Raw genomic sequence first — 60,948 nt, forward strand, 5'->3', positions numbered from 1 at the left:
GAGTCGCCCGGTGGATACCAGTGAACCCCAAGAGCAGCCCTGAAGATGGTCCTTTACTTATTACTGTAAGTTAGATAATTCGTAATGTGTTTTTTTATATATAAACTATGAATAAAATTGTATTTATTCTGTACTGGTGTTTATCTGAGCTACTCCCCAACCCCCAATAAGTCACGGGTGTGACAATACTTACCAAAAAAATAAGTATAATATATAATATTAACAATAATTCAACCACAAAGAATAATTCAAATATTTTCACCGTTGCAAAGCGACAACACCGCACTGCAAATTGTTCAAGAAGCACGAAATCAGCGCCTCACAATGCATGCGCTAGATAATGTTCGTTAGAGTAGCGGATTCTGTAACTTTACCATGATATGTATGTGTCACGAAATTCCAACTTCATTTTGAATAAATTAATGACTTTGTTGTATCCCCATCTATTGGGACTGAACAGTACTAAAATAACCCGCCATGTATTACGGGAATTCCATAGGTCTAGGTTATATTCATTTTTTAATTTTAATTATTAAAATAATATTTTTAATAAAAAACTCAATCTACTAGTATACATTTTTGATCTTTTCATTTTTAAAAATTTAAAATATATTTAAAAAACATTAAAAATTAACTCTAATACTAAAAATTACCTGGTAAATGATGGTAAGGCACACAACCACAAATAAGGTAATTTCCTGTCTGTTTATTTGCAAAAGTTTCTCATTATTAATTCTTTGAAGCCAAATAGGGCGCATAATAATACTGAATCTATAATTTAAATTACATGGTTTAGTAGTTACGGAATATAATATTTAATGTTGATTAATGTTCATTATTACCTTTTTGTCTTTGTATCGTTACATCCAGATACATGGTTTTACTCTTCCCGTAGTTATAAAATTAAAATAAACCAGTAAAGAAAACAACGCTAACACAAACAACATAAATAACACAATAGAGAGGGGAAAATCCTTAAAAAACGAACTTCTGATGGAAGTAAGCAACGCTAAACAAAGATTGTCAAAACCCAAGCTAACGATCGAAAGAAGGGAGAGTGAAAATTTAAATGATTGTAATGGACAGTCCTGATAGATGGCAGTAAAAATTCACGAACCATTTTATCCATTAGAGTTTCCTAACCCTGATTCCTATCTTACAGCAAGCTCTGATTGTGTATCGTAATTTTTTTTATCCTTCATTCGTTTTTTGCCGTTGCCATGATTTTAAAATAATCTGTTTCAAATTGATCACAATGTGCATATTATTATTAAGATCGGTCTCAGTTATCTAAATTTGTATTTGTAGTTCTTCAAAATATAAGCGCGCGTGTTTTAGTTATGTGAACAAACATCTGCCATGGTGTAGCTTTGAGAGACGTCAAAATTATATTGGTGAGTAATTCTTATTGAATATTTTAAATACGGGTAGTGATTTCGGCCAACTTTTTATTTCCTGATATGAATTAGACTGTATATGGCACTTTTTATTACATTTTGTTACTGAATAGTTTATTATTTTCACAGATAAAAAAAGGCAAGTATCCTTATTCCCACATTTACTTGTGCGGATAGTCGCAGAAGTGGCAACTACAATTTCTTAAATGCGCAAAGCCAGATTTTTTCTTTTGGTTTCTTTTCCAACTTACTATAACTTGTTTTATTTAAAATAAATAATTATTTATTATAATTCACTGGTTCATGCGTTCATTTTAGGTGATCAAAATGCCTCGTAAATACAGGCGGAAATCTGATGAGATTTCACGGCAGATAACATGGACAAAAGAAAGTTTGGAGAGGGCATTCCAAAAAATTGATAAAAAGGAAAAACGCATAAAAACGAAATGATCAAAAAATATGTCAATATTACCAGCAGTGAAACTGAATCTGATAACGAAAGAAAAATGCAGTGACAGCAGTGAAAATGAAGAAAATGTTATAGGTTTAAAAGCAATGAGACGGAAGAGAGACGAAAATTCGGTAAAAGACTGAAAAGATATTAAAAGTGAAAAACGCTAATTCTGAAATGGAAAATACGAATAAACAAGCATCAATTTATGATTACTGTGTAGAATGTTTTGAAAATTACAATTTTACCAAATCAAAATCGAACTAGATACAATGTGTGATGTATCAAATGAGGTTGCATGAAACTTGTACAACATTCAAAAAACAATGCCCAAGATGTGGAAAATTAAGTACCCTGGCTTCTGGTGATAACTAATGCTAATACCAAAATTCATTACTATAACGAGAATTACTATGCTGTTCTATTTTTAAAATAAATAATATTTTAATTAATAATTAATTAACTCAAGCTTGGAAACTATTTTTTTTTGTTATAATTTTATAGTATGTTATATCTGAATTTTATTTTATGTTATTTAATTATTATTAATTATTTTATTTTAATTAATATTTTGGTTTATATTTTAAATATAAAGAGGGTTTGCTTAAGTGATATACATAAATCATAATGGGGCATCTATCCCCGCACTAGGCAAGTATCCTTCGCAGTATTTTTAACTTCGGGCTACTATCCGCTACAATGGGCAACTATCCCGTTTTTAAGAAGACAAATAAAACGGAATTTATTTAAAATCAAAATTAAAAAGTTTACAAAAATTGGCTAATATTAAATACTTAACTTTATACTTAGATGTTTCACTAATCTAAGAAAATACATATTCTTTTATAATAGACCTTTTTTAAAAAGTGGGGCAACTATCCAGCTTTTACCCTATAACTAATATAACTACTGTAAAAGTAACTTTCTGAATTTTGACAATAGCAATAACTAAGCAGGAAGCATGGAATGAATTAATACAGATGAATCTTTACTTTAAATTCAATGAATGAAAAACGAATATATTAATGTTAATATATTCGTTTTTCATTCATGCTGTGGTTTATAAAATAATATAAAATAACAAATACAAACAATTAAATTACGTAAGTTGGTTATATAAAAAGTCTCTTACCAGAAATACATTTTCTTAAAGCAAAAACATCATCTGACCGTCTTCTATAAACTAAAATCTACCAAGTTATAGCGTCCATGACTCACTATTCTGAAATCTAGTAAATTAATATCTCTAACTATAGATGCTACATATTCCCTGCTCATCTCAACAATTTTGGAGAGTTTCTATTATCAATTTATAAAATTAAATATTAAAATCCCCAACTCCCAATTTCTCACTAATTTGCATCCCAAGACAAAAATGTCGTTCCTTTTCGACGATTCCGAACGTCAATGATCGGCTATTGTCCTTCCGTCCCAATATACAGTGCAGAAAATGCTCTCCGTGTCTGTATGCCGCCTATTCGACTTTGGGCAAAGACATTGCTGAACTCTTGGTGCATACCAGAATAAAGAGTACATTCATTTTTGAACAAATTTTATTTGTTAATGCTTTCCTTAAGAAAACATTATTTTTTGCGCATATTAAAAGGCAAAGATTGGTTAATTCCATAACATTATTATGGTTATATATACAGTTTCAAAAATGATGAACGTGTCTACTCGCGTATTGAGACAGAACATCAATACCCCTTTGTAAACAAAAAAGAAAGATATACATGCAATTATGTGGGCGGGCCGGACTGACTGGAGGGGATCATTTGGTTTTGCTGCGTTTAGCATGCGGTTCGCCTCCGCAGAGGAGTTAATGTATTGAGGTCTTTGAACAGCTTATTTAATTGTTTTTAGTTTTTTTTATTTATGCATTTATTTATTTAATTTAATTTTTGGGATACATTTTTATTTTGAAAAAAAAAAATTTATATTAGGAATACTTATTTTTGTTTTTGATATACCTAACCTACGCATATGGAGAGTTATTAAATGCATTCGTAAAGATTAATTTTTATTGTGCGCTAACGCGCATTAGCATTGCACATTTTCTCTGAGAATGGGGATTCCTACTACCGGGCAAAATTTTACTCTCTTTGTCGTGCATCCATCTCCTACAACAGACACGGAGAGCATTTTTCGCACTGTAAACGATATTATTTGAAAATACTGAAGTATTATAAATTTCACTTCATTCAATTTCAACATATTATTTCCCATTTTAAAACCTGACATCTATCATTTAAAATTTGTAACATTTCAAAGCATTCAAACATTCGTCTTTTTATTGAATATTAAATTAACTGTTCTCTCAATATTAAAAAAAATTCTACTGACTGATGATGTTCGAAATCTGGTTGTCAATTATATATCAAAGAAACATAAACCACATCAGACCTCTGAAGGTGTAAAATTTGAAATAAAATTCATTCCATGGTATTTTTTTAATATTAATAAAATAACAAGTTAGTAGGGAACATTATAAAAAAAAGATAAGACCGAAACCAGAAAAAAAAAATCAGTTAAATGAAATCCTCTGATTTACAAGAAATTTCATTTACCTTATATAATTCGCAACAGCAACACCGCAATTCTTCACAATTTGGTTTGAAACAATGAAAAGTATAGTTATAACACATTGATGTATCCTGAAATTACAGTTTTGTTATTTCATATTTGATTTAGCAAATTCTTACATAAACACTTTGATGGTGGCAGCAACAAATAACATTTGAGACGAATTGCAGGATATCACGGTGTGAGCAATAATATGGGCAGAAAGGCAAAATATCACAATGAAACATTGAAGTATAATTGCGACAAAGCAATTTATTCACAATGCAAAACCTAATCAAAACAACTGCAGAAATAAAAATCGTTAAATATTGTTAGTGAAGTTGACGGTAATTGAGGTCGTACCTAATAAAACTGCTGCAACATAACATAAAATCAGCCATAACAGCACGTGCGACAACTCTTGACCAAATATTATTGTCATTTTTGATATATTTATTTATTAAATTTGATAGACAGTTAAATTTAATTGTACTAAAAGTTGGACAGATATTTAACTATTTATTTGTAATATTGAAATAACCGTTTTTCACTACATGCATATGAATATACGGTACATACACCAAAATAACATTTTTTACAATTTTTGTCTCTGTCTGTCTGTCTGTTTTCTAATCTCTGAAATGGCTGGACCGATTTTGACGGGACTTTTATTGGCAGGTATTTGATGTAATAAAGAATAATTCTAATTAGTTTAGAAAAATTCTTTTATTTTAGAAAAATAAAGTAATATTGCAATGTCCATGTACTATCCAGTACTACGCGCAGCTCACGCGCATGTCACCAGTGGGCCGTCACATCGGGCGCCTCCCACCAGTTCTCCCACCAATGTTTGATTGATAGGTTGATTTGATTGATATCTTTATCGTTTATAATTCCAACGATCCGTTCTTCCTATCTTATCTTATCTTAATTCAAAATATTTTGTTACATTTTTACCGCTTTCCTTTTTTACCTTTAAGTAATAGTTATAAATAATTATAAATTAAGTACATTTGTGTTCAATATTCAGATTTACATCGAAATTGATAAATTATTTATAAGTTATTTTATTTAGTTAGTAACGTAGATAGTTGTTTTTTTCTAATATTTAGTTATGCCTAAAAGAAAGTCACATCTCTCTAAAAACATGAGAAAGGCCTAAAGCCAAAGATTGCGTCGTGAAAATGAATCTGAACAAATAGGGAAAGTTGTCTTACAAAGTGTAGATTACGGATGTCCATGCCAAGGTCGAATGAGAATAGTTTTGAGAGGAATGAACGATTAGATAGAACGCGTCATTCATTGTTAAGGGCTCAAGAATCTTTGAAATCTCGAGATCACCGGCTAGAAAACGATTCAACATGCAATCGGAAGAAGTCGCGAGTATAGCCACTACAAAATGTGTCGGTTCGATATGAGATCCCATTGGACATTTCTACCATCCTGTACTTCAGACGGAATTTTTTAAGATTGATTATTAAATTGCATTTAAAACAGAGGCTGAAATGTCAATATGCCGTGTGTGAAACTGAGAGGAGTCTTCATTTTGAATTATTTTCACGCCATTTTAATTCTAATGTCCTTGCAAGTCTGGTCCTAAATAAATCTAAAATATTTTAGTGTGCGGGTTAAATTTACTTGTTTTATATTATCAAATTTTCTTTCATTATCATATCATAAAGTATTTTTCAATTGATAACTGCATATTCTGAAAATGTTTAATTTCTACGCAAATTACGAAGAATAGTGATTATATATCTTGAATCTTGCTGTAGCATTAGTTGATGTCTACCATCTTTTAAGTTTATCATTTTACTTCCTCAATCATCCAGTCAGATGATTTCATTTTCTTTTTTAAATGAAATAGTATTATTTTATATTTTTATGCTATCGGAGATATCTACAGTGTAATTCATAACAGACTCATAAAATTTATATTTTTGATTTTTTTTATTTATATTTTATTAAACATGAAATTATGTACTTATGGTGAAAATACTACAAAACCAAAACCTACACAGTAATTTTTAGAAACTTGAAGAAATCATGGTAGCAAATTTTATATAGATTATTTAACTGCACCCATAGATTATGTACTCCTGAAATGGGTGTAGAGCAAATTTCATATATTTACATGTTCATAATTCTGTGAAAATTAAAAATCATATTCTCAAGAATTTAAATTTCAATCAAGCAATCTGTCAAAAAAAAATAGTTTCAATTTACACTTAGAAATGTAATTAGGATTTTATTTATAACATGTTTGCTTATTAGGTGTACTGAGGTTCCCATATCAATCAGAAACTGGTGTTAGGAGTTATTAAACTCCCTTTATGTTTTTATTTTGTTCAGTTCTCTTGCGTTTTTAATATTTCTAGAATCCTTTCCTTATTTTTTTTTTGTTACCTCCCTGTTTCGATTTTTTTCACTTTTTAATATCTTGTACATTGTTTGTTGTTTAGTTAATGCAAATTGTGGCAGTCTCGTGTTGTTTATATTTAATATTATTTATGTAAAGAGAAAAACAATCTTTTTTATCTTGAATTGAAAATTTTGCATTTTTTTTTTGAAGGTTCGAAATGTATTTTAGGAAATAGTAATGAGTTAAATATCAAATAGGATTTAAAAATATATGTAGAAGCATATTTTTTATATCCATCGATATTAAAATTTTCTTGTCTAAAAATGTACTTCTTAAGATAACTTTTGCCACATTTAAAGAATGTTTATTCACATTCCTTATACGTTACTGTCTCCGAAATTTATGTGACATTTTTATACGTCAAAGTAATAATGACGTAAAAAAATATAATTACGAAATATTTACTACTCAATTTTTACTATTTACTACATATTTATAGAAAAATAAATGCAAATCCAAAAATGCGACATTTATTCGCACTTTTCGGTATGGATAAAGAAGTTGAAGTTCTGGTGATAATTATTTTAGGTACAATATCTTGTGGATGCGATCAAGGGCTCTTCCATATTAAAACAGACCTCAACAAAATTTGGGATGCTACCTTAGATATTAGATATTACCCTATTATGATGCAATTTTATTTAAAATATTTGATGGTTGGAATTTTAGCAATACGAGCGTTCACTAATCACGTCTTTATTGCTTTATATATTCCCATGTTGTGGCCGGCGTTAATGGTAAAAGGATTCAGATATTAAATGAAAAAATTTTAAAATTTTTTGTGTCTTATAGTTGGACAGACCAAATGTAATGTTGCCATGGTTGTTTTTGGGCATTTTTAGAATATTCGTGGCAAATATTGCATCACTTACTATGGGTACATTTATATGTTTTACTCATGAAGGTTTAAATTGGATTTGCTTAGAGTATGTACTCTCTCAATTCATTCAATATGGCCCTTCTGTTTACGCTTGGTTTGTTGTCTTAAGGTTTGTTTTGATCTATTAATTAATTAAAATAGGTAATGATATATTTTTCATAGTTTTTATAAAGAACTCAAAGAAGATTTGGTAGCGTGTGAATTATATGAAAAAGAAAAAAAAGAACGAAAAATTGAGAAAAGGAAATGGGCAAAATCAATTCGTTTGAATGTGAGGCAAGAATTGGAAGATGAAATTGATAATGGTAGAAATTTGATAAGCGAATCAACAATTGATGCCATTATGCAACATTTGAAAACGACTTTATCCGAGTCAAGATCGTTGGATGCACTACTTGCCAATTTGGCTGCAGCTGATGTAGAGGAAGAAATTTTGAATTGTTTAGAGGAGGAGGAAGAAGAAGAGGAAGATGATACAAGCATTGTAGAAAGGGCAAAAAAGTTCCTAAATATCATCCCTGAGGAAATCGAGAAGATACGAAGTCAACCTAGTCGCAGAACTTTAAGAATTCTTTCCGAAATTACTTTGGACGCGTTGTCCTTGGTCGACAGTGGAAAATATTTAGCTAAGATTTCTCACACAAGTTTTTTTCTCAAAAATGGAGTAATTTGTAGAGGTCCTAATCAATTTCTTGAGGATGATCACCAAATACAAAAAAAATATTTGAAAAAGAGTGAAATAGAATTCAGTGTTTTAGAATTGGATGATATTATTAATAAAAGGAAAAGTAAAATAGACTTAATTAGTCTTGAAGGGTTATTAAAAAAAAATAAAGTGGGATTGACCCAATCGAGATATATAGATGGAGAAAAAAAATGTATTAATATGACAAAGATGGATTTAGAAGAGGAAAAGGGCTTGAAAGAACAATTAAATGAACAAACTGAAAACAATATATGTGTGTAAATTATAAGAACAAGAAATGTAAAATAAAAGATATTTAAAATTAGGAGTAACTGAGATAGATCACAATGTAAATTGTAAAATTAAATGTTTTTTCAAATTAATTTTTTTTTTAATATTCAATTTAAATATCACTAAAAGTAGTATTTCTCCAATCTTCAATGTTTTATACTTTGCTTTAAGTCAACAAAATATTCAATTTTAATCTTCGTGGTGACATTGAGTAAAATTAAACTTTCTCATTTACTTCCCAGACATAGGGAAAACCGCAAGGCTGATCTTAGTCCGTAAATCAAAACAGGAACCAACATCACCATAACCTACAGGCCAATACGTCTACCAGTCATTGCTAGGTAAATTACTGGAAATACTGATGAAACAAAACTCAAAGATGAAATTGAAGAAGCGGGACTCCTACATAACACCCAGTATGGAATCAGACGGGGAAGTTCCAGGAAGTGCTAAAGCACAAAGATAACAAAAAAACAAGAAAAGGCCATAATAAATCACGAATTTTGCGTCATGATTACAATTGATATCGTAACTGCTTTTAATTCGGCTCCGTGGAAAGAAATAATAAATGCCTTAAATATGAAATCAGTAACTCCATATTTGGTTGAAACAGTCCATTCTTACGAACAGGTTAGGTTAGGTTAGGCTAGGTTAGGTTAGGTTAGCTTAAAATTTGAAATTTGAAATTTGAAATTTGAAATTTGAAATTTGAAATTTGAAATTTGAAATTTGAAATTTGAAAATTTTTAAATTTGAAAATTTGAAAATTTTTAAATTTGAAAATTTTTAAATATTTTTAAATTTTTAAATTTTTAAATTTTTAAATTTTTAAATTTTTAATTTTTAAATTTTTAAATTTTTAAATTTTTAAATTTTTAAATTTTTAAATTTTTAAATTTTTAAATTTTTAAATTTTTAAATTTTTAAATTTTTAAATTTTTAAATTTTTAAATTTTTAAATTTTTAAATTTTTAAATTTTTAAATTTTTAAATTTTTAAATTTTTAAATTTTTAAATTTTTAAATTTTTAAATTTTTAAATTTTTAAATTTTTAAATTTTTAAATTTTTAAATTTTTAAATTTTTAAATTTTTAAATTTTTAAATTTTTAAATTTTTAAATTTTTAAATTTTTAAATTTTTAAATTTTTAAATTTTTAAATTTTTAAATTTTTAAATTTTTAAATTTTTAAATTTTTAAATTTTTAAATTTTTAAATTTTTAAATTTTTAAATTTTTAAATTTTTAAATTTTTAAATTTTTAAATTTTTAAATTTTTAAATTTTTAAATTTTTAAATTTTTAAATTTTTAAATTTTTAAATTTTTAAATTTTTAAATTTTTAAATTTTTAAATTTTTAAATTTTTAAATTTTTAAATTTTTAAATTTTTAAATTTTTAAATTTTTAAATTTTTAAATTTTTAAATTTTTAAATTTTTAAATTTTTAAATTTTTAAATTTTTAAATTTTTAAATTTTTAAATTTTTAAATTTTTAAATTTTTAAATTTTTAAATTTTTAAATTTTTAAATTTTTAAATTTTTAAATTTTTAAATTTTTAAATTTTTAAATTTTTAAATTTTTAAATTTTTAAATTTTTAAATTTTTAAATTTTTAAATTTTTAAATTTTTAAATTTTTAAATTTTTAAATTTTTAAATTTTTAAATTTTTAAATTTTTAAATTTTTAAATTTTTAAATTTTTAAATTTTTAAATTTTTAAATTTTTAAATTTTTAAATTTTTAAATTTTTAAATTTTTAAATTTTTAAATTTTTAAATTTTTAAATTTTTAAATTTTTAAATTTTTAAATTTTTAAATTTTTAAATTTTTAAATTTTTAAATTTTTAAATTTTTAAATTTTTAAATTTTTAAATTTTTAAATTTTTAAATTTTTAAATTTTTAAATTTTTAAATTTTTAAATTTTTAAATTTTTAAATTTTTAAATTTTTAAATTTTTAAATTTTTAAATTTTTAAATTTTTAAAATTTTAAATTTTTAAATTTTTAAATTTTTAAATTTTTAAATTTTTAAATTTTTAAATTTTTAAATTTTTAAATTTTTAAATTTTTAAATTTTTAAATTTTTAAATTTTTAAATTTTTAAATTTTTAAATTTTTAAATTTTTAAATTTTTAAATTTTTAAATTTTTAAATTTTTAAATTTTTAAATTTTTAAATTTTTAAATTTTTAAATTTTTAAATTTTTAAATTTTTAAATTTTTAAATTTTTAAATTTTTAAATTTTTAAATTTTTAAATTTTTAAATTTTTAAATTTTTAAATTTTTAAATTTTTAAATTTTTAAATTTTTAAATTTTTAAATTTTTAAATTTTTAAATTTTTAAATTTTTAAATTTTTAAATTTTTAAATTTTTAAATTTTTAAATTTTTAAATTTTTAAATTTTTAAATTTTTAAATTTTTAAATTTTTAAATTTTTAAATTTTTAAATTTTTAAATTTTTAAATTTTTAAATTTTTAAATTTTTAAATTTTTAAATTTTTAAATTTTTAAATTTTTAAATTTTTAAATTTTTAAATTTTTAAATTTTTAAATTTTTAAATTTTTAAATTTTTAAATTTTTAAATTTTTAAATTTTTAAATTTTTAAATTTTTAAATTTTTAAATTTTTAAATTTTTAAATTTTTAAATTTTTAAATTTTTAAATTTTTAAATTTTTAAATTTTTAAATTTTTAAATTTTTAAATTTTTAAATTTTTAAATTTTTAAATTTTTAAATTTTTAAATTTTTAAATTTTTAAATTTTTAAATTTTTAAATTTTTAAATTTTTAAATTTTTAAATTTTTAAATTTTTAATTTATAATTTATAATTTATAATTTATAATTTATAATTTATAATTTATAATTTATAATTTTATAATTTTATAATTTTATAATTTTATAATTTATAATTTATAATTTATAATTTATAATTTATAATTTATAATTTATAATTTATAATTATTTATAATTTATAATTTATAATTTATAATTTATAATTTATAATTTATAATTTATAATTTATAATTTATAATTTATAATTTATAATTTATAATTTATAATTTATAATTTATAATTTATAATTTATAATTTATAATTTATAATTTATAATTTATAATTTATAATTTATAATTTATAATTTATAATTTATAATTTATAATTTATAATTTATAATTTATAATTTATAATTTATAATTTATAATTTATAATTTATAATTTATAATTTATAATTTATAATTTATAATTTATAATTTATAATTTATAATTTATAATTTATAATTTATAATTTATAATTTATAATTTATAATTTATAATTTATAATTTATAATTTATAATTTATAATTTATAATTTATAATTTATAATTTATAATTTATAATTTATAATTTATAATTTATAATTTATAATTTATAATTTATAATTTATAATTTATAATTTATAATTTATAATTTATAATTTATAATTTATAATTTATAATTTATAATTTATAACTTATAATTTATAATTTATAATTTATAATTTATAATTTATAATTTAAAATTTAAAATTTAAAATTTAAAATTTAAAATTTAAAATTTAAAATTTAAAATTTAAAATAATTTAAAATTTAAAATTTTATTTTCAGTTATTTTTTAAAAAATAGAAGTGAAGTACTGTGAGGTATGAAGTCTAATACCACTAAGTTTTTCATATAAAGTCTCCACATTTTTGTGAGGTATCACTATAGACGTGTCATCCGCAAAAAGAACAGTCTCGGACCCCGCATGCCCATGAATACCATTTATATAGAGTAAATATAGGATAGGGCCCAGGACTGATTCTTGAGGGATGCCCGAGTACACCTCTGCAAGTCTGGACACCTTGTTTTCAAACATAACATATTGTTTCCTATTTAAAAGATACGAATTTAAAAATTAACACTCGAGTTTATAAGAATTCTGCACAATCAAATGCCTTGTTTAGATAGTGTCGGGTTTAATAAGTTCCCTTGGAGTAGTCAGAGTAACTCTGTTATCAGTTACGACCATTTACAACGGACGGAGTTTCATCTTGAGCTTATAGATCTTTTCGACCTTCCTCGTGTTCCTCTATAAGGTTGGACTGGATCTCCTTAATGTCAGGTTCCGAGACCAGTCCTCTGAGGACGAATGTGTGTTTTCCCTTCCTTATTTGTGTAAATGTGAAACTCGGTGTTTGAGTTCCAGAGGATTTCTCTGAAATTCAGGTGCTATACTGCATCGCTGATGTTCACAAGGATGTTGTTTTTAGTGAATTTAAGAGAGTAATCCATTATATGTTTGTTCAGTGTACCCATCACGTCTCTGTGGGTGGTCACCTTGATTCCCTTCAATACGATTGGCAGAGGTAAAGCAAAACAATAATATTATCTTAATACTAAAATTAAAATTAACTCTTACATGATTTTTTAAGTAATAATAAAACTCTTAGACCTAACTAACATTAGAAAGGAAAAATTATGTTTATAATAAGTTTGTACATAATTGTAGTATTCAGAATATTCATGTAGTAAATACATCAATTAATATAAATACAGTAAAAATACTATCAAAGTATTGAACAAATATGATAAATAAGACTCAGATTTGAGAAACACGAGTATAAACAAATTTTAATAGATTCTTGATTTTTAAAATAATCTCCATAAAGATTAACAATTTTTCATGAAAAGCAATTTTAAAAAGCACTTTTGCCACCATTGCCACAACATGGATCTTTGAAAACAAGAGTTTCAATGTTTTTAATGGTTTAAAAAGTCATTTGTTTGACGAGATGTATGGTGGATAAAAAAAAACAAAAGTTTACAACCACATTTTAAAGTAATAATGAGCAGTTTAAATGGCACGTTGCAGCAATATACGGCAGATTTGATGGGAATAAATGGGGAGACTTAGAGAAACAGGAGAGAACAGTAGAAGGTCAATTCCCGGTTGTCCAAGGTGTACATTACTTGTACATGATCATTATTTACGAATAGGTTAAGAAAATTTTAAATCATATCCAGAATGCTTGCTACTGCACCGTTGTTATACAGAAAACACCGTCTGGCACGAATAAGGTTTGTAAGAAAACAATAATTGGTATATATTCATATCCAGATTTCACTTTTGGATATTCGCATCTGATACACGCACTCCAGTGTACAAACTCGAACGTGCCCAGTGCAACATTAGAGGAACCTGAAATTGTTGAGGTTGTTCTATTATGATATGGGATGGTATATTTTAAAGCGTAGTTTTTCACCGTGGATCTCCAACAGTTGATCTGTATATAAGGTTTTTGAAGAAAATGTAGTAACGTTTGTCCCTGTTATAGGCGACAATTTTATTCATATGCATGATAACGCTCGCCCGCACGTTTCCAGAATACCTGTAGACTACCTGTGAGAGGTTGGCATTCTAATTTTAGATTGGCCAGAGAAGAGTTCAGATCTAAATTCAATCGAGCATATTTGGGACCCCCTACAGAGATGCATAAGAACCTGTAAATCGCTCCAGTTAGTTTTGATGAGTTGGGAGACGTTTTAAATGAAGAATGGGAACATTTGGATATGGGCTACGTAATGGATATGGGCTACGCAATGAGAAAATATTGAAGAAACCGGAATGCTTCAAATAAAGGGTTTCCTCGAAGTGGAGTGGCTACAGGCGAATGACTCCTTTGAGAAGGGTGTCTCCAATAAGGAGAAAATATACTAAGATCTACTATGATATATTGCAACTCCACACTGGCATGCCATAATAGAACAGTCTCTTTGAAAAAAGGGATAGATAAAAAGGAAATGGATTGAAGAGTTTCCTGGAATTGACGAGTTTAATGAACTGTATAACGATGTAATTGCTGTACAACCATCAAAACGAAACATTAATACGACAACATAAAACAAAAAATTGAATAAAACAACTATCTGTAATATGTAATGGTTAAGGCTTTTGTGACCATTGTTTCCATATCTAGAGTTGTTCGGGTTTAATATTTGACAATAAATTACTCTTCGACATAAGACTAATTTGTTGCTCTGCTTGAAATTGATGTTCAACCACCAAAACCGTACTAATATCACTGTCTCATTCCAAATATATGCTGAATCCTCGAATTGATCACTTAAGTTAAGGACGCACAGCGATAGGTCTGCAGTTACACTTCGAATTCAGAATCGCTTGCGGTGCATTGTTATTCTCCCTCCTTTTTATTTGAATACCAGTTGTATTTTATAATTTTGTGATTATATATTTTTATGTCTAAATGTATGTTCTTTTTATTTTTGTCGTTTATAGAATGATATAATTAATTTTATTAAAATAGACATTTAATGCTTAGAATGTTTTGTTTTTGTGAAATATATTTTTATATTTGAATTTATTTATTTTACTTAGATTATATGTACGATATGAATATAATTCTTAATTATCAACATATTATTGTATATCATAATATATCATAATTGAGTAAAATTTCTTGTAGAATAAATATATTACAACTAGAGCAACAATTAGATGTTATTAGACACATGGGTTGAAAAATCCCACACACATAGATGGTGCTAGTTTTATTGCATTCACCTCTTATTTTATATTGGTTCCTGATGGGAAAATTCTGTTCTAGCAATGGCTTGAGAATTATTATGGGGATTCTGCTCCATCAAAAACAACAATAAAACATAAAAAAATCACTAAATATTATATAGCGTTATTGGAGCATTTGAAGGCAGAAATTGCAAAGAAACGACTGCATGTGATGGAGATATATGATAAGATGTAGACGGCAAGAGTGGGCAAAGAATCAGAAAAAAATGTACAAGAAGAACATATGCAGAGCAAGTAAAGTTGACAAAAAAGAGAGAAATGGCAAGTACCAAGGATAAATAGGCAAAGGAGAAAGAAACTAGTTATTACTGTGAAAGAGGCCGAAAGTAGAAGAGAGGTTGAAAGGTAAATAGAAGAACCGGGGCTGCACAAGATGAAGGTACAATTGGTGCAAATTATTAAAGGAAAAAGAATACTGGTAAAAAACAAGACCGTAGAGGAAAATGAGAAGATGAAGAAGGAAGTATTATAGAGGAAATTGAGGAAACACTCAGAAGAGCAGTTAAACCTGAGGATATAAAAATAGTTAGATGATAAAAATGCAGAAACCTGATGAGGGAAAATATTTTAGCGGTTATGGAGGGCGGAATTTTCAGGGAACTGATAAAAATAGGAAAGATAGAAATAAGTGGAGAAAATTGCTTTTAATGTAGCAATATGTTATAGATGTAGCAGATTCGGGCAAGTTGCAAAGCATTGCAAAAAGGAGTGGGAAAAGGTGTGTGGGTAATCATGAGGGCAGAAAATGTACGAAAAAAGAGAAAGCATGTGCGAACTGGAAACACCAAGGGTACAAACATAATGGATATGGAGGAATGCGAAACAAACAATAAAGGGCGAAGACTGGAGGACTGCTACAGCGAAAATAATTTTGATATTGCAAAAAGTATGGGTGGAGAACCGACCTTCAGGAACGCGCAAGGTGTGAGTTGGATAGATGTGATAAAAACGAAAGACGTAACGGTAGAAAAGCTGAGAGTACTCCAAGAGGAGACACTCAGTGATCACGAATATTTAGAATGGGAAATCGACATTAACACAGGAAAACAGATGGAAAAACGATACTGGGATTCTGCGGGAGCGAACTGGCTATAGTTCAGACGAGAAGTTTGGAAATGGATGGACAACGAAGAACTTTCGCTGACGGAAAGGGTAACACAGATACAAAAATACACAAAGAGAACCTGTAAAAAGGCGATAAATCTGTATGGTGAGATGAAGAGATGGAGGAAAGTAGAAAAAGAACAAGAATAAAAAGGAGGGAATATCAAAAGGAAAAAGAAGAACAAAGAGAAGAAAAGAAAAGAAGGTTCATCGAGCAACTGAAAGAGCTAAAATAGAAAATAAAAGCAGATAGAAAAAGAACTGGAAGATTTTCAGATCGATTTGTGGAGAAAAGCATATAAGCTGGTCAGGAATGGAAAGATAGAAATGATGGAAATAGAAACAGGAGGAGTCAAGGGAAGATAAAAAAATGAAGTTAGTGGAAAAATACTTCCCGTAAAAAGAAATAAGAGAAGATTTTGAGGTGGCGGAAGAACAAGGCTGCACGGAAAAGAGAGATTTCACCAGGGAAGAGCTGAGACAAGTAATAAAAAATATGAAAAAGAGGAAGGCAGAGGGTGAACATCGAATCCTGAAAGAATGTTTAACGATTATGGAAGAGGAAAAGGTGTAAGAATAATAATAATATATAATAGATGGAAAGAATAGGGTGTGTTTCCAGAAATATTGAAAACAGCTAAACTAGTGTGGCTGCCAAAAGGGAAGGGTGGACTAAGACCATTCTCATTATTACCAGCTCTGGGTAGGGTTTTAGATAAACTTATAAACAACAGGCTGGTATATAGAATGGAAAGTAAAAGAAAATGAGGAACAATACGGTTTGAGGGAAGGAAGAAGTACGATGGAAGCGGTAGAAAAGTGATGGAGGAGGTAAAAATTGCCCAGAATGCAAGAGAACACATATTGGTGGTGTTCTTGGACCTGTAAAACGCTTGTAACAAAGCGGAAGGAAAGATAATATTATATTAGAGCTCAAGAAAGTGATAATGAATTTACCTTCCTATTCTTGTGGATAACACTAATGGAAAGTTAGAGAGGTGTATGAGAGGGAATAAATGGGCGACGAAACTGCAAAATGATGGCATATGCAGACGATCAAGCAATTATAATAAGAGGAACAAACATAAAGGAAATAGAAGGTAAATGGGAAAGGGTAACAGAGGAATGCATGGAATGGGCAAATGGGAAAAAACTGAAGTACAGTGTGACAAAGACGGATGAGTGGTGGATACCGACGAAAAAAGACTGCAAAGGGCTAAGGATAAGCATGGGTGGAGGCAGGATAGAAATGAAGAATGAAGTCAAGTATCTGGGAGTCTGAGTAGATAATGAGTTAAGTTGGAATAAATATTTCATAGAAATGAGGAAAAAGACTAAGGAAATAGCTGGAAAAGTTTTTGGACAAAGTGGAAATAAATGGGGTAGCAGTCAAGTGGTGTTGAAAAGAATATATGAGGGTGCAGTGATACCGATTGTGCTTTACGGGGCGGCGTATGGGAAGAGAAAGCTCAAAGGAAAAGAGATAAAGAATGTCTTGGTAAAACAATACAGAGGGGAACGAAGAAGAAATGCTGGAAATTGAGCCTCCTTCATACCTTCGTCACTATTCCTCTTCACCCATATAACATTTTATCCTACCAACTCTATTATCTATTTACTTAATAAAATTCTGAATTTTTGTAATTCTTGGGTTCCTGTTGACCAATATACTTAGTTTTTCAATGATATCCTTTCTATCTGACCTGGTCACTACACTACTATTCCTATCATTAACTATTCTCACTACTAACTTTGTACCTTCAAAAACAGCAAGTTCATTCGCAGAATTAGTATCCATTACACCTCTAAATCTTTTATGAAATATGTCATAGCCAATATTTTTCCCAACTACTAAATCAATACACACAAAACCATCCTTTATCGATGCAACTACCTGTTCAAGAAAATCAGCCTTCCCAATACTCCAAACATCTTCTAGATAAACCCTCTCTTTCCTCCAACCATTTCTTCTGTCCTCATATACCACTCTTTCCATTACCGTTAATGGACAGCAGCCGGCAATTATACCTAAAGCAGATAATGGTGCAGTGCTGTAAGAACTAGTTATAACTTTTAAGAAAGGTCTCTTAACACTATTTAATAATAGTTTCATTTCTCCAATTATACCTTCCCCCCAAATTTGCGCACCATACATGCATGTGGCTCGCAAGCGGTAAGTTGACCACCTCCGCTCTATACCCTTTTTCTCCCACTATGCTTTTGATGTACTTTATTTCCTAAATAACTTCTTCCTCTATAGCCTCAATCGTTCTTTTTCCCTCTCTAAATTATTTTTTATTAGCTCTCTTTTCTTCTCTAATTCATACATAAACCTCTTTGAACAATCTATACAGAATCAGCCCTAATACAGGTAATAGAGATATCGGTCTATGACCTCATGATTCCTTTGGAATCCATACTACTTTCTTTTTACATGTGTTATAAACCGCTAGTACCTTTTTACCTTTTTCCTGTTCCAAAATTACAAAAAATTCATTAAAGATTTTCCATTTCCATTTTTGAACATTCTAACAACATTTTTAAGTCCAAATTTCGATTTTCAGATAAATTTTCATCCCCTCCCTCAACCTCCATAATTGAATTACTTCTAGCTTTAATCAATTTAAATGCTCTACTCCAAGGATCAATCCCAAATTCTTAATATTCCCTTCTTTTTTCCGCACATTACTGCTATAATTTTCAAGTTCTTCATTCCACCATTCTTGCATTATTCTTTTTCATTTACGTTTTTTCAAAGCTTTCCTTCAGGCATTGATTGTAAACTCTTGCATGATTGTTGCTCTGTGTGACGCAGTTCCATTTTCATCACCATGCCATATCCTTATTTCTTTTCTAAAAACCTCCCAATTTACATTCTTCAAATTCCATCTCCAATTTTGGAATTTCCCTTCTTATTTCATAACTATACCGATTGAAAAGCATTTACTCTGTCCGAATCTTGAGAGAAACATCATGCACGACTGAGAAACTAAAAGTCTCCTACCTCGGAGTAAAGTCTCTGTCGTGCATGATGTCTCTCTCAAAATTCGGTATACCAAGCAAGATATTCATGATCTCTTAAAGTTTCTTCCTTTAAAACTTTCAGATCTTGAATTCTGCATCCTTTAGAAATGACTAAATCTAATCATCGTTTGCCCATAGCATTTCCAAAAGTAGGTTCACCCCCATTGTTTCCTCAATCATATAACCTTCTTTTATCAATCAATCCTTAATTGTACATCCCAGTTTAATCATTCCATTAATCCCCAACCATTTTTCGTGTACCTAACCAGCTATTTTTAACCAGAATTACAACTTTTCCATCTTTTACCTTGTTGTATATTTTAATCCCTCAAACGTATTAAATTTTTGATATATTTATTGTATTAAAACAATTTCTATATCTTCATCTAAAGCAATTACAGTTTTCTTCACTTTTCTCAATTTCCTTTTTTCCTTCTATTTTCAAATTTTCCAAAATATTTTTTCGCTTAATATTTCAGCTTCTTCTTTATTATTCCACCATTTATTTAATATAGTGATAATTTCCACTGTTTGCTCTAACTTCCCCTCTAATTTACCGGTTCTAAAAGCTAATTTACTAACATTATCTCCAATAATTTTAATAGCCTTTGACAGCAGAATTAAATTGAATGTTCCCGTTATTTTTCCTGGATACCGCACGCTCAATTTTTTCTTTACAATCCAAAATAATATCAATCCATTCATCACTATCCTTTATTTCATCTTCAAATTTCAAATTACTTTCAGCTTCCTAACCAACCTTATCAACAATTTTTTCAACAATTACTTTTTCTTATAATATTACTAACAATTTTTTGTGACATATCCAAATGCTTCTTCCCAATCTAAGTCACTCTGTTGTGAATTGATGGCTACCTACGACAATGAATCCTTACCATCCATAATTCATATAACTAATTGACAGTTGCAGGTTAGGTTCAACTTCTAAATTGATATTAAAAAAAAACTGCTTAGAATCATATATATGCATAACTTCATATATCTATAATAAATTCAACATTTTAACAGAGCAAAATTAATGCGTTCATGACTTTGACTACAACGTGCTTTTGTCGGTGAAGGTGTGGCGTGACCGGCAGAGTCAAAAAGAGTGTTTTGTGGTCGGCGAGCTGTTTTGACGGAAAATAGAAAAGAAATAGAACCGAAATGACCCGAAAATTGGGGTAAGTTCCCTCTTCTGGAGAACACGAGGAAAAAAATGAGTACACTTAGACTTTTTGAACAGTGAGGTTCATCAGGATTATTAAAAAAATAAAACCTGAACATTAATTGTGGGTAAGACAAAAGTTGATTTTGTGAGGTAAAACTGAAAACTATTTTTTGCAGTGACTGTGTGTTTTACGGACAATAATTAAACCAAGATGAAAGGTGAAAAAGAGAGTAGGGCTCTTGCGTGGGAAACGGGATATGTAGCGGAATTGAGGGAAGGTGAAGGAGAAAAATCAAATGATAAACCGGAAAAATCTTTGGAGGAAATAGAAATGGAGTACGAGTGTGGGGAGAAAATGGAAAGAGCGGTTACAAGAAGGTAGGCGAATAATATACAGTTCAATATGGCCAAACAACAAAAACTGGAGAGTACACAAAAAGTGGATCGACACAAATGGTATTATGATTTGCCTAGAAGAAAGTGGAAATAGAATGTGAGTATTAAATATTTACGGTGAAGCGCAAAAGTTAGAAAGGGAGAGCAGGGGAAAGGGCTGGATGGACATCGGGCTAACGAAAAGGAGTAGAGCGGGGGGTTAAGGGTAAATAAGGAAGAAACATTGAGGAATCACAACTTAGAGGAATTTAGATAAGGCAGATTGGGAAAAGGTTAGGAAAGAAATCAGGAAGATGGTATGGAGGAAAGGATAGACAACTTACAAAAATCCTTGAAAAAATGATGTTATAAGGCAATGAGAAGGAAGAATTTGACAAGAATAAGACAAAAACAGTGGAATGAAGAATTAGAAGAAAAAAGTGAGTAAAAAAAGGAAGGAATATCAAGAATATTTATTCATGAATTAAAAAGGATGAAGAAGAAGGTTAAAGCTGTAATATTGGAAAGTATAGAAAAAGAACAGGAGGAATTCAAAACTTACCTACAGAAGGGAGATAGAGAGCGGAGAAGAAAATGTGATGAAAAAGGAGGTAGAAAAGGAGAAGATTAATAAATACTTTCCGAAAGAAAAGAAGTGGATAGAATGAAAGAAGGAAGAGAATGGAACGGGAATGATGAAGTAATATCTTCACAAGAATGGAAGCATAAATAGCCTGAAAAAAGCCACGAGAGAAGACAGGATTCCGGGTGAATGCTTAAAAGAGTTGGTGAAAGAGATATTGAGAATATTAGAAGATTGTAGGAAAAAAGGAAAAGAGGTAAAATAATATGGATTTCAAAGGAAGGCGGAGGTCTGAGAACGATCTATCTGATACCAGCAATGGGAAAAGCGTTAGATAAGATGATAAATAACAGAGTGATGCATGGGTTGGAGAAGAACAAAAAGATAAATGAAAAGCAGTACGGCTTTAGAGAGGGAAGGAGCACAACAGATGCGATAGAGGGGGTAATAGAAGATATAACAGAGGCAGTAAACAACAATGAGAGTGTTTTAGTCGTAACTTTAGATTTACAGAATGCTTTCAATTCTGTAAGAGCAAAGGATATAATAAGGGAAATGGAAGTGGCAGATATTGAGGAGGATATGAGAAGGATAACGCAAAACTTTCTAAAGGTTAGGTCAATAATGTAGTTTAGTAATGGAGAGCTGGTTCAGAGAGGCGGTAAGTATAATTAAGGAAAGAGGAGGGGACTTTGTTGCGTATGCAGACGACCAGGTGTGATCCTGAGGGGTAGCAACAGCAGGGCAATTGAGAAAAAGTGGAAGGCGATCGAGAGGGGATACATTAGGCGGACTAAAAGTAGAGGAATATGCTACAACGAAGGCAAGACGGAAGCAACCGCGAAAAAAAGGCGAAAGGGAATCGAGAATCAAGAGGGGGAGAAAAGAGTGAAAATGGGAGACTGTATAAAATATCTGGGTGTAATAGATAGGAGGTTGAATTAGGAACAACATGTGAAACACATGAGATAGAAAACAAAAAAATAGGAGCTAAGATATTTTGACTGGGAAGGAGGAGATGGGAAAGTAAACAGGTCGTGCTGAAAAAAATATATGAAGGAGCAGTGATACCAATGGCATTATATGGATCTGAGGTGTGGGGAATGAGGGCAGGCAAAGGAAAAATAAAAAAGTGTTGGATAGCATGGAGAGACCTTTCATTAAAGCAATTACCGGGCTTATGGGACGGTCTTTACACAAGCATTGAGATTGATTGCAGGCTGCGCACCAATATGGGTAAGAGCTATCACCCTCAATGAGATGAAAAAGGAAGGGTGGAAGAGGGATAGAGTTGAAGCTTGAGAGAGGCTGCACTCTGGCACGAAGTGGTTGTGTGCCAGAATGGAAGAAAACGGAGTGGAAAGAAGGAGACTGGACATTTATCTGGATGTATCAGTAAAAGACGGTAAGGGTGGAATAGGGATTTTAATAAAAAAGAAGGTACAAAACAAAAAATAATAGAAAGATATGAAGGCGAACTGGACGCGGCGTTGATGGAAGAGTTGGTGCTGAAAGCCGTCAGGAAGCGGAAGAATAAGAAGAAATAATTATCAACACAGGAAGGATATCTTAAAAAAATTAATAAGAGTCAAAATGAGGAACCCAAGGATTGTAGAAATACAAAGAGCAGTGGAAGGAAACGGCAACATTGAGATAAATTGGAAAAAAAGGAATAGTAACAATGAAATAAAGTAGGTTAACAAAATGGCTAAGGAAGGTAGAAAGGAAGGAGGACGGAAGACGGGAATTAATAATAGGACAGTAGGAGTAATAAAAAGGAAAAGGGAAGAAATGATTAAAAAGAAATAGCAGGAAATATGGAATAATGAAAATAAGGGTAGATGGAATTATAAAATACTGGGAGAAGTAAGTCTGAAAGGATATGTGACGGATAAGAAAATAACACAAGCGTTAACTGGGCACAGTAACTTTGAAGGATATCTAAGGAAATTTGGTCCGAAAGAAACAGACGGAGAATGCGAATGCGGAATGAAGGAAGAGGAGGCTATAGAACACATATGGTTTAGATGGGTGTCATATCGGTGTCATATAATTACAATGGGTCCATATCATTTGGTTAAGTCTCGACTTTTGACGATTAAATGCGAAGGCATCCGAAAGCCGGCCTCGCGATTGCTTTCTGTGTACAGCGGCGCGACGAATTTGGACCAGGGCAGGCGACCAAAAACTATGTGTTCAGTATAGGAAACCGTAGAATATACAAATCTTGGTAATTCTGGGGGAAAGTGGTGGCGGGAAGCCAACGGATCAACTGCAAGCCCAATCCTCACCCAGGGAGGTTCTAGGACCTTCCTCAGATTGGGCTTGTTCTTCCGGAACCAGTTGACAGGGGCTGGCATCTTTGTCAGTCCCGTCTTCTGGTTCAACTTCACCCGTATATGTCATATATACGCCCTTTCCCCCATATGTGTTATCACATATGGTTCCTCTTTTGGTTATGATCTCCGGATCGGTGCCCGGAGAGGGGTTTACACTTTCCCCTCTCTGTCCCAAAAAAAAAAAAACTGGGGGAAATGCGTAGATATTTTGTAATATGCGAAGCAGATATAAATCTTTTTTAAGTAAAATTAAGTATTGTTTATGTCAACATAAGAAGAATCTTCGTTTATAAATTAATGACACGGTTTATGAAGTTATTTTAATATTAACTACATCATTAACATTTGTTTATTGAATTTCAATTCTTTTGAAACATTATGTAAAATGTGTGAAATATTATAAATAAATTTTAAAATAAATATGACATTAATAACGAATGTAACCAAGTAGTTTTAAGTCATTTAACTACATCAAGCAAATAATAAACATTAATGTACTATAAATAAGTTTCTGTTTTGACTTAAATGTTAACGTTATATTAAGATTTAAACCTGTGATAAATTATCATTTAGAAGTTTATCCCGGATTAATAATACAATACATACAACTGTTATTAAAAATTCCACATATTTAATAAATCCTAAATAACGAGCCGTCCTACGTTACGCGCGAAAATTTTGAGTGGGAACACGGGAACTTCGGGCGCGTACGGGTTCCCTTCGCATTTAACCGGTTGACACTTTATTGCAATGATATGACACCGAATGATATGGACCCGTTTAGATGCAATAAAGAAACAAGGATCGAAGCCAGAAGAAATTTAATGAGAAAATTAAATTATGAGAACATTGAGGAAGTGAACTGGAGGAATGAAACGGAAAAGAACTGGAATGAGTGGTGTGAGTTCTGGATGAAGAGTAGGATAGATGAGGATGTATTAAGGGAATTATGATTTTTGTATATCATATGTATTAGAGAAAAAAGAGAAGGAGAGGAAACCCCGCTAATTTTTGGAGTGTGGTTAGGTTGGAAGTGGGTTCCTGTGGGTGTTGGTGAATGTGTTTCCGGTGAGTGAAATCGGGAAATGCGTTTAGACACAAAATTTTGTTCAATTGCATTAACATACCTGAACATTAATTTTTGTTTATTGAGAATTGTATTAGTTTATGATAAATATTATTAACAAAGGGTGCAAAATATTAATCTTTACATCTTTAAAATATGTATAAATTATTTATTAAAAATATATTTTTTAAATGTGTGCTGTTTTTGTGCTATATCCAATTCATTTTGTTTATTTTAAATAGACATTATTAAGATTTAGAAACAAAATGAATAAATGTAAAATTCAGTCTAATAATATATACATCTATACAGTATCAAAAATGATGAACGTGTCTACTCGCGTATTGAGACGGAACATCAATATCCCTCTGTAAACAAAAAAGAAAGATATACATGCAATTATGTGGGCGGGCCGGACTGACTGGAGGGGATCATTTGGGTTTGCTGCGTTTAGCATGCGGTTCGTCTCCGTAGACGAGTCGGTGTCTTTGAACACTTTATTTAATTATTTTTAGTTTTTTTTAATTATGCATTTATTTATTTTATTTAATTTTTGGGATACATTTTTATTTTGAAAAAAGAACTTTATTTTTAGAATACTTATTTTTGTTTTTAATATCGCATATGGAGAGTTATTAAATGCATTCGCAAAGATTAATTTATACTGTGCGCAAGCGCGCACTAGCACGGCGCATTGTCTCTCAGTGGGGATTCCTACTACCGGGCAAAATTTTTCTCTCTTTGTCGTGCATCCATCTCCTACAACATCCACACACGAAGAGCATTTTTGGCTTTGTATATAACTACATCAAGCAAATAATAAACATTGACTACAAATAAGTTTCCAACTGTTTTGACTTAAAAATATTAACGTTATATTAAGATTTAAACCCTGTTATAAATTATCATTTAGAAGTCTATCCCAGATTAATAACCCAATACATACAACTATTATTATTCATTGACAACTATTGTCAAACAGATGATTATTCAAAGTAGTGCTTACAATCCCTTACATATATACCGTCGAAATTAATTTCTATTTATATTTGATTATTAAAAATTTGAGCTGCCATGTCATTGAATAAAGTATTATCCGATTAAATGCGAAGGGAACCCTGTACGCGCCCGAAGTTCTCGTGTTCCCCCTCAAAATTTTTGCGCATAACGTAGGACGGCTCGTTATTTAGGGTTTATTTAACATGTAGAATTTTTAATAATCAAATATAAATAGAATTTGAATATATTTTGTTAATTTTAATCACCTTAAGTTGGGTTGGGTTAAGTTAAGTTAGATTAGGTTATGTTAGGATAGATTAGGTTAAGTTAGGTTAGGTTAGGTTAGGTTAGGTTAGGTTAGGTTAGGTTAGGTTAGGTTAGGTTAGAATTTGCTGTGCAAAGATGGTAGGAAATGACCTAAGTTTGACCATTAATATCTTTGTTATTAAAGACTTCAAAACTATGTCATGTCAAAGATCAAACATTTATTAATCCATACCCAAAATGTGAAATAGATTGATTGTGAAGTTTTTGAGAATTATTCCAAGTCATCGACGGCGTTTGTATAGGGAATTTAACACAGGGAGGCGCTGCTTTTTAAGATTAAAATTATATTGATTATAATTACGTTACATTCTATGAAGAAACATGAGTGTTAATATTTATTAATTGACATAATTTTTTCATGATACTAAAAATATTCAAAATAATTTTAATTATTACTAAGCTTTAATGATAAAATCCATAAAATAAAGAATTACTTTTGTGAGTCTGTCTATATTTAAAAAGGTTAAACTTCTCCGATTTTCCGTTAAAATCAAAGAACATAATCCAAAAGGTTTACTTGTATGGATAATTTTTAAACAAGTAACAAATATCAGTTAACTTTTTAATTTAATATATCTTGAGAATACGATAATATTAGTCATATATTTTATATTATATATATTAAGCCCGTGTGTATATTCAAATTTTTAATATTATATTTTATCTTCTTTGCATATTACAAAATATCTACGCATTTCCACCAGAATTACCAAGATTTGTATATTCTACGGTTTGCTATGCTTAACACGCTGTCTTTAAACGACAGCCCCGGTCCTAATCCGTCGCGCCGCTGTGCACGGAAAGCCAACGCGCGGCCTGCTTTTGTTTATAGAAGTACAGTTGTATAAAAAATGTACAAAAGATTAGAAATAAAGATAAATTTTGTAGCGATGCGCGAGCAACTTATGCTGCTTATTTAAAGTTTTATTACTACAAATAATTTGTAATTAGTATTTTAATTAATTCTACACAATCTACATATTATAAAATTCCCATTATTATGAATAATTTCCAAACACCTTTTTTCATGGAGAGATTTCAATAATATTTGTATCCATATTTTGGCAGACTTCTTGCAGAACCGTGAATAAATATTCAAGATTTTTGTGTCTTATTTTGTTGTTCACTATCTCTCACAAGTTTTCAATGGAGTTTAGATCGGGAAATTCACACGGTTAGTTCATAACATTAATTATTTACCTTAACAGCCACTGCTTCCGGCAATTATATTGTTGAAAATAAAGTTTTAGTGACATATTTATATCTGGATATAATACCATGTTGTTTCTCAATATTATTTTATACATAAAATGATCCATTCCAAATTCCGCGTAACTTAGAACGGCTCGTTATTTAGGGTTTATTAAACATGTGGATTTTAGTCAATACTAGTTCTGATTAATCATTAATAATGCAACTTAACTTAGATTTAATAATCAAGTATAAATGGAAATTAATTTCTACGGTATATATTTAAGGGATTATAAGCACTACTTTAAATAATCATCTGTGTGACAATAGTTATCAATGTATTGGGTTATTAATCTGTGATATACTTCTAAATGATAATTTGTCATAGGATCTAAATCTTAATATAACATTAACATTTATAAAGTCAAAAACAGTTGGAAACTTATTTGTACTACATTAATGTTTATTATTTGCTTGATGTACAGTTATATATAACGAACATGTTAATGAAGAATGTATGTAAATTAAAACATGTTTGGGTGGGATTGAAAGTAAAAAGTATTAACGTAATAAAATTACTTAAATTTTGTAAGAAACAGTAATTAATATAGTAATTAACAACTAATTGTTAATCAATTCTATTAGTAATTTAATTTAATAAACTAAATAAATCATAAAAAAGTGAATCTAAAACCATTAGACTAAGTTCACGTAATATCACCTTGGGGGGGGGGGGGGGGGTAATCTGAAATATAAAGATAATTTAACATTGAATAGTTCTTTTTTAAATCATTTTTACCTTATATTGGGATACAAATACCAATAATAATAATAATCTGAAGCATTTATTGTCATTTGCACAATAATCACAGCTTTGTAAAATAAAATATCGTATTGTAAAGGCTAAAATATGAATTATAATATATTATATATTTAAATATACATATTATCTCTATTATATGGAACTGAAATACTTATTCAAATCAGACATTTTACCAAATTCACTCCAATTAAATGTCTTTTGTTACTGTGTGAAGATGGATGGAGGAGAGCCGGTGCTAAAATACATATTCAACTTAGATTTTTCAACAATATATTTTGTTAATTTTAATTACCTTAAGTTAGGTTAGGTTAAGTTAGATTAGGTTTGGTTAGGTCAGATTACGTTAGGTTAGGTTAGGTTAGGTTAGATTAGAATTTGCTGTACAAACAAGGCAGAAAATGACCTAAGTTTGTGTAGTGTATTGCGTAATATATATATTGTGAAATATTGATTGCGAAGTTTTTGAGAATTGTTCCAAGTCGCCGACGGCGTTTGTATAGTGAATTTAACATAGGGAGACGCTGCTTTTAAAGTTTAAAATTTTATTGATTACAATTACGTTACATATGAAGAAACATGTGTGTTAATATTTATTAATTGACATAGTTTTTATTTTGATAATAAAAATATTCAAAATAATTTTATATATTACTAAGCTTTAACGTTAAAATCCATAAAATAAAGAATTATTTTTGAAATGTGTTTTTTTCCATATTTAAAAAGGTTAAATTGCTCCGACTTTCCGTTAAAAACAAAGAATATAATTCAAAAAGTTCACTATTATGGATAATTTTAAAACAAGAAACAAATATCAGTTAACTTTTTAATTTAATATATCTTGAGTATACGATAATATTTATTTTTATATACGTTTGTTGTGTTACATATATTTTATAGCGCGTGTGTATATTCACATTTTTAATATCATATTTCAATGTTCGAATTTAAAATGCAGAGATAAATAATTATACATAACAATTTTTTTAAATGAATATTAAAATTTTTAAAGATTTGAACATTGAAAATATATGGATATATATAACACATAAACAAAATAACAGAGAAAAATTCACGAGATATTACTTACAATAACAAATAAAATTATTAAAAGTAATTGTGACTCGCATATTACAAAATATCTACGCATTTTCACCAGAATTACCAAGATTTGTACATTCTACGGTTTGCTATACTGAACACGTAGTTTTTGGTCGATGACCCCGGTTCAAATCCGTCGCGCCGCTGTTCGCAGAAAGCCATCGCGCGGTGTCATATCATTGCAATAAAGTATCATCCGATTAAATGCGAAGGGTACCCGTACGCGCGTAGAAATAGCAGTTTGAAGATGGTTTCGAGCATGTTTCTGATGGCTTTCCAGAGTAATTTTCTTGGCCAACAGGAGGTTCTTTAATTTTATTAGGCATTCCAAACATTTTGATAAGTTGGCTTGTAATGAGAGGAATGCTTCGTTATCAGGTAAAAGAGATTCCTTGTCTGTTCATTTTCGCTCTTGCTCAGATGTAAAACATCTCCAACAGTTCCGCCCTGTTTTCTTAGCTCTTCGACTTATCCAACCTCTTTTTAAAGGTATAAGCAGTTCCTTTGGACATTCGTAGATCTTCCACCACACAATGAGCCAAAAGCGTAATCGATAGGTGTCTCGAAAAGATCTTGCTGCTTTACTTTGGAACAACAAACTTGGATTCCTTGGAAGTTGCAACTTTCTCGTGCCGGAATGTCATTCTCTTTTGCATTGATTCAACTTTACAAACATCCACGTTATCGGTTCCCTCGTATTTGCTCAATCGATTAAAATGATCAACCCTTAGTTTTTCTCTTGGAAGCTTTCTAATTCGGTATATGACGTCGTTGATTGGGTCAACAACTTCATAGGGTCCCTCCCATGAAGTCTGGAGTTTCGGAAATAAACCTCGTCTTCGTTGTGGATTATACAACCACACTTTATCTCCTTGCTGGTATTTACCATCCTGGCCCAGGTATCTGTTAATAGTCACATTCATGCGTTCTACCATTCCATCTGATTGCGGGTGCAAAGCGGTCGTCCTGGTTTTCTTAATTTTGAGGATGTTGCACATGGTACGAAATACTTCAGATTCAAAATTCCTACCTTGATCGGAGTGCAGTTCCATAGGAGTGCCAAAGCGGCAAATCCACTCTTTTATCAATGTTTCTGCAACTGTGACTGCTTCTTGGTTTTGTAGAGCGTAAGCCTCTGCCCATTTGCTAAAGTAGTTCATTACTACAACGATGTATTTATTACCTGCATCTGATTCGGAGAATGGGCCAGTTATGTCCATGGCAATTCTTTGGATTTTCTTCCATAAAACCAATAATTAGTTTCTTTTGCTCTGGTGAGACATTTTCCACTCCATTTGTTTTGATTTTTTTTCTTTTATAACTAATATTAATTTTCAAATAACCTATTAAAAATAAAATTATTACATAAATATAATTGAAATGATATTTTACACACACCTTACATTGTACTATATGTTATTCAATATTCACCCGAAAATATTCGTATACGAATTGCGTTAGTGTGAGTTGGAAAATCGTACCCCTGGGTATCATTCATCTTGGTGACAGCTCCGACTAGTGTCAATTGTTTAATCATGAATATCAATTTCAAAATAACACAAAAGACATCGTTTGAAATGACATTTCACGTAAAATAATGACATGAATGTACCAAACAATAGATTATGATGTTGTTATTATCGGAGGAGGTTTATCCGGTATAACAGCCGCATTTACTCTTCTAGAAAAAGTCCCCTCATTAAACGTCCTGATATTAGAGGCGAAAGGTTGCTTTCCAATATTTCTTAAAGCTTTATTGTTTTAAATATTTATTTTTAGACAACATTGGAGGTCGAACTCAGAATGTTAATTTGCAAGTGAAAAACGGTGAATTGGCTAGTTTTGATTTGGGTTGGAGGTGGATTGAAAGCGATCACAAATCTTTAAAAATCCTCGTTGATAAACTCGGTTTACAATTAGTATCAGTGGACAAAATAGGCACAAGTGTGATACAATACAAAACATATTACATACAGGAGCATCATAAATATTTGCACAAGTTTTTGAATGAGTTGGAACGACACGAATTGAGTCAATTTGTGACTAAAGTAATACAATATATATATATATATATATATATATATATATATATATATATATATATATATATATATATATATATATATATAACTATAATAAAATAATTTGAACTTTTTCAGGTTGATTATTTATGTCAACAATTAATTCAGAAAATTCGCTTAGAGGAATTTGATATTATTACAACTGGAGCGTTCATAGAAACACATATTAAAAATGAAGCAGTTAAAGCGGTACTTCATCAAATGATTTTAAGTCATTTTGGTATTGTTTTACGGTTTATAAAAACAAAGGGACTCACTATTATTTTTAGGTATATCCCCTGAAAATTTACAACTGGTAACTTATTTGTTTTTCTGCTGTTATATAAAACCGATAAATAAGCAACTATTGAACACAAAGAAAGAATTCATTAAAGTAATACTTTAGTTTATGATAAACAAAAGGAATTAATTTTATATCTTTAAAGGGTGGTTGCCACAGTATTTGTGAGTCAATAATTAGTATAATCGGTCACAATTGCGTAAAAACAGTATCAAAAGTTGTATCACTTATTCAAAATGAAGAATATGTTAAAGTTATTACACAGTCTGAAAAATATGTGTATGTATAATATATAGTTTAAACTGAAATATAATTTACAACAGAATGATTTATTTAGAACCAGGCATGTAATTATTGCTGTGCCTCCAAAAGATTTTTTAAACATAAAAATTTACCCAATTTTGCCTATAAGAAAAGTTGCATCAGTGCGAAATACTATATGTGGTCCGATTACAAACTTCATAATCACATATCCAAATGTGAGTAAGTAGTAGTAAATCCATATAATTGTAATAAAAATAAATGTATGTTGCAGGCTTTTTGGTCAGAACGTGGTTTTTGCGGGGATTACTTCAACTTCGATCGTGAATCTTGTATAAACGCTTGTTTCAATGTTACAGTAGATGGGAAAGCGGCTCTTTTCGGACAGATTTTCGGCAATAAAGTTTACGAACAAACCGAAGGCACACGCACTAATGTAGGGCATAAAAAATGTGATATATTTAATACAAATTATTTATACAGTATAGGTATAAGCACATCGTGCTTCAGCAACTGGCACACGTGTTCGGTCGTGCTGCTAAAACACCCATTGATTACTGCGAGAAAACTTGGAACGGGACAGACGACTGTTTAATTTATACATGGGGCGTCAAAACTGAGGAATGTATTGAAGTTATACAAAATACTAATTTCGACAGGTTCAAAAAAATAAATCAATGTATATAAGTACCAAGTAAAACATTTTAGAATCCATTTTTGTGGGGCAGAAGCTTCAGTAAAGTGGTATAGTACCATGAACGGTGCAGTTGAAACAGGAATAAGAACCGCGCAACAAATTTTATATCTGTTAAGACCCAATGCTTTAACATTACTAGAAATTCATGAGTTCTGGTAAGTTGTAACTTGCTCTTTTTAATAAAGGTTTTATTATCTTGGTTTCAGTGCTGCTATTCCTTTGGAGGTTATTATAAAACCGGCTGGTGGATGGTTTTGGGTGAATTGGAAAGTTGTAATTCCTTTAGCTTTAATTGGTATTATTGGTATTGTTTATAAAATAAAATACCAAGAAGAATGAAGTAATGACTATTGTATTTAGGTATACATATTTTCTTTAATTATTATACATTTGTCACATATGTTTGTTTTAATTATATTAGTGATCGGAGTAAAAGAGTGACATATCGATTGCTGTCACTTTGTATCTATTTTCCGGATGTAATTTTATTACTATACCATATATCTTAAAACAATAAATTAAAGATATTAATTTTACATATTTCATATTAATTACAATATCAGTTACCTTTATTCTCGTTGAAGTTTTATTAGATAACTTTACTTATTGTATCCATAATTATGTTAAACATAAAATATTAAAATTTGTTAATTTTAAATAAAAACAATTATTTTTAATTTACATCAATTTAAATTTAATATTTAATTGAAAAATAATTATTTTATTGAAGTGAAAACTTCTTTAGCCGCGTTTAGCACTTTTTGGTGGAGGAAAATCTTATAGATCGCGTCACCGGCATGTCAGTTCTTCTTTCTGTTATGAAAGTGGAGGCTTCATAGGAGAGAATGCTGTCTGAAAGGAACATCTATACAGTGAAAAAATGCTTTCCATATCTGGATGTTGTAAGAGATGGATGCACGACAAAAAGAGTAAAATTTTGCCCGGTAATAGGAATCGCCTCAGAGACAATGCGACGTGCTAGTGCGCACTGGCGCACAATATAAATTAATCTTTGCGAATGCATTTAGTAACTCTCCATATGCGTAGGAATGTAAATAGAATATGGGACAATTGAGAAAGACAGTGTAGGTGTGACGTCACGACCCCCCCCTCCCCTCCGACACCAGTGGGCCACTTGAGACGAACATCATAGGAGTGACGTCACGACCCTGTCGGCACGTACCGCCCATCTTTTTGGATGGTTGCTGGCCTTTGCCGGCAAGTGAATACGCGCCACCCCTCTGCTTAGAGCGGTTTGTAACCTTTGTCGGTATGTGGGCACGCGCCACTCGTCTGTTTGTGGTGGTTTATAGCCTTTGTCGGCATGTGGGCAAGCGCCACTCTTGTCGTAGGCCACCTTAGACCAAAAGAGTAGAAGTGCGCACCTTTCGTGGGCCACTTGAGTGCAAAAGTGAAGGAGTGACGTCACGAGTGTATGAGTCGTGGGCCACCTCAGACCAAAAGTGTAGGAAGACGCAAGAGTGAATGAAAATGCAATTAATTTATAATTATGATTTTATTATTGTGTATTTATATAATGTATAATTTTTATTATTATTTCGTAACAATTTGAAATGTGGCAAGTGGCTTGGAGTAACCACCAATGAGTTGTTGACCTGTGAATACAAGCAAGTAGTTTTTCGGTTCAAACTTCTCGATGTTGGCCTCCAGTACATGGGTCACTCGATTCGGCAGAAACACTACAGTTTTTTCCAACTCCACCAAGACACTTTTACCGAATGTGCCATTCACTATCCTCATGCCGAGTATCAAATGACTTTCTCCTTCCTGTAGACTGGTCAGCTTGGATATGGGTTTTCTGTTCTGATCGGATACAGCGTTGATTTGTTGCAAATCCATGTTTCTGTTCACTGCTTAGAAAAATATTCATAAAACATACATTTATACAAAGGTTATTAATTATTTGTACTTACTCTGATTAAAAAAATAATGTCACTGTTTAATGATGATGATAGCGATGATGATGGTGTTGGTAAAATGAAAGCTGCCACTGATGGAATGGTACCGATGAGAATGAAAATGTAAAAAGTAAAGTTCATCCTCCCCCTTCCGACCAATAATCACAAAATAGTGTTGGTGGTGGTGGTAGGCGTGACTTGACAGAGTAAATCCAACTTGTCTGTACAACTCGAATGAACGACAATGATGCACAATAAAAATGCCATAGTCGTAAATTAAAATGTATGTAAATAAAACAATGAAATAGAGTTTACAGTATTTATTTCACAAAATGTATAATTTTTTTTTACAAATATAATTACTAAATTGATAAACCTACAATAATTACAATATAAATTTAATTAATGTAACAGAGGGGAATGCCATGTCAAGATTTCTATTATACTACATATTATGCCATTTAACAAAATAATATTTTCAATGTCGCACATGTGTAAAAGTACAAAACTGTCTGCTTGATATAAATTTACACAATTAAATATCGGATCGTAGGATAAACAAATTTCTTCGGACACTTTTTGAAATGTAACTGATAAACTGGTCATCTCCTCCGGCTGCTCAGTTGAAATATTCTGAATAATACGAATAAATTTTATCCATTCTTCAATGTCAAAGGACACGTTGGTTTCATCTTCACAGCTGTTCACTCAAAGGCTGACGACACTTAATCCACACTCAATTTCGTATTGACAAACATGACTGAATTCGTGGATGGTGCAAAACAGATGTTTTTCTTTCTGAATCTCTACTTGAAAGTTCCTCTACATGCGATCCGACTCGGTATTGTAATTGATGCCTTGTTTTGCAATATCCACAAGTGTTGTTCCACAAGAGACCGTAAAGTTCATTTCGTTGTCTTTTTTATGTTTATCTTTTATTACAATTTTATTCACAATTTAGTCTACACGGACCGAGTTTTGAAACTCTACTAAACATACATACACATACACAAATAACGAAATCTCACCCAACTAACCCCCAGAAAATTGTACAACAGGTCTCGACAGATCTCAACATGTCTCTACAGGTTATTCTACAACGTTATTTTTGTCAATCCATTCTTCTTTCTTATAACCCAACCATTTGACGAGTAATAAATTACCCCGTCTACGTAAAACCTTTTCGATTAGAAACAGGTCAGGGTGTTTTGTCTTTTGCAGTTCTTGTTCATAAAAACCACCATTGATTATGGTACCCTCAAGATCTTTTAATATGTACGTTCTCGGATTGCTGTGCACCACTTTGAATATCTTGAAAACTTCGGCGGTCCAGTTTGGAGTGTATCCCTTTTGAAACACATGTTTTGCTTTGTTAATTCGTACAAAATCACCGACGGAAAATTTTCCCTGTCCCGTCCATATTTTAATGCCAGCATACACATCTCTGTATAAACGTTCTTCATTTTCCTTGTTCACATCCGACGGTCTCATTTTAATTGTTCGATGCACTGTATTGTTATAATCCGACACTATTTTAGAAATTACGTCTAGCCACTTGTATTCTCGATTCGGTGAAAAATGTTTATACAATTTCTCCTTTATTGTTCGTATTACATGTTCAGCCATCGCTGCTTTTTTGCAACTAAACGTATTGTAATGATTTATGGTGTGCTGCTTCATCAGTCGCTCGAATGAACTGTTGAAATATTCTGTGCCCTGATCAGTTTGAAGATTTTTCGGTCGTCTATCCGTCAGTATTTTTGCAAATGCTTTTGCCACCTCGATCCCCGTCTTAGATTTTAATGGTTCCACCCATAAATACTTTGAGAAACAATCAATCACAACCAGTATGTATTTATAGTTTCTATTGTATTTGGCATACTTGTCCAATATTCCAAGATCCGATTGCCACAAATCATCCAATCGTTTAACAACGGTTTGTCTTCTTGGAAAATTTATACGCATCGATCGGTGTAGTTCATTTACCAGGTCAATTTTATCGTCGTTTGCGATTGTTGTAGTTTTTGTTGTTGCTGCTGCTACCACGTCGAGTCTGTTTAGCCATCTGTCAACTGTGTGATTTAAGGGTTTCACTCGCACTTTATTGATTATCTGATTGTGTCGCTGGATCTAATCGGTTCATGAGCCATGATATCCATTCTGCAGTTTTATCCAATCTCTCTTTTATAACAATTATTTCGTATTCATCATCCTCAAACCTTTTATCTACATATTCCTTGTTTACTGCGTCGAGAAGGTTCGTGGATGCCAAGACATTACACAATTTTCGTCTTTTACAATCAATATTTCCGTCTCGAGTAAACTCAAAGGGTAGTAAGACGGGTTTGCAATTTTTGTGATCCTTATTGCTGAACTCTTTGCTTGAGGACTGTCCGAACTTGTTCAGCCCCATTCTTACACTGATTAAAATGCATGAAATTTTTTAATTTATTATTCCACTCTGTTTTAGTTCTTCAATGATTGAAATAATCTCATTGTCATGTGCGTTATTTACGGCATATTTTGACGAAACCAATAGTTTTAGACGCTGTACCAGTTCGTTTACATCATCCCAATAAACGTATTCGATGGGTTTATTCAACGTACTCGTCGTTGTTGCCGTCGTCATTGTTGTTGTTGTTGTTGTCGCTGTACTTCACATCCTCCTCCTCCTCCTCCTCCTCCTCTACTTCCATCGCCAGTTGATGAGCCCTTGTTTGATTGTTCCATAAGCGGCTTAATCACTTTTCTGTATTTCAGCGTATTCGTGCCTCTTATAGAGCCATTAGGTGCATAATTTCTTCGATGTACATTAGTACACTTTAAAATTTCTAAATACGCTTTTGTATCGTGTCTTGTAAAAAAAACGGGACTTTTTTTAAACAGCAACTCGTAAATGCCTTTTCGTCGGTCGTACGTTCGACCTCCAATTGTAAAACGATCCAGTTCGGTATCGAAATTAATTTCAAAATTTCCAATCAACCATCGCTCCGTTTCAACATCGTACTTTACACCGTACGTTTTATCGACCTCTCTATTTTTAGAGTCATTTAAATACAGGTCCAAGTATGAACGAGTCAAAGGAGTGTAGACGATGGTCGACATGTCGTTTGTGTTATCATATGAACCATCACTGTTACTGTTCTTGGACAAAGTTGATTGTTCCGGATCGTAAAAAATTTCAACTTCAGATTCTAACTGTTTGGAGACGTCATCGTCGTCAACATCGTCGATTTTCTTCAATTGTGGTGGGTCGCTGTACAACTTTTGCTGTGTTGTTGCTGGTGTGGTCTGTTTTGTAGAATTTTTAAATTTGGCCGTCAATTCAGTTAATGGTTTGGTGATTGGGGTAAATAGTTCACCCAACACTGCTTTACTATCCAATTTGTCCTGTTTAAGTAACTGGTATTTTTTTCGTATTGTAACGGGTTACCGATGATAATTCAATTGGTATAACCAATTTTGAAAGACTCGTTACAACAGGTTAAAGGGAGCGATTTAATTTTACACAAAATATTGATGACGTTAGACTATACAATTCTTACTCCATAATTAATTTCAATATCACTAACCTTTGTTTTTGTTGAACAGATCTTCTTCAACTAAGGTGATGTATTACACTCAATACTCACACCTTTCACCAAACCGAAATATTAGATAATTTCTACTCACTGTTTTCTTGTTCTTTAATTTCTAGTTCGGAATTAATTAAAACTCAATTTTAATCAACCTAACTATATTAACAAAATAAATATAAGAAAAACAAAAACAAATAAATATAAATAGAAAAAAATTGAATGATTTAAATTTACTTAAATTCTTGGCAAAAAGGTTGAACTTTGACAAACAGTAAGTAAAAACAACTAAAAGAACTTCGATCTCGACACTTGAAAAATTCGGGTAAAAATCTACCGAAATAAATGAAACCCAGAGTTTTATAAACTCGGATTCTAGGAAGGGGTGAAGTAGGTGGTGACTTAAGACCCTTAAGAATCTGAATGTCTCCAACAACGATCCTACTTCAACCAATCAGATGAACTAAACAAATGTTCCTTTTCTCAACATTGTTGCCAAATTACTTTAAGAGTTTTTCTATATGAAACCCTAATCTAAATAATAATAATGTACTTGGTCTAAAAAACCTTAATGTAATTCAAAATACAATACAATTCATTGTTTCAATAATATTACAATTCTGATGTTATTTGCATAAGGAAAAACCATTGTACTTACAAACATTTTCAATCTTTTTAAAAATCAATTCATTAACTTAAATAAGACAAAAATAAAAGAACAAAGTTACAATTCTCTAAAATTTCCTGTTGGGGTAAATTATTACATTTTTCTTTAATTAATTTAATTTAATTACTGAATAAGTTCTACATAGAAATATCACTATTTAAACTTCGAACCCACTGTGCGACCACACCCTGACACTAGATAAGGGTTCGAAAAGAACACATGTGTTAAAAAAAATCAACGAACGTTTAGATTAAGATAAGTAATTTTTAAAATAAATTTTGTATTTTACGACTATTTTACGATTACCAAATGTAAGATTAATTTTAAGAAAACCCATAAAAATATGAAAAAATTCGTGAGAATCTAAACAAAGTGGTGGTCTAAAAATTCTCCCACGAAGTCATTTATTAACGGTTTTCTAGCTCTGTTACAGTATGTTGCGGGATAATTCATCGATTTTACGCATAACCTGAGTATTGTTTGACGACATTGTCACGACTGTTTCCGTTGTATGTTAAACTTACACTTTTATATATTGATCAAATCCTTTTCGGAAGCGTCCATTGTCCAGAGGAAAATCTTTAATAATCACTAAACAACCATAATTTTCCCTCCAACAGTCGCAGCACAATTCCTTGAATCGTTCGTACGCCATGTCGGGAGACACATGTTCGTTGTACACATACTTTAAATTTTTCTCGTCCTGTCGAAATAGCACAATTACATTGCTGTTGCCGCGAATGAGTTGTTTGGATACACTGGTGTATGTTTGTGCTACAAACATGGCATCGATATTCTTGTGTCTACACATGGAGTAATACTCGCGAATTTTATTCTGTTTTTCACATATAACATCGTCAAATATAAATACCGAATTGCATTTAGCTTCCGACGGTTCAATCAACTCATCCTTGTTACTAAACTGAAAATATTCTATTCCTTTGATACGATTTAAAACGGATTCGAGCAGTTTGTACTTTGGCTGATACAGAGTTTTTGAATATACGTAAATATTTTCAAAACGTACTCCGTTCGGATCGTAAATTAAAGCCAGTAATGCATTTGTTTTTCCACAATTTGAAGGTCCAATAAACAGAGCTCTGAATGAGTTGGGTAACAATTCACCATGCCTTCTGTTTTTTACACCTGTTGCTGCTTCGTCATCAAGATAATCTAGATTTTCAATGGGTATCTTTTGACGCTGCTGTATGTACTGCATGATTGGTTTGTCTTACACTGAAGCAGTTTAAAATTTTGACTAGGTATATAAGTATTTTACAAAGGAATAAAAACAAAAGATAAATTTACAGCAAAAAAAAAAATTTATTGTTATTTCTTGAGCAACTCTCTTATAATGCCTAACATTTCAATTGTACATATCAAAAGTTTATCGAAACTCTCTGGTTTACATAAAAATTGTAGACAGTGTGATGGATTTATTGCCTCTGAAGAATCCGACATCGAAGATAAGGACAGTGATGATGCGGTAATGTGTGAGGACAACTCAGCGTCTAAACCCATCAGTTGATTGCTTTCATACACTGCACGGAATATGTAAAAACATTCACAAGTATCGGGTCCCTCGACAGTCGTTGGATTAGCCCAAATACATGATTCAAAATGTGTACCAGAAGATTCGGTGTAAATCTCACGCACATTAACAACCTTCTCAATTTTATTTTTATACAGTTCAAGTCTATTGATTTTTTCCCGATCTATACACGTTTGAATAAATTCTTCAATTTTTTCTAAGGTGTACTTGATGATCGGTGACAGCGACGGCGTCGATGACGACGACGACGACGAAGAGCTCGGTACCGATGACATTTCGAAACTAAACGTTAAATATAGACGGTTAATTAATTTATAGAAATTCATTAAAAATACGGAAATAATATAATATGGGCGTAGGGTTTATGTGTTACGTCTCTGTGTCGAACCGATAATGATAAACTGCTCGGTCATATTTAGGATTGTTGATAATCATTAGGCATTCATTAAAATAGTAATGGTACCTCACAAAATATTTTTGCCACCCAACATGCGGTTGCAATCTTATCAACCACATCTGGTTCAAGAATGTTTACAACCCTGTGTCGAACCGATAACGACAAACTGCTCTGCCCTATTTAGGATTGTTGATAATCATTAGGCATTCATTAAAATAGTAATGATACCTCACAAAATAGTTTTGGAATTTTTCCATCGTTCTGAAGAGGATGGTCAAGGGGTTCTTGAATAACAACGATCTCTATTACATTAGTTTTTTTTTTTATTATGATATTTTTACTACTCCTACACACAATTAATTTTACAATACATTTCTTGGTGTAATTATTCTAACTACTATTCCATGTGTTTGCTACTGTTGTGGACGTTGTGGTGTTTACACAATGAAATATTTTCTCGTTCTATTCACATTGTGATGCCGATATCCAACTTATATTTAAGTCACAGTGCGTACAATTTCACTTAGCGGTAGATACAATCGTGCACAATTACGCAATATGCCTTTGTTTTCTGGGGAAATGCGACCCTCGATTCAATTTCCAATTTAACATCTATAGTGCCCAGTTTCAGTGCTGTATTTCTTTTGGAGCAATCAATAACAAATATGGTATTATCCTTAAACGTTGAATAATCGAGTAGAGGTTGCTTTGCTTGGGATGCATCGTGTTTGAAATTGTTAAAAAACTGAGTATATTACAAATCGTGGACTCTCCACAGCTGTACATGTTTTCACACCCCAAATTTTCTTCGTTGATCCAGTTGTTAATTGTGGCAGTTCATGATATTCCCATCTTCTGAATGGTAAAAGTATAGGTTTATCATTTTTTATCGAATCCAACAGTTTTATTTTCAGCATGTCATTTGGAACAACAATGGGTGCTTTTAGATAAATGTTGGTCATTTTGATGATACCTGAGGTGGGTGCTGTATCTTTCAAGGATTTACACACAATAGCATCTAGATCGCTTCGAGCTCTGACCAATCTTAAGGTGTGTTTACCAAATTGAGCTAGTTTATAGTCGATAAATAGACCAAACAGATGATGCAGTGGTATTCTTAAAACAAACGTTGACTTGTTCTTGGTCGTAACTAGATTGTTTGGGTAACACCATCCTGCCGTACTCAAAATATTGCTATCCATTTGATTGTAACAAAGATATCCTCTAATTGTGGAGACGATTCCCGGTGTACGAACAGAGTCCACTTCTTTTCCGTTTAGTTCGTACGTGATATTGTCAAACATAAATGCACCAGCATTGTTGACCAGTGAAACTTCACCTTCACCTCCATCTCTTCTCAGCTCCCCTTCAATCACAATTGCCGCCTCGTGCATCAGTACCCAGGAATCCCTCTGGTTTATGGAGATTTCAATAACGTCATCATTTTATGTATGGGTAATAGGTGCGAGTTTCCATTTTTTGAATTGTTTCGTCGTACCGTGGTTTGCGGTAGACCTCGAACACCTGATTGTACGACGACATTGTAACCCAGTGATTGTAAAAACAATACGTTGTCTAGAGTCAAACGTTGCTTCTGCCTGCGCTTTCTGCTTCTGCTTCTGTTTCTTCTTTTGCTGTTGATAATTAAGTTGATTCACACACGATGACGGTTTTTCATATACTGATGGATTTGTACTGTTGTTGTCCGAATTATAGTAATCGAAAGTCAAACCCATTTTACGTGAGCTTTTTCAATTCCAATCGGATAATAATTTCCTCCTCTCGGAAATTAACAGGTTCAAAATTTTGATCCAAAATCTGCAGTGAAATATTTGAAATTTGATTTCTGTTCACTACGGGGAGATAGATAATATGTCTTGGCGTTTCGTCAATCGCGTAGCCAGGGTTGCTGTCTAATGCAAATTCGTAGATGGTGTGTGTCGGTCTGTCCTTGTAAAACGTGTGCACCCGTGTAATGTTTTCACCTTTACAATATCCACAGGTAAGTCAGATTCGTAAAGTGTTCCTGTTTCTAGAAGTTTTGCCGAAAAACCCAACAATTTCCCAACAGAAGACGGTGTGCTGAAGTCAATTGCAAGTGTTTCGCTATATATTTCGCACTTGAGGGTGTTATGGTTAGGTTTTATCGATAAAATCTTTCCTTCCGCTAACTCGTCTTCAATGGAATCTTGAATAATCCTCTTTCGTAAATATTTTTCAATATCACTTATTTCATATGCACCCTCGGGGATTTCTATATATCCGACACGATTGGCTATGTTCCGGTAGTTAAACGTATTACAATTTGAATCAATATTCGGAATACTGTTGTACGAATGAAATCCAATTAAGGCGAGCCCGTACTGTACTTCGGGATCCAACTGAATAGGATTTACAAAATCGATATTTAATATGTGGCTGGTACTTGTAAGAGTAAATATATATGACATTGCTCGCACAACGTTTCAAATAAGACTGAGTAATAGTTTAACTAACTGCTTATTTAAATCCCCAAAACTATCATAATATTTGACTTGATTTCCTCTCTTTGTGTAACAAACCCAGCGAGTTCCGTAATTTGTTGAATCGTCCAGGTTCGTTTTTCTTAGGATACAAAGGTAGAGCGTTACGCATAAAAACACCTCTAAAATAGGGTATTTTCAATTGTTTGGCAAATTTGATTATTTCATGATCGTAGAGTGCTCGTGCGGGCACTCTTATCGGTAGTTTTTTGGAATTTTTTCCAAGAACAAACCGTACCCTTTTGGGTTTTTTCGTAAGTACAATCCACTACCCTTTTTTCCTATTTGCTCCATGCGTTGATTGTGTCGTTTTTGTTCATCTAGATTCTTCTTTGCATTTTTCGCGTCGACTATTGTTTTTGCCACACCGGCAGCACCACCCATTAATGCTCCAAGACTTGATAAACCAGCGAGAATTGGCAGTAATGGCAGAATTCCTCCTTGTTTCGAACTAAACGGACTTGTTCTAGGTATCTTCACGTTTTTTCGACCCCCAATTCGTTTAGTGTTGACTTTGGCTATTTTTATTGCCGCTGCAGCGATTTTTGGTAGTGACTTGCTACCTGGTTTTATGTCGACCGATTTTAAAATCTTTTTATCGATTTTGTCGACAATGTCTTTCTTGAATGAAATTTTTGATTGGTGTTGTGTGCGATGACCCATTCCGAGCTTCCTTTTTATCTTCATTCCCGTTGTTACAAGCCACGCGGCTGCTTTTTCACCCAAATTAGCGTTCTTGGATTTTACACGGTTCCACGCCTCGTTTTCCAAACCAAAGTCTGCCTTGTGTCTATCCTGCAGCGATTTATTTTCCTCGTAGGCAATGTCGTGTCGTTTACAGGCTTTGTCCAACTCGTTGATACCTGTATCACCTCTCGCTAGTCGTTATTTCAATTTTGTACCAGGACCACAGTACTGATAAAATGGTAGAGTTTAATAAACCATTACCGCGATACTCAATTACCAACATTGAAATGAAATGTCACCACTCTGTACATCATATTTATCACCGATGTTTTCAAACAGTGAGGTAATTGAAAAAAAAAACATTCAAATATATATATATATATATATATATATATATATATATATATATATATATATATATATGTATATATATTATTCACTCCCACCAAATAGATAAAAAGAAACCACCACCACGTAATGAAGTGAAAAAATCACCACCCTAGAAGAAACGCCCCCACATTCGAAATGTAATGGATGGTGGTGGTACAGGGTCTTATATTTAGAGTTTTCTGCTCTGATTTTCATATTCTTACATCAACCATCAGTTTACTAACACCGTTGACTGTTATTTGAAAGAATAGATCTGTTGATCATCCTCACGAATATTTTTGTTCGTATTTTTTATTTTATTTTTAGACTTCTACTTCACCTTTTTATTCTGCTATCATGGGTAAGTTGTTTTTATTTATTTTTTATTTATTTATTTATTTGTGTTTATTACAGAAAACAACGCATTCCACTTTGTGAATGATAATTATGATAATAATCTTGAATCTTCAGACATCATTTTCTACGTTATAGATGAACTTGGCTTGACACCAAACAATGGTAAATTGATTTATAAATATATATGTATACAAATTATTTATCTATTTATTAATTTATTTATATTTTTTCCAAAAGATGAATCCTCCGTTGTAGATAATGACGATGAGTCCTACAACATGCGTTTACACATAATAGATGAGATTGAATCGCAAGAACAACAACAACAACAACAACAACAACAACAACGACAACAACCACAACAACAACAACAAGCATTTCAAGTTGTAGACGATGTTGAACAATCGACTGGCCGTTTTAACCTAATCCAGCGAGCTGTTTCCTTTAAAATTAACCCCGTTCCGGAGAACATTCATCCAGCGAATTGGATACGCAAAGGAATAACCTCAATTGTTCAACATTCATTGGAGGGACTGAATCCGGAGGATCGCGTCGGGTTTTCGTTTTCTGGTAGTGAACTTGTTCGCGGTGAAGCCTGGGCACGCTTCAAAACACGGCATTCAGTGTCCGCTGATGAGGTGCTTGACTTGGTGCAATCAGTATATCAATCTAATTCGGCTGGCGTGAACACTGAAACTTTTCAGATAAAAGTGACGGTTATTAAGATGCCGGTGGGTATGGGGCATGCCCAGAAAACAAAATATAATAGTTTCGAAGAAGAATGTGCTGCAAGAAGAGGTATTATTGTTATAAAAAATTCTGATAACCTTTGCCTGCCACGGGCACTTGTAGTGTTAATCGCGAAACTGACTAGTGATCCACAATTCGTACAGGTTCGCCGGGACATTGGACAACTACAAGAAATACGAGCTATGGAACTGTGCCAGAGCGGGTGTTGATATTCCCGCGGAGGGTGCCGGGATTCAGGACTTGAAAGCATTCCAGAGGGTTTTATCCGAATACAGAATTACAGTGTTCAAGTACGGTGTCGGTGGACGAGAGGTGATTTTTAAAGGACAAAGTGAAGGACCAACCCTTAATTTACTACTCCACAAAGAACATTACAACGCGATTGTATCGTTAACCTCTGCGTTTTCCTGCAATTACTACTGCGAAGAATGTAATCTCCCATTCAATACACGCGTCAACCATCGTTGCAGTGGGATTTGTCCGTGCTGTCGTGAATTACCACGGTGCGAGGATGAGGAGAAAATAGAGTGTGTGGATTGTCATCGTCACTTCAGGAGCCGGAAATGTTTGGCAAATCATCTACGGATTAAGAAGACATCTAACGTGTGTGCCGATTTGCGATTGTGTCAAAGGTGCTTTAAAACTGTCGATGGAAAACGTAGGCATGAATGTGGTGAAATTTTTTGTAACATCTGTAAAAAACACCATCAGATAAATCAACAGTGTTATATTCAGCCAAACACAAATGAGCCCTGCCTTACTGATTTATTATTCATATTTTACGATTTGGAAACACGACAGGACACCATTCAGACCGACGGCAGTGCAGTGCATGAAACCACATTGTGTGTGTTTAAATTGTGTTGTTCCAACTGTTTAGATACGGAAGTGGAATTTTGTGAAAAATGCGGCGTAAGGACCCACGTAATTATCAACAACCCTATTGAAAATTTTATGAACTTTGTGCTGAATCAAGGAAAATTTTCAAAAGAGTGACTGTGATTGCGCATAACGGTCAAGCATTCGACCATCAGTTCATCCTGAACTATATTCTCACCAAAACAGACATCAAGCCAAACTTAATTATGCGGGGGACAAAAATTATTTTGGCTGAGGTGGGAAATGTGCGATTTTTGGACTCGCTAAATTATTTTCCAATGGCTCTGGCAAAGCTACCTAAAGCTTTCGGCCTTGCTGGAAACTTTAAGAAGGGTTATTTTCCACACTTGTTTAATACCCTGGAAAATCAGCAATACGTGGGTCCTTTACCATCTGCTGAATTTTAGGGTCCGAATCAAATGAAGCCCGAGGACCGACATACGTTTTTAAACTGGCATCAAGAGCATCAGAATGATGTTTTTAATTTCCAGGAGGAAATCGTCGCATATTGCAAGTCGGACGTGGAAATACTAATGAGAGCCTGTCTTTCATTTAGGTCGATGCTTCTTAACGAGTGTAAGGTTTGTCCATTCACCGAAGCAAGAACAATAGCATCAGCGTGTAATAAGGTGTTTGCACGAAACTATCTGGAAGCCGATACAATCGCCGTTATTCCCCGTGGTGGTTACCGATTGGCTGATAATCAATCGGTTATCGCTTTACAATGGTTGTTGTGGGAGGAGAACGTACGAGGAATCACCATACACCACGCCGGTACAGGTCGAGAACACCTAGTAGGAGGACTCAAAGTTGACGGCTTTAATGAGGAGCAGCGTCAGGTATTCGAGTTTCACGGTTGTTACTTCCATGGATGCACCAGCTGTTTCAAATTTCACCGAGACACATCGATTGGAGGAGGTAAAATGGATACCATGCGAAATCGTTACGAGGCCACCACCATTAAAACGACTCGACTTCGCAACTTTGGATTTGAAGTCATCGAAATGTGGGAATGTAACTTCCGCACATTATTAAAACAGAGTTGTGAAGTGCGTGATTTTGTCGAAAACCATCCCGTGTTGGCAACATCACCATTGAATCCTCGTGACGGTTTTTATGGAGGCCGAACCGGAAACAAATGTAACGAGGGTGGGCGCATCAAATACATCGATGTATGCTCGTTGTACCCTTTTGTGTGCAAGTACGGCCGATTTCTGCAGCCCGGGACATTGATTTATCCACCGTAGATGGCATAATGAAATGTAAAATTTTACCACCCGCGCAGTTGTACCACCCCGTTCTCCCTGTCAGGATGAAGGGAAAGTTAATGTTCGCCCTTTGCAACAGCTGTGGTGAAAGTTCACAGCAGCGTGAAGTCCTTAAAGCATTGGAAAAAGGCTACAGGATTGTGGAAGTGTTTGAGTGTGGACATACGAAACGCGTCAATACAACCATGCGGCGGGTCAGCCGGGTTTATTCACAGAAATGATGAATAAATTCATCAAAATTAAACAGGAAGCCTCCGGCTGGCCCGCGGATTGCATAAACGATGTGGTGAAACAACAACAATATCTGGTGGATTTTGAAGAAGCTGAAAAAGTGAAGCTAACACCGGAACGCATCGAAAATAACCCTGGTCTTCGATCCCTCGCCAAATTAATGTTGAATTCGTTCTGGGGAAAGTTTGGACAACGTGAAAACCAACCCCAAACAACCATCGTCAACGATCCTCAGGAATGCTTTGATCTCCTTGCGCATCCGTCGAAGAATGTCAACAGTATAACTCCTGTGAATGAACAAACTGTTGTAATCAACTGGGAGTACGCCGACGAGGCTGTGGAATCTCTGCCGACTGTGAATGTGGTAATTGCAGCTTTTGTTACAGCACAGGCCCGTTTGAAGTTGTACGAATATCTAGAGATGTTGGATACACGTGTTTTATACTACGATACCGATTCCGTTATCTATGTGTCAAACAACCATTTTCCAGATCCCCCGACTGGAAAATTCATTGGGGATATGACCGATGAGCTGGAGGTATACGGTATCGGTTCCTACATCACGGAATTTGTTTCGGGCGGGCCGAAAAATTACGCATACTCGGTGTGGTCAACAACGAAGTAGTGTATCGAACATGTTTGTAAGGTGAAAGGGATCGCCTTAACATACAGCGCTTCTCAGTTGATTAATTTTGAGAAAATTAAACAAATGGTTCTGGAAAAAACAGATCCCATTCGTTTGACGTCGATGAACTTTGTGCGGACAAAAGATCATCGTGTAATAACCAAAGAGGAGACAAAGACATACAGAACGAATTCAACAAAGAGACTCTTCATGGGTGACAACAGCTCTCGACCATTCGGATACAAGGTCCCTAGGAACTAATTAAGTGGAAATTAAAAATTAATAGAATAATATAAAAGAAAGGTAACTTTGAATTATTAATATTATATAGATATATATGGTACATACAATTTGTCTATTTTGTTTTTGATATATTCAACGCGTACAACCGGCTGAGAAACGGACTTGCACACTCAGCCTACATCACAGCCACCACAACTACACTTATGAGCCTCAGTCAAATAATCAGTCACAAAAAAGATGTATCACTACAAAAATTACCATTGAATAATTAATATTGTGTATGTATGTTTCTGTTTACTTTAAAAACACGGTTCAACGACTGGGATTCGAAAGCAACAACGAAAGACAGAACTTTTTCAACTCTTTTTCATGTATCGAAATAACAAAATGTATAATAAATTGTAATATAAATGTACAATAATAAATTGTAATATAAATGTACAATAATAATAAATTGTTAACTTATTGATATGTTTTTGTTTTTAATATGTAATAAATCATAATTATAAATTAATTGCATTTTCATTCACTCTTGCGTCTTCCTACACTTTTGGTCTGTGGTGGCCCACGACTCATACACTCGTGACGTCACTTCTACGCTTTTGGTCTGAAGTGGCCCACGAAAGGTGCGCATGTCATACACTCGTGACGTCACTTCTACGTTTTTGGTCTGAAGTGGCCCACGAAAGGTGCGCATATCATACACTCGTGACGTCACACCTACGCTTTTGGTCTGAGGTGGCCCACGACAAGGGGGGCGCTTGCCCACATGCCGACGAAGGCTATAAACCATCACAAACAGATGAGTGGCGCGTGCCCACATGCCGACAAAGGCTACAAACCGCCCCAAACAGAGGGGCGGCACGTGCCGACAGGGTCGTGACGTCACTCCTACGCTGTTGGTCTCAAGTGGCCCACTGGCGCCGGAGGGGAGGGGGGAGTCGTGACGTCACATCTACGCTGTCTGTCTCAAGTGGCCCACATTCTACTCGTATAATTATGAGTTGAAATTCATTGATTCTACGAACAGGACGATCCGTTTTAGAGGAATTTCTTCGAAAAGATGGACCACCGAAGATGACATGAGCAATCTACAGACTGCCCCTGGGATGTTGGTTAAGAGCTTCAGACAGGGTAACCTCGTTAAATATAAGATCGAAATATTTCGTCCTCCTTTAGAAAATTAAATAATTATATTAAAAATAAATGAAAAAATAATGAAATGAAGTTAAATTATTTTTTCCCGTCGTATGTTAACAATAATAACAAGTGATTGTGACCGCTATGGTTCTTACATTTATTTTTGATGGGCTGAGGAATATGTGTCCGATGAAACCACACAATAAAGGCAAATAAATAATAAGATTCTTTCACAATTTAACACTTCGACTATCCACAGCATTTTTGATAATTCCCCTGCTAATACCAGTTCACAATGTTTAAATTTGCTTCATGACCAGGCTCTCCAAAATTTAAAAAGGTCATTTGAAGTATTGTCACAAAATAGAAAGTTTTAATCTTTGTTCTTGGTTCGACAAATAAATTTGTCACAGGTAGCTTAGATTAATCAGATCTGGATTTAATTAACACAAAATTTGAAAAGTAATATAGATATTTTTGAAAAAAATTATTTCAAAGAATCGTCATTTATGTTACTTTATTCGAGATAATTACTTCCAAAATTATCGAAAATTCAAAAAATAATTCGAATCAGACAAGGTCAATATTTCTAAAAGTTCCTATTCTCATCAAATTCTTTTATTTCCTTCTACAGACGATATTATGTTATTCCCCCGACGAAATATTACTCTAACGATAAATATATTAAGAATTGCTACCAAGGAATCAAAGTGTTTATTTGAACCAAAAATATACTTTCCAAATGTTCACATGTCACACCAGAAGACTATCTAACAATATACGTCATACATCTAATCAGATACCAGTTCCAAACCAACGAAATCTTAGTAAACGAAGTCAAGTCTCTTAAAAAAGTCTGCACTGGAGATAAAATCATCCCCTTGTGTATTATTTTCATAATAAACCCCTGTGACGTATTGACACATCCCCGCAGACCTAGAAGACACCCGTTTACAAAAGGTTCACTACTCTTTTTGGTTCATAACAACAGTAATATTAATAGTAACTGTACTACTTAAAAAAAGGAGTTAACCATCTTCTTTTTAAGCTATGGCTTCTCACCTCATACCATTTTATTCGGGAAATACTATATTTCTAGAAGTCCTGAAGATATTCCTCCAATAGTGTTGGATGAATGCCGATTTTCATTATGATATTTAACATGTCCTCATATTCTGCTTTATTTCCTAATTCATGAAAACAATAATTTGTTCTATCTATTTTGAAGAACTTACTTGTATAAAATTATAGGCCTGTGTCAAAAATGTCTTGCATCCCAAAATTGTTCGAAAAAATCATTTCCAAACAAATTGTACAATGGTATAAAAGTATAATAAATGAGAATCAACATGGATTTTGCAAAGGTAAATCTTCTGCGACTATCTTGGAATACATTATGATCATCAAATTACTTTCAATGAGTATATTGAAATTATAAATAATAGAGCTATCAAAATGTTGGGTTTTGTTCAACTGTCACCTGAGTCGCAATTATTTAATCAAGACTTAGTTGACGTATATGCTAAAATCGAAACAGAACGGTTTATTTTTATGCCGAATGTACACTCGTTTTCTAAAATTGATATGTTGTTTATAATGTTGGTATGACAATTGGTAATGGCTATTTAATTAGATTTGTTCGTTAATTTTTTGACCAATAGCAACGCCGTATTTAAATATGGCGCGGGTTTCTATTCGAAGGTGCCGGGAGGATGGAGCACAGCTAATGAGTAAAATGGTTTAAAAATTTTGTTTTATGTAAGTTATTTCTTATATTCCTTTAGAAATAAAATATAATAAAATAAAATACTTGGATACTATGCTTTGTAAATCAATAATTTAGTATTTAAGATGTTTACTTCACATTACAATCATATTAGAAATAAAATAACCTCAAATTTGGATAAGATGCTTTATATATTAATACACATTTTCTTATCTGTTGAACAAATTAATGTTATTTTGTAGGTAAAATAGTCTGCCGGATCACTGATTTAACCACAATACACACACCACTTTTTAGGTATGTTAATCTTATTATATATATTATTAAAAGTGGATATTCTAGGTCTCAACTAGATTGGGTAGAATTTTTTTCTTAGATATTTTTCTGTGATTTTCAATACATATTGTAGTAATGGTCATAATCGTAATTTTAAAAATAAATCTTTTTTTAAGCCACCTTCCGATTCTAAATTAAATTTAGTATGGCGTTAATTTGTAATATTAATCCTTCTATCAAAACATTTCATGTTTGTGAAGACCATTTCTCTCTATGAGATTTCTCTATAACAAGAAGAATTCGTCGCCTTAAACCTAAAACAGTTCTTTTGTCACCATTACTTTTTCATTCTCATATTTCTTCCATTTCCAGGGATCTTAATTTTAATGTTTTTGAAAATTCATTGTCTAATTTGAATTCTAGTTAATCTATTTCTTCCACTTTCAGAGATCTTAATTTTAGTATTTTTGAAAGTTTATTGTCTAATTTGAATTTTTATTCAAATTATTTATTTTTATGTTTGTTATTGTTGTTACTTCTTGGGTGTTCTGTGATATTCCCAGCACATCTAGAAAATTTTTGGGAATTTCTATTACCAATTTATAAATTCTAACATCAAATCCCCAACACTCCATTCCAGTCTGCATCTCGAGACATAATGGTCATGCCTTTTCGACCATGCCGAAGCTCCTTTAAACGCTCTTGCTAAATATGTTCCTAAATAAGGGACGTCCCATCGTCCCTATTTACTTGGCCACCACTGGGGAAAATATTGTTTCCAACCTAACATATTTATTGATTGTTAGGCAACCAGCGTTGCAATCTTTTTCGTTGCCCCCACGAAGTATAGATATAAGGAGTCCGAACGTAATGTTAAATAAATGGTAGCATTTTAGGGGACAAAAAGAATCTTTTGCCGGTAGAGCGCGCCAGTTTCGAAGAAGTACTCGTTTAAATCTTTACGCGGGTAATCTTGTTGATACTGACAGCTCTGAAAATATTATTTCGAAAAATGTGAAATAAAATGTAAGTTTCAGGAAATTTTGAATCAAACTATATTATTAAAAAAATAAATTAATGTTATCAACAGGTTTTTAAGATTTAAAATTATAGTTTATTTTTTGTCTCTACGTGTAAAAATAATATACCAGCACAAACATGTGAGCATCTACAAAAATAAAAAACAAAGGACCAATGCAATGTTTAACTTAGTATTTGAGATCTTATTTGTCAGAGAGTGATGGTATTATTTATTATTGATTAATTAATGTGTCTGTGTTTATATTTACTTTTTCTCATCATAGCCAGTTGCACTACAAAAAAAGTTCTTTCCAAACCGCTCATTAATTGTGAAACACAATCCATTGAACAAATATTCACACCCATATCAATCGGAATATTTGTTTTTGCATTGGTAATCTATAACATAGTAATAATTTCATAGTGCTATTCAAGTCATTAATTCTATTTCAGCTTCTTACTGTAACTTTTAAATTTATATCAATTTTTGCATGACAAACTAGTTCCAATTTCGAATTCATATATGATAAAGAAATATTCGCATTTTTAATTATTGTCCAACTCCAATTTTTGCGTAGTGGTTGAGCTTCCAGAGTTTTCTTTATGAAATGAAAAGAAAACTTCTCAGGCTCATTGATTGTCTTAGGCTCATTCGTTGTCTCAAGCCCAATTACTTCGTTTAGGGGTTCATTAACAATACTTGTCTCAATAGCATGTAAGCTACAGTCACTAACTACATCCTCGATAATTATATCAGAAGTATTTAGAGAAACATCATCTGATAGCAAGCTCTCATTGATTGTCTCAGGCTCATTCGTTGTCTCAGGCCCGATTACTTCGTTTAGCGGTTCATTAACAATACTTGTCTCAATAGCATGTAAGCTACAGTCACTAACTACATCCTCGATAATTATATCAGAAGTATTTAGAGAAACATCATCTGATAGCAAGCTCTCATTATTTTCTTTATCGTTATTAGCTCTATTACACTTTGGTACAGTTTTTTTTCGTAGATGAACTTTCTCATATTCATACACGTATATACTACCATCCACTAAAATCTCCTGATTACTTTTAATCACATCTTCAGGTTTAAAATGTAATTCACATACGTAACTAGTAGTTTTTAAATCTTAATTAACAGCAAAGTTCCATTTCTTACGCATTTCATCATCCTATAAAAAAATAATTACTTCTTAATTACACAAGATACATAAAATAATAATATTTTTCAAATTATATTTTAATATAGCGCAAATTTATAAATAAAATATTTATTAACAACACTGATTTTTAATATTATTTTTAGGTTACTCCCTTTCGGCACTTTGAATAAACCCACTTTTCCTACATTTCCACTTGCCTTTCGGCCACTGAGGCAACCATGAACAGCACAACACCTTCCCATTTTTTTATTAAGACTATTTTTAAAGAATTAAATTAATATTTTATACTTAGTTTTATAATTTTAATAATTTCAACATTTGCGAGCCAGCGCGTATTTACGTGTGACAATAAAAAAACATCGGTACGTCCTGAACATTTGCGCAGCCAGTGGCAGAAAAGAGAACTATGATCTGGGTTTAATTTTGTATACCACGAATACTGCGGAAGAGCCTATACCGTTCGGACTCCTTATATCTATACTTCGTGGTTGCCCCAATCGTGCGTAAGTTTGTTTATATAGGTTATAATTAATGTTGACAGAAACAGAAAGTGTTACCCATTTATGTACACAAGAAGAAATTAAGGAAGGAAAAGTAAAAAATGAAACTGAAAACTGAAACGAAATTTCAACCTAAGGGACAAAATGTGACACAAGTTTTAAAGTTAAGGTGATTGTACTGTTAAGCCCGAGAATAGAGACAATTGTTTAAATAAAAGAATTTGGAATATAAAAATAAGTATACAAATAATTAATTACCATCGTTAACAATAATATTAATTAAATGTTTTTAAGGATTTGGTTGTTCGATGAAAACATTACAATGAAAACGTGTGACACAGTGCATGTGAAGAAATAATTATGATGCTCAAGCATTTTCAACATGAGATTAAACAAAATCACCTATCTGCTTTGGTCAAAAATGTGACAACATGAGATCAAAATAAGTGTGGAAAAGTTCATAGTTCATCTCTGGCAGTTATCGACAAGATTCTGGAATATGTATGTAGAGTACTATTAGAAATATTATATTTCTTTACAGAATAGCTTCTTTTCAATAGATGTCTTTTAATTAGTTTTGTTTCAGTTTTACTTACTGAATTTCAAACTTTAATGCATGTTTTTTATAAAAATTAAAAACATTTTTAAAATTATTCAAATTTTTGTTATTTGAATGATTTTAGTTAAAATTGTAAAATTACACAGTAAAATTTGTCTAATTGAATATTATTTGAAGATTTTTTGTTATATATTTAATTAATTTTGTTTCATTTTCACTCTTATTCACATACTACATTGATAAATTTATTAAACTTAATGATTCTGTCTGTTATTTTTGATTTCAAATTGTAAAATCAGAATAACATTTCAAATTTGTCTTATATCAAATATATATATGTATATATATATATGAAATAAACTACCTCTGTCTGGGTAGACCTAAAATTTAGTTCACTAATGATAATGTTTCATCACTATAATGTTTAATTTTAATTTGATATAAACAAATGCACTATAAATGTATACATGTTGATCCATGTGATTCATGAGAAGTTTTTAGATACTTAAAGGAAATAAAAACGGTTAAAGAAAGTGTACCCGTAAGATATATGATTAAGTAACAAACTTTTAGCACAAATTTATTTTTAATATCATTATTTCATTGTTTTAGGTAATATATCATCTGCTGCAAAATATAAAGGATCATTAAGACCGATTTTCTTCAACCACAAGAGGACAACAATGCCAATACCACAAATAATAGAACATCAGATATTGGACAACTTAAAATTATATAATGTACAAAATGGTTCCACACCTATATACATATTAGGCACAATTATTTAAAATAGGCAATTCTATTGTATTAATTATATTGTCAATAATAAGGTTTATAACCTGCTGCTCCTTCAACATTGGGGTTGTTAATTTGACAATTTTTTGTGCTGTCATAACTTAAGTATTTGAAATTGACCTAACATGAATAAAGATTATTGTCAATGCTTCAACACTCCCTAAATGGAGAATAATTTCACTTTGCTTAACTATGCTGATTAAGGAAGTAATTACTACTTAAAATTCATCTTTATTGTTGTGATTAGAGCGGAAAACAAATCTATCTGTTTTAATAAAAGTTAGGCATTTTCTATGTTTTTCTCTGGATTTGATAAATATTTAAATATTGTAATTACGCACGAACTGTCCAATTTATCTTTCCACTTTAAGTAGTTCCAAGTTTTCATCACAAAAACTGTTTTCTTATGGTAATCGCAGAACAACGCATCTTTTCTAATATTTTTGATTATTTCCATATAGGATGTATTATTTTCGTTAGTACACATAGTTCTTAGATGAACATTTTGATTAGAAACAACACATTAGTGTTGGTATTTTTGTTCGATTCTGTCTAAAAAATTTATTCTACAATTAATCATGTATAGATTTCTATCAGGAAAGTATTCAGAATTCAACACATGAACATGAAAGAATAGAATAACATTTTCTGGAAATTAGAAAAGCATTCAATGCTCTTCTGGAATCAATAATGGAATTTACATATTTGAAACGGGTCTGAAATTTATGAAAAATATGCCTTGAAATTAGTTTCTGAAGAACTTTAGTGACAATTGTCATTAAAAAAAGTATACAAATGTATGAGTTTACCAGTAATATTTTTCTTTAATAAATATCCAACTAAATAAGAAGAATCTAGAAAAGAATTAGAATAGAAAATAGAAACATCAGGCGTAGACACCGAATTGACGGAGTCGGAAAAAAATTTTGAAAATGCCCCTAAAAATTTACCCATTATCTTTTGAATTACTACTGATAAAGGGAGAAACACTTAATTTATTGACAACAACTGTTTTTAAGGCTGCGCTGAGGTGATGACATGTTGGATTGGTATTAAAAAACCATACTGGCGAATCTGACAAAATAAATTTTCTACGGGGTCTTAATTAAAAAATCTAGTATTTAGTATTGTCTTAAATAAATTAATATTGCATTTCGATGCAACTTATACAATAATGATTTCTTTCTCGGCACCACTTTTATCACAGATATTATTAGGTAACTGAAATTAAAATCAGATACTAGTCTTGGAATATTATAATTATTAATCAAATTAGAAAGAAATACAGAAATTTCTTGAAGGGGTGGAAGAAGTACAGTTCACTTTTTTAGGAAACGTTTTTGATTAATATAACCAAGACACCTGAAGGTGAAAAATGTATGGCTTTATACCACATGCATGCATGTCTTTATCGGGTGTAGTTATGTGTTACCATGTACTTTGTAAATTTATATCTTTAATATGGATCCTGGATAATGGCAATGTCTATGTAGTTTAGATGAAATCTTTCCTCTAGAAGTGCTGTGGTTTATTTTTTCTGTCAAGGTTTATTTGAATAATTTTTAATTGTTTGTCCATATTGTTAGCAGTCGACTGTCGCTCTTGCCAATTCCTTTTTTTATGACCATTGGCCATCTGCTGTCGGTTACCCTGTGTGCCCTGTTTCTTTTAGCCCCATTCTGCAGGCTGAATCATTCTTGCAACACTTTGCCACGTGTCCGAACCTGCAGCACTTAAAGCATGTGTAACGAGTACGATGGCCATTTAATTAGCAAATATGATAAGCGACAGTGGCTGAAGTCTTTTTGAAAGACTCGTTACAACAGGTTAAAGGGAGCGATTTTATCTAATAATCTTCGAAGTTATCTGACAATACGTTTCTATATAATTTAAGACTTGTATGTGTTCCTAGAATTATACGTAGCATTTTAGGGGACAGAATGTTTTGCCGGTAGAGCGCGCCAGTTTGAAGATGTACTCGTTTAAATCCTTACGCGGGTAATTTTGTTGATACTGACAGCTCTGAAAATTAAAATAATTAAATTAATATTTTATACTTAGTTTTATAACTTTAATAATTTCAACATTCGCGATTTTTTTTTTGGGACAGAGAGGGGAAAGTGTAAACCCCTCTCCGGGTGCCGATCCGGAGATCATGACCAATGAGGAACATATGTGATGGCACATATGGGGAAAGGGCGTATATATGACATATACGGGTGAATTAAACCAGAAGACGGGACTGACAAAGATACCAGGCCCCTGTCAACTGGTTCCGGAAGAACAAGCCCAATCTGAGGAAGGTCCTAGGACCTTCCTGGGTGAGGATTGGGCTTGCAGTTTGATCCGTTGGCTTCCCGCCACCACTGGCTTGTGGAGCGGTACTGCCCGATAAAACATTCGCGAGCCAGCGCGTATTTTCGTGTGATAATAATAATAACATCGGTACGTCCTGAACATTTGCGCAGCCAGTGGCAGAAAAGAGAACTATGATCTGGGTTTAATATTGTATACCACGAATACTGCGGAAAAGCCTATACGGTTCGGACTCCTTATATCTATACTTCGTGGACTGTATCTTATTGCCCCAGTATCTGGTAATTGCGCCCTCTGCAACTGAACTCTTTAAACATTCTTTAACTAGAATCAATCTCTGTTCCACTTTCACATTATTTACTTTACAGAAATTTTCGAAAGATTTAACTAAGGCAACTCGTTTATACTAGAATCAGAAAATTCTGGTTTTTTAATATCTAAAGTAAGTGAAGATGAAAGTGAACGATTAGCCAAAGACATGACGATACTACGACAGTCCGTTTCAGAAAAAGAAGCCTGATCCATCCCCCTTTGTATTTTTATGCGTAACATGTTTAATATGACGCTCAACTGGATGGATGGATGGAAGTAGACGGAAAAAAATCTACTGACCGACCTGCTCTTTCCTTTGGAACCGTTGCAATTTTTCTTGAGGTGTTTCCTTGTACAATTTACTTATCTTGGTGGGTTATCGGAATATTTTGAGCCATGTCCAACGTTTTGGCATCTGTGGCACATCGGGTATTTCCTTGGTTTTATGTACTTTCGCCAGGTAATCAGCATTATTTCGTTTAGTTGTTTTCTGAGGTGTATCTTGTCATTTTCTAGTTCCTTGATTTTTTCTTCTAGGTCGCAGATTTTTTCTAATAATTTTGCCACTAATTCTTTGGCGGTTTTTATTTCACAGGGCTGTCCATATGGTTTTCTGTGTCCATCTCTTCCTTACTGACTTGTGTTTCTTCCGTGGGATTTATCTTTTGAGCCTGTTTGGCTTTTTTCTGTTGATTTTGGACATTTTCGGTCTCGGAGTTTTTCCGGACCATGAAAAGCATCCGATGCTCTCTGTTCTGATGTCACTTCACCGATGAATAGAATGAACTCATGAACCGTTCGGCATCGCCATGCTACCTAAAACTAGTGGTAAATTTGCCAAAAATGCTGGAGAGGCTCAAAAGAACATCTTCAAAAGCGACAAGAAAAAGAAGCGCAGGGTAATCTACAATTACAAAGTGTTGAAACAGGTCCATCCCGACACCGGTATTGTTTCAAGTGGAGAATGAAGAGGTTAGAAACTCTGATGTACAAGGGACTAGGAAGAGATACATTATTTGTAATGAATATTTTGCAACATTTATGTTTTGCCGCCTCTATAAATTTTTTGTTTTCATACACTAATCTTTTTCTATTCCATACATCCCTAAGCCATCTTGGCCTTCCCACGAAACTTGTACGTCAATAATTAAAGAACGAATGTAATCCAGCTGGACTACTATATCCTGCTTATGGAGGGTACCATCTTTTTTCCCACAACAGTAATCATATCAATTTGCATATTTCGTTGTGGCGGCGAATTCTTTCATGACAATACGTTTCTAACTATTGGACAGCTTTGTAGGATGTGTGACAGGGATTCAACCCTATTACACCCTGCCTTTTTTTTTTTTTTTTTTTTTTTTTTTTTTTTTTTTTTTTCTGGGGACAGAGAGGGGAAAGTGTAAACCCCCCTCCGGGCACCGATCCGGAGATCATAACCAATTGGAAACCATATGTGCTAGCACATATGGGGGAAAGGGCGTGTATATACATACACGGGTGAAGTTGAACCAGAAGACGGGACTGACAAAGATGCCAGCCCCCTGTCAACTGGTTCCCGGAAGAACAAGCCCAATCTGAGGAAGGTCCTAGAACCTCCCTGGGTGAGGATTGGGCTTGCAGTTGATCCGTCGGCCTCCCGCCACCACTGGCTTGTGGAGCGGGACTGCATTGACGAGTATTTATATGGTTAGCTGGTAAACAATTACCATGTGGGTGAATTGCTTGTACATAGTCTCGCCCAGACCAAGCAACTGGGAATGATCAAAACCAGATAGAGTTTTACCAACGATACTGATATTTTGAAGGGTATATTGAATCATAGGAATAAAATGATTTTTGATGATCAGAAGCTTTTGGTCAGGTTTGAGAGGTGCATGGCTTGTATTTTTCAGCCATGTAGAGAGGTTATGAGGAGTGGGTTTTAGTACCTCACCAATGTCAAACCTATGACCGAGATACTTAAAGTTTTTAGTTGAACTAATCATGGAGATTCGTATATTATCAATTTTATACATTTTCAAACAAGTCAGACTCATGGCCATTTTTCCAAAAAAGATATTAATATTATTAGTCTTTTTTCAACATATTATTCTAAAATTAATAAATTTATTAAGGCACCGTCCGATTGTATAAAACCTCTTTGATGTGTTGATAATTTTACTGATGATTTAATCCGTGAATTTATGTCTCTGGGCACAGAACCGATGTTAATATGACGCTAATTCTATGGAAGTTTGAGTTTTTCACTGTTTAATACAAGGATTGTTCTTAACGAGAGTCAAAGTAGAGGGTGGATGTTATAGTAAGGAATATAATTAAAGAATTCGTTCCAAGCGGAAGAGGGGATTGAGCAGACTCTATGGGTTGTTAGTCCATCTATACCTGA

General features: G+C 32.2%; 3 protein-coding genes across 3 annotated transcripts; 2 read left to right on the plus strand and 1 right to left on the minus strand.

Annotated features, from left to right (window-relative positions):
* Positions 1-7,218: 7,218 nt before the first annotated feature.
* LOC126266343 (uncharacterized) lies at positions 7,219-8,780 on the plus strand. Its single transcript, XM_049970271.1, has 3 exons — positions 7,219-7,569; positions 7,625-7,821; positions 7,875-8,780. The coding sequence occupies exons 1-3, from the start codon at positions 7,294-7,296 to the stop codon at positions 8,677-8,679; spliced, it is 1,278 nt and encodes a 425-aa protein (XP_049826228.1). The 5' UTR covers positions 7,219-7,293; the 3' UTR covers positions 8,680-8,780.
* A 22,215-nt stretch (positions 8,781-30,995) lies between these two features.
* On the plus strand, positions 30,996-33,106 carry LOC109606638 (probable flavin-containing monoamine oxidase A). Its single transcript, XM_049970292.1, has 10 exons — positions 30,996-31,116; positions 31,169-31,437; positions 31,549-31,690; positions 31,740-31,843; positions 31,896-32,029; positions 32,088-32,229; positions 32,286-32,447; positions 32,495-32,670; positions 32,720-32,863; positions 32,915-33,106. The coding sequence occupies exons 1-10, from the start codon at positions 30,996-30,998 to the stop codon at positions 33,045-33,047; spliced, it is 1,527 nt and encodes a 508-aa protein (XP_049826249.1). The 3' UTR covers positions 33,048-33,106.
* Positions 33,107-41,555: 8,449 nt separating this feature from the next.
* LOC126266389 (uncharacterized) lies at positions 41,556-42,554 on the minus strand. Its single transcript, XM_049970293.1, has 3 exons — positions 42,389-42,554; positions 42,317-42,342; positions 41,556-42,230 (listed from the first exon to the last, which is right to left on the minus strand). Exons 1-3 carry the CDS (start codon positions 42,552-42,554, stop codon positions 41,556-41,558), a joined length of 867 nt encoding a protein of 288 aa, XP_049826250.1.
* Between the last annotated feature and the right edge of the window lie 18,394 nt (positions 42,555-60,948).

Source organism: Aethina tumida, chromosome 8 (assembly GCF_024364675.1).
Source record: "Aethina tumida isolate Nest 87 chromosome 8, icAetTumi1.1, whole genome shotgun sequence".
Classification (NCBI taxonomy): domain Eukaryota; kingdom Metazoa; phylum Arthropoda; class Insecta; order Coleoptera; family Nitidulidae; genus Aethina; species Aethina tumida.

Bases quoted from the DNA above. Each gene is read 5' to 3' on its own strand.
- LOC126266343 (XM_049970271.1), top strand. From the start codon at position 7,294: ATGCGACATTTATTCGCACTTTTCGGTATGGATAAAGAAGTTGAAGTT. The intron at 7,570-7,624 runs GTAAAAGGATTC...TGTGTCTTATAG, and splicing joins TGTTGTGGCCGGCGTTAATG to TTGGACAGACCAAATGTAAT. The intron at 7,822-7,874 runs GTTTGTTTTGAT...TATTTTTCATAG, and splicing joins GCTTGGTTTGTTGTCTTAAG to TTTTTATAAAGAACTCAAAG.
- LOC109606638 (XM_049970292.1), top strand. From the start codon at position 30,996: ATGTACCAAACAATAGATTATGATGTTGTTATTATCGGAGGAGGTTTA. The intron at 32,671-32,719 runs GTTCAAAAAAAT...AAAACATTTTAG, and splicing joins CAAAATACTAATTTCGACAG to AATCCATTTTTGTGGGGCAG. The intron at 32,864-32,914 runs GTAAGTTGTAAC...TCTTGGTTTCAG, and splicing joins CTAGAAATTCATGAGTTCTG to TGCTGCTATTCCTTTGGAGG.
- LOC126266389 (XM_049970293.1), bottom strand. From the start codon at position 42,554: ATGGGTTTGACTTTCGATTACTATAATTCGGACAACAACAGTACAAAT. The intron at 42,343-42,388 runs GTATTGTTTTTA...TCGTACAATCAG, and splicing joins AACGTTTGACTCTAGACAAC to GTGTTCGAGGTCTACCGCAA. The intron at 42,231-42,316 runs GTACGACGAAAC...TCCATAAACCAG, and splicing joins GAGGTCTACCGCAAACCACG to AGGGATTCCTGGGTACTGAT.